This window comes from Salmo salar, chromosome ssa04, assembly GCF_905237065.1.
Source record: "Salmo salar chromosome ssa04, Ssal_v3.1, whole genome shotgun sequence".
NCBI lineage: Eukaryota > Metazoa > Chordata > Actinopteri > Salmoniformes > Salmonidae > Salmo > Salmo salar.
Genome location: NC_059445.1, coordinates 60824701 through 60888944, shown reverse-complemented (window position 1 = coordinate 60888944; position 64244 = coordinate 60824701). Strand labels below are relative to the sequence as shown.

Sequence of the window (64244 nt, the reverse complement as noted above, 5' to 3'; positions counted from 1 at the left end):
ATTGTCAGACATTTACTCACGGACTATGTTTTTGCCTCAGGGAGAGATGACAGACAGATAATACAATACACGCATACCATGCAATGAAAGGTGCGTTACTGTACACTACAGTAGGACACTTCATCACCTTCATTATGCACTGCTACAATTCTCATGCAAAACATGTTATGGCATGGCAGACATGCTACAACATAATATGCTAGTTAGACCAAAAAAAAATGCTCACACACACAGTAAAAACTCCCTCTGATCAAACAGTGCTGTGTACTGTACTAAACTGTGTGCTGTATTGTTTTCAGGGCACCCGGCGGCTGTTCAGTTCCAGGAACAGGGTTATGGGAGGCCCAGCTAGCCAGTTCCATCTGCAAGTCGTTTCCTGAGAAACTGCCCCTGGCACTGCCATGGACGTTACACCCTAAATGAGAATAAGGCAATGTGCTGCTGGCCTCCAGGCAATAGAGGTTGGAGCAGATCCCCAGCCACACACCACCCTCTTGTACTTGTTCACTCATGTACACTCAGAGACAATCTCCCCACCTCAAACACTCAGAGATTTACATAGAGACAAAATACTCAGTCCCACTCCAATGCACACTTTGGTACTAAAAAACACAGAGAAACATATACACATACGTCAGGGTTTCCTAAACTTTTTTGGCCCACGACCCCATTTTGATATCTGAAAATTTGCGGGGACCCAACCATGTAAAAACAAATTGTGTGATTAACAGCCAATGTTTCGTTTTTTCATTGGGGCTATGGCAGTCAATTGCAAAACACTCGAACAGAATTTCTGATTGTATTCTCAACTCACCATCATCTATTTGATCTCACAACCACTAATTTACATTTTAGTCATTTAGCAGACGCTCTTATCCAGAGCGACTTACAGTAGTGAATCCATACATTTCATGCATTATTTTTTATTTTGTTATTTTTTTGTACTGGCCCCCCGTGGGAATCGAACCCACATCCCTGGCATTGTACACACCATGCTGTTGTTGCAAACACCATGCTCTACCAACTGAGCCACAGGGAACTATTGAGATGGGTGTGCTTGATGCATGTCGAAGTTACCTGCTGCACATCTCAGAGTTCTGCGCTCAGCTCTTTTGCTACCATCCTGTGATAGATGGAGCCCCATCCTTGCAAAAGCCCACCATTCAATCCCATGGATTCTGTTTATCGTCAATATAGCCACGCAGCGCACTGAACATCCCCTGTGCCGGTTCATGCTCGGGAATCGTGAGACTGAACAATATGTCCGCGTAAATAGCATCCCCCGACATGTAGCGAACAAAAGTCAATGCATCTCGGGTCTCACAACTAATGTCCATTTGGAGAGCATAAGCTGGGGAGCTTTTGAGTCATTCAGTCAGTTTCCTCTTGATTGCTAGCTATAACATCAATTCTTAGTTTCACAGATATCTGACAAAGGTATTTCAAGTTTCAAGCTTTAATGTCACATGCACAAGTACAGTGAAATGCCTTTCTTGGAAACTCAAAACCCAACAGTAGCAATGTATTACTGGAAAAAAACACATGAGAAATAAGATTAGAAAATATGAGATACTGTAGTGATGGAGGTAGATACTGTACGTACACACTGCCACTAGAGGTATGGGGAAGTGCCATATATTGTAGTTGTAGATTACGTTCAGACCACAACTTCCACAAAGCAAAACCCACTGCTTTCAGTTGTTTACGTTTGTTATGGAGTGGGCTGGCATGTCGGTTGGGTAGGTGTGCTTTATCTTAGAATATGGAATGCAAGCATTAACTGAACGAGTGGAGCTCTCTGGAGGCTTGTTGGAGGAGCTATTGGAGGATGGGATTGTTGTAATGGATGGATTGGAATAAATAGAATGGTGTCAAATATGTGGTTTCCATGTTTGATACTGTTCCATTTATTCCATTCCATCCATTACAATGATCCCATCCTCCAATAGCTCCTCCCACCAGCCTCTTCTGATGCAGACATTTACAAAAATGAAAAAGGATGTATTATTTATGTGGACTTCAACAGAAGGCCTCCCAGAGTCACCCTTTAGGCCATCCTTAGTTTCATAGTAGCAAAGTGCATCAACCCCTGCAATTTCCATATGAATGTAACATTTTATCTACATATTGATTTGGTGTTCCTTTTTGGCTGTGCTTAAAATCAATGTGACACTACTTAGTAGCCTACACAGTAGCTCTAACCAAAACACTATGAGTAGTCAGGTTGTCAGAAACAAATAACCTCTCCCTATCATCAGACTGGGCTGTGACGTCTGGCTTCTATGGTAACCATCCCCAGTGTTCATTTAGAGGTTCATTAAAATGCTCAAGGGAATCATTACAACATGGCTTTATTGCACAGGCGAAGCATGGCCTTACAAACAAGAGGAAATTGGCTTTAGGCTACCGTGGGAAACATACTGTACCTTTCATAGACTCATCAGACACCATACCCATCATCATATCTCTCTCATTAGTTGAATAGTATGATAGTAGAGCATTAGGGGATGGCACGTTTACACAGTGCCTGTCAAACATACCATGCTGTCAGTTTCATGTGTCATTACAGATTTATGTGGTCATTAGAGAATGACGGGTAGTCAATGTAGCTGTCACGGCCAGCCTCATGTCACTCTTACAGTGAAGGCACTGTAAAGGAGTTGATATGGCAGCACACAGCACACTTCAAACTAAATGATAAATACATATCACATGTTGAGTTCCACAAGGTTCGATTTTGGGTCCGGTCCTGTCCAGTTTATATACAGCATGTTACCCCTTGGCAGCGTTATCAGAAAGCACAGCATTAATTTCCACTGCTACGCAGATGATACACAACTTTACATTTGTGTCACCAGAGGATTTCAGCTCCACTGATAAATGATTAGACTGTATTAGTGATTTAAATACTTGGAGTGCTCACAACTTCCTCCAGCTAACTAAGACAAGACCGAGGTACTTGTTGGAGCCAAAGCACAGGGAGAGAATCTGGCCACACATATTCATTCACGGGCAATAAAGATAAAACACCAGGTAAAAAACCTAGGTGTTATTTTAGATTATGAACTCAATTTGGCATCACACACTAGGAATGTGACCAAAATAGCTTTATACCACCAGAGGAACATTGGCAAGATGCAGCCGTTTCTCTCTCAGGCTGATACAGTGAGACTCATCCATGCTTTTATTACAATCAGGCTTGCCTAATGCGCTCCTGTCTGGCCTACCCAAGAAAGCCATTGGTCAACTGCAAAACATACAGAATACTGCAGCAAGAGTACTGGCTAGCACCCCCCTCGGGTTCATGCCGTGGGGGAGATCTTCGTGGGCTATACTCAGCCTTGTCTCAGGGTAGTAAGTTGGTGGTTTGAAGATATCCCTCTAGTGATGTGGGGGCTGTGCTTTGGCAAAGTGCCTGGTTGGCCCTGTCCGGGGATATCATTGGACAGGGCCACAGTGTCTCCCGACCCCTACTGTCTCAGCCTCCAGTATTTATTCTGCAATAGTTTATGTGTCGGGGGGCTAGGGTCAGTCTGTTATATCTGGAGTATTTATCCTGTCTTATCCGGTGTCCTGTGTGAATTTAAGTATGCGCCCTCTAATTCTCTCTCTCTCTCCCTCCCCTCCCGGAGGACCTCTCTCCCCTCTAGGACTTCCTTGCCTGATGACTCCTTGCTGTCCCCAATCCACCTGGTCGTGCTGCTGCTCCAGTTTCAACTGTTCTGCCTGCAGCTATGGAACCCTGACCTGTTCACCGGACGAGCTACCTTGTCCCGGACCTGCTGTTTTTGACTCTCTCTCTGTACTGCACCTGCTGTCTCTAACTCTGAATGCTCGGCTATGAAAAGCCAATTGACATTTACTCCTGAGGTGCTGACCTGTTGCACCCACTACAACCACTGTGACTATTATTATTATTTGACCCTGCTGGTCATCTATGAACGTTTGAACATCTTGTCCATGTACTGTTATAATCTCAACCCGGCACAGCCAGAAGAGGACTGGCTTCCCCTCAAAGTCTGGTTCCTCTCTAGGTTTCTTCCTAGGTTCCAGCCTTTCTAGGGAGTTTTTCCTAGCCACCGTGCTTCTTCATCTACATTGCTTGCTGTTTGGGGTTTTTGGCTGGGTTTCAGTATAGCACTTTGTGATATCGGCTGATGTAAAAAGGGCTTTATAAATACATTTGATTGGTGGTAGTAGAGGGAAGGGGACAGAGGAGAGTGGAAGGTGGTAGAGGGAAGGGACAGAGGAGCAAGGGAGATGAAGGAGGGAAGGGACAGAGGAGAGTGGGAGGTGGTAGACAGAGGCAAGAGGACAGAGGAGAGGGAGGTGGTAGAGGGGAGGGGACAGAGGAGAGTGGGAGGTGGTAGAGGGAAGGGGACAGAGGAGAGTGGGAGGTGGTAGAGGGAAGGGGCCAGAGGAGCGAGGGAGGTGGTTGAGTGAGGGAATCGCGTTAGAGCTGTCAAATCCACAAGCTGCCCCTGGCATTACACTTGAAGCAGACACTGCCATTGGCTATATGGAGTCGCGTAAAAGAGAAATCCCATGTAGCCTTTTTTAGAAGTTTAAACACTGGAATGTGAGATGTAATCTTCACCTCTATTAGGCTGATATAAATGCTCATTATTTAGTTTAATTATTTTTTATTTGAGTGTCATTATTTCTATTTATAAACTGGGTGGTTTGAGGCCTGATTGGTGGTTTGAGGCCTGATGCTGATTGGCTGACAGCCGTGGTAAAAAAGACCGTATGCCACGGGTATGACAAAACAGCAATTTTTTCTGCTCTAATTACGTTGGTAAACAGTTTATAATAGCAATAAGGCACCTCGGGGGTTGTGATATATGGCCAGTATACCACAGCTAAGGGGAGTGTCCAGGCACTCCGTGTTGCGTCGTGCGTAAGAACAGCCCTTAGCCATGGTATATTGGCCATATACCACACCCCCTCGGGCCATATTGCATAAATAGCCTACATTTTCTTGTTCTATACTTCTAACTCGACTGAGACCGGTGTGGCTTCGTGGCAATGATCAAATGCAGCTGCTCAACTATTTGACAACTCCAACGTAGTTCCACCTCCCACAGTGGAAAAACATCAGCTATGCAGGTGTCGGCTGTCGGCGGTTAGCACTTGATCTGATTGAATCTATGCCTTAGTCAAAGTGAAAGGAGAGAGGCCCTACATTTCTTAGGTATTTGGAACCTTGGGCAGACTATGCATGCTGCCCCCACACTGACGCCTCCGCCAGTGCTAACTTGTGGGAGGTTTATCGCCCCATATCTGATCAGAGCAGATTAGGCTTGGCTGTTTGTTTAAAGTGGCAGGTTGCCAGCTGTCTTTGACAGTACAGGCCAAGGCAAAACAGAAGTGCAAAGGCTTCTCTGTGTCAAGGTAGGTCTGTCCCTGAAAGTGGGAAGTGTTCCACCCACTTCCACTTACGGTAAGTGAGCCCTCCACCCTAAGGCTGGAGGCGGAGTCTGCATCAACACTCCAATTACACTGCAGGCTCTCAAACACAATGTATTCAGGGGGCTCAAACAGAGAGCGTACAGGTATATTCCATAACATGTTAACTCCAACATTTCACCAACTTGCCTTTTCTCTAATTAAAGGAATCTGTAATGACCCTTGACACTGTGGAATGTTTGTTTCTACATTAACCTCTGGTAAACAGGAGTGGTAAAATTCAGGCAAGCTGAATCATGGACTCATGATGACGATACGAGAGCAGACGTGCTTTTCAGATGATGAAAAGAGCTTAATGATCTGGGTAAATATATTAAAGGGATGTGGTGACAGTTCTGGTAGAGTGACATCACACCCTCTGGAACAGGCAGACCTACACCCTTGTAAGCCTGAGCGATGTCATCCACAACCCATAGCGTTTGAGGGAACGGACTGAGGGGATTTTCTCACTCCTCCGCATTCTGGAAAAGAGAGGGCAGTAGGTTGCCAGCTTGATGGCTTGGTTGATGTGAAGGGGTGATAAAACCTTAGGCAAAAAAGCTGGAGTGGGTCATAAGGTCACACCTAGTTCGTCTGTTTCTATGAGTCATGTAGGCAGACAGTGTGTAGAGATCACTTACACATTTAGCTGACGAAAGAGCTAAGAGGAAAGCTATTTTCAAAGACACTCATTTTATGTCCGGCTCTTCCATATGCTCGTATGAAAGTTTGGTCAAAGCCGCCAACACTAGTGTCAGATCCCAGGATGTCGTGCGGGCGGCCCTGGGGGGATGCAGCCGCTGGACTTCTTGTAAGAATTGGCCGACGAGGTAGTGGGCCCCTGATGGCTTGCAATCGATGTGGAAATGGTTTGCCGATATGGCTGAGGCATACACCTGTCTAATAGTGACTGAAGGAAGCTCAGTATGACAGGCATGGAGAAAGACACAGGGTCTTCTGCCCTGGTAAAGCACCATTCAGTAAACACTTTCCAGTGACCAGCATACATCATCCTGGTTGATGGGGTCTGGCGTTCAGTAACGTCTCGATAATAGCATGATCGCATCGCATCCGACCAGTAAAGGGTCTGGCTCTTCAGAAGCCACACCTCATAGCTGTAGTTGGTCTGGTATGCCATATCCTGCCGTCCAACTGTGAGAGCAGGTCCTGTCTGTGAGGGAGCTGCTATGGTTCTCCCTCCAGAAGACTGAGTAGGGTTGGAAACCAGGGTCTCGCTGGCCATCTGGGGGCTACAAGCAGCAGCCTGTGCTGAGCCTGAGCGACACTGTGCAGCGTTGCTAAGATCAGGGCGGTTGGGGGGTAAGCATAAAGTAGGCCCCCTGGCCATGTGTGGGCTAAGGCATCCATGCCCAGGGGGCTGTTTGTCTCTGCCAGAGAGAACCAGAGGGAGCAGTGGGATGTTTGCTCTGAGGCAAACAGGTCCACATGTGCTGGTCCAAACCGCTGCCATATCAAGAAATCTGCTACCTCGTTCACCTTGCCTGGGAGATGAATGGCTCTTAGGGAGGCCAGATGTGGTAGGGCCCATGTCAGAAGTAATTGGGCCACCTGTAGGGACCGTAAAGACCTCATTCCCCCTTGATGGTTGATGTAGAACACTGTCAATGTATTTTCTGATTGTATCAGGACATGTTTGTTTGAGAACAGGCAGAAAGTGTTTCAGGGCTAGGTAAACTGTCTGAAGTTCTAGCATGTTGATATGCTCATTCCTCCAGCTGGGGCACCACTCTCCACATACAGACCTGTATTGTCACAATGCTCTTCAGCCTGTTAGTGAAACATTGTTCGTCACTACAGGACACCTGTAGTCAGGTAGGTTCTCTTCCTCCACGGTTGCAAAGTAGAGTAGCATGCCCTTGTCACTCAAATGGTGGTGTTTCTGGATCCCGCTTGGCGTCCAAGTGGAGGGCATTGAACCACACCTGTAGTGGTCTTAAAGACAGCAGGCCTAACGGCGTCACCGCGGAGGCCGCTGCGAGCATGCCCATCAGTTGTTGGAATGTTTGTACCTTCACCAATGCGTTTAACTGGAATGGTTGCAGGAGAAGAAGAATGCTGTCCACGCACTGAGGGGTTAAACACACCCTCATAGTGCGGGAGTAAAGAGTCAAGCCAATAAAGGTGACCTTTTGGCTTGGTGAGAAGGTCCTCTTTTTGATGTTTATGGTAAGACCCAGTGCGGTGACGTAGGTAAGGTTCAATGCAGTGCTCTCGGAAGGATCTTGATCCCCTGTTGGTGAAGGAAGCTCAGGGCTGCACCTGAACACATCTTGTGAAGACACGAAGTGCCAGAGAGAGGCCGAAGGGTAATACCGCAAACTGGTATGCCTGGCCTTGGAAGGCGAACAGCAGAAAACATCTGCTATGGTCTGGTGAACGACGACCATCCGCAACATGTGAAAGGGGAGAACTTTTAGGAAAACATTGAACCGTTTTAAATCCAGAACTGGGCGGAAGCCTCCATCTTTGCCTCTGTCTTTCCTCGTAACCAGGAAATAGGTTGAGTAAAAGCCATCTTGCTGTTCTGATGCTTTTACTCAAGGGATCACGCCCTTCTCCAGGAGAGACATAATCTCCTTTCAGAGGATGCAATCTTTCAGGGGTTCTGTGACAGAGTTCATTCTGACCCTTGAGAATGGTGGGGGTCGGCGTCGGAACTGCAGCCTGTACCCTTGTGAGAGGGTCATCACCACCCATGGATCTGAGGAGTGAGGTGCCCAGTAGGTCAGGTGCTGACTCAAGTTGTTTTCTACATTCGATGGCCCACAGCTAGTGGTCCGGGTACCGCTGGAAGCTTTTTCAGCATCCGTCTAGAGTCCGAGTCCGTCTAGAGCAACGAGTCACAACTCTGCCCATGACAGTAGTTAATTAGTGACCCGGCACTGAGGTCTGGGGCAGCGGGCATCATCCTTCAGGGTTTCATCTGGGGAGAGCATCATCTCTGCTATGCATTCATCCACCTTAAGCATATGTTCCAGCCAGGGTTTCCATTAGCCGGCAATTGACGTCTTTTGGACTAAACATTTATTTTAAAGCCGATAAATAAAACTGTTGCCAACCGGTAGAAAATAATTAGCATAATTTAGTGGAATTAAATTGGCTTGTGTGTATTTTTGTTAGTCATCATGTAAATTATTTATCCAACACAACTACACTGAACAAAAATATAAACACAACATGCAACAATTTAAAAGATTTTACAGTTAATATATAGAAATCAGTCAATTTAAATAAATGAATTAGGCCCTAATCTGTAGATTTCACATGACTGGGAATACAGATATGAATCGGTTGGTCACAGATACCTTAAAAAACAGGTCAGGGTGTGGATCAGAAAACCAGTCAGTGTCAGGTGTGACCACTATTTGCCTCATGCAGCGTGACACATCTCCTTGGCATAGAGTTGATCAGGCGGCGCATTGTGGCCTATTGTCCCATTCCTCTTCAATGGCTGTGCAAAGTTGCTGGATATTAGCGACAACTGGAACACGCTGTCGTACACGTCGATACAGAGCATCCCAAACAAGCTCAATGGGTGACATGTCTGTTGAATATGCAGGCCATGGTAGAACTGGGACATTCTCAGCTTCCAGGAATTGTGTACAGATCCTTGTGACATGGGGCACTGCATTATCATGCTGTTACATGCGGTGATGGCGGCGCACGAATGGCACGAATGGGCCTCAGGATCTCGTCACGATATATCTGTGCATTCAAATTGCCATCGATAAATTGTGTTCGTTGTCCGTAGCTTATGCCTGCCCATGTCATAACCCCACCTCCCCCATGGGGCACTCTGTTCACAACCTTGACATCAGCAAACCGCTACCCACATGATGCAGTCAGGTCAAGACCCCGGTGAGGATGACGAGCACGCAGATGAGCTTCCCTGAGATGGTTTATGACAGTCTGTGCAGAAATTCTTCGGTTTGAAAACCCACAGTTTCATCTGCTGTCCGGGTGGCTCGTCTCAGACAATACCGCAGGTGAAGTAGCCGGATGTGGAAGTCCTGGGCTGGCATGGTTACACATGGTTTGGGTTGTGAGGCCGGTTGGACATACTGCCAAATTCTCTAAAGCAACGTTGGAGGCGGCTTATGGTAGAGAAATTAACATTAAATTCTTTGGCAATAGCTCTGGTGGACATTCCTGCAGTCAGCATGCGAATTGAACGCTCCCTCAAAACTTGAGACATCTGTGGCATTGTGTTGTGTGAGAAAACTGCACATATTAGAGTGGCCTTTTATTGTCCCCAGCACCAGGTGCACCTGTGTAATGATCATGCTGTTTAATCGGCTTCTTGATATGCCCCACCTGTCAAGTGGATGGATTATCTTGGCAAATGAGAAATGCTCAGGAGCAGGGATATAAACACATTTGTGCACAAAATTTGCAAGAAATAAGCTTTCTGTATGGAACATTTCTAGGATCTTTTATTTCAGCTCATGAAACATGGGACCAACATTTTACATGTTGCGTATATATTTTTGTTCAGTACAGTACATCATACATACACAGCATACAGAGCCTATTTTGAGCAGGATTTATTCTGCAGCTCCTCAGCTGGTTGCTGCTGGAGTAAAACATGCTTTTATAAGCCCATTCATTGTGCAACAATTCTAAATGCAATCCGTGTTAAAAATAGTTTTGGTGCACAGTTAAAATTAGCTACTATTTCTATTTCTCAACTGGTAATAGAAGCGCCTCCCATTTGGTATTTGGTATTTTATTAGGATCCCCATCAGCTGTTGCAAAAGCAGTAGCTACTCTTCCTGGGGTCCACGCAAAACATGAAACATGACATAATACAGAACATTAATAGACAAGAACAGCTCAAGGACAGAGCTACATCAATAAATAAATGGCACATGTAGCCTACGTATCAATATATATATATATATATATATATATATTTTTGTCATTTAGCAGACGCTCTTATCCAGAGCGACTTACAGTAGTGAATACATACATTTCATTTTCAATTCATGCATTTTTTTTAATTTTTGTACTGGCCCCCCCGTGGGAATTGAACCCACAACCCTGGCGTTGCACACAGCTACCAACTGAGCCACAGGGAAGGACCAATACCAATACATACACACAAACTATCTAGGTTTTTGCTTATCTTGTCAATGAAAAGCATTTAAAAGCATTAAAGTAGTTGGCAATATCAGTGGGTTTTGATGAATGAGCCATCTGATTCAATGAGTTAGCATTTTTGCCCTAAATTTCATTTAAGGTGCTCGTTCTGCCCCTGAGCAAGGCAGTTAACCTACTGTTTCCCGGGCGCCGAAGACATGGATGTCGATTTAAGGCAGCCCCCTGCACCTCTCTGATTCAGAGAGGTTGGGTTAAATGCGGAAGCCGTATTTCAGTTGAAGGCATTCAGTTGTACAACTGACTTTCTAAAGCTTTGTACTATCGTTCTTTATATAATTTATCTTTGTCTCATAGTACAGTTTCTTCTTCTTTTTGTTTAGTTTAGTCACATGACTTCTCAATTTACAGTACGTTTGACGATCAGCTGTGCAGCAAACTTATTTGCCATTCCTTTTGCCTCATCCCTCTTAACCATACAATATTTCAATTCCTCATCAATCCACAGGGATTTAACAGTTTTTACAGTCATTTCCTTAATGGGTGCATGCTTATTAGTAACTGGAATAAGCAACTTCATAAATGTGTCAAATGCAGCGTCTGGTTGCTGCTCATTACATACAACAGACCAGCAAATATTCTTCATAACTTCAACATAGAAATCACTACAAAACCTCATACACTATATTAGGCCCAACCTTTGGAATTTCGGTTTTCCTAGCTACTATATTATGATTACTACATCAGACACTTCTATGGATGCTCAGGTGCGCACGCACCCTCAGCATTATCAGGACAGAGAAACCAGACACATGCTCATTGCTCACTCCAAACAAAAGACAACGAAAACATTTACTAAATCTCATAAATGATGGTTATGAAATAAACCAAAACTTGTTTCTTTCAAGTGTAGCAGGTTGTGAACTCTGCAAACAACGTTTCCACTTTGAGAATGAGAATGGTAAATGACTGTAATTAATACATGCATTGGCCATATTAACATAAATGTATGTAACCAAATGACAGGGATTAATGGTACAGTTACTACTGGTGACATACATAATGGGCAATTGATAATATCAAAACATCTAAGGGCAAACAGTTCACACAATGAAACAATGAATGTACAAGAATTGGTGGGAGACAGCTGAACCATTCTGGACAGAGACTGGCCTATATCTTCACCACACACCCCTCCCCTTCTTCTTGTCTCAACATTTTAAATGATTATTTATTTATGTTTATACATGTGTAATTATATAAGTTGTCCAGCAACTGCAAAATAATTTCCGGATGTGCCTAGCTATTACTGCAGGGCTGGTGAAGGAGCGATACCATGTTTAAATGTATGCTTATTTATGCGAAATGCGCACGAATGGCCATCGTTTGGTAAGCCAAGCTGACGACACATAGTGGCAGCTAGGTTGAGTTGGTAAGCTAGCTAGCTTGTAGCGTTCTAGTAATACCAGGGGAGAGGGATGCATGGGTGAGGCAGTCCGAATCTCACGCGGTATGGCTGGCTAGGCTAACAATCTTCCTAGACGGCGTGCGTGCTGAGACACGGTTATCTAGGGAAAGTGACCTGTTGGAGTTTTAAATTGTCGAAGGATGACTAGTGCCCGGTGGCCTCGATAACGAGCATGGCAGTGGAGGATATCTTGACATTGTTAGCACCAGAGTATGGTGGCCAACACACACACACTACCTGGTGGACTAATCCTGGACCTATATACTAGGCGGTGTCAGACGAAGGCCCAAAAAATGTTCTCTCTGCTACCACACAGCAAGCGGTACCGGAGCGTCAAGTCTAGGTCCAAAAGGCTCCTTAACAGCTTCTTACCCCAAGCCATAATTAATCAAACAATTAATCAAATAGTCACCCGGACTATTGGCATTTACATCCCCCCCTTTGTTTTTACACTGCTGCTACTCGCTGTTTATTATCTATGCATAGTCACTTTGCCCCTACCTACATGTATAAATTACCTCGACTAACCTGTACCCCCGCACATTGACTCGGTACCTTACCCCCTGTATATAGCCTCATTGTTATTGTATTGTGTTATTTATTTATTTTTTTTACTTTAGTTTATTTAGTCAATATTTTCTTAACTCTATTTTCTTAAAACTGCATTGCTGGTTAAGGGCTTGTAAGTAAGCATTTCACTGTAAGGTCTACTACACCTGCTGTATTTGGCGCATGTGACAAATCAAATTTGATTTGATTCAAGTCAGCACAGGACAAGGAAGCCCGATATCCTCCGATATAAAAGGGATAAGTATGGGGGAGAGCTCACACAGCCTTGGAGAGCGAATTTCACACTCCGACCCACAGGTCACAGGCTGTTAGTTACAGACTGACAGTACACACAATAGCTTTAGATTACCCAACCGGTACCTGGGAAGACCAATCAGAAAAACGGGAGCCGCAGAGCAGTCGGCTAAGCTAACTTTGCGAGAAGAAATAAGAGACAGTGCATGGTTTTACATGAACCGCGGGGTACGTCCTTCCACGCTGTCACGTCACTGGCGTGACTTTGTTGTTATTATTACTTGACCTGCGCAGAGCGAGAGGGATATAATCTATACTTTCAACTGTACTGACAATTATATTTTGGGTTCTGATGGGGTACGACAGTTGAGCTAAGCACATGAGGCATTTCTAAGTAAAATTCTTCAAGAATTAATGGGTATACATTACATAATTCATTTAAAAGTCAAAAAAATATATCTAGCAATCACAGATTGCTCCTTTAAAGACCAGACTCCCACAAAGAAAACAAGTGATAAGCAAAATTTGAACCGATTTGTCAACTCTATATTTAATTTATTATGTCAAGTCATTTTGACGGCTTGAGCATTTCATAGTATCCACAGAACAGGGGTATGTACAAGGGTGTATACCTGAAATACAATGGCCAGATATGTAGCAGCACGAGGATGTTTTTGGTCTGTTTAGTTTTTTTATATGTCAAATGTTCACTGGGGTGTGTGTGTGTTGCAAATAATGATGCATAGTGGATTAAAAATGAAGTAGGCTATCAGTCCTCATGAACTCAGTTCTCATGCTGCCAAACATACCCTCGTGAAACTGACTATCCTACCATCTGTTTCCAAGATGGCGTAGCAGTGCAGACGTGTTTTGTTTGTCCTCTCGAGTACTTTTGTATTTTTTGTCCTTTTTTGTATATATTTTTATTTTCAATCTCTTTCCTTTTTAACTCAATTATACCTTCCGTTAACCTGCCTCACCCAATGTGATACAGAACTGCTATTATTTTGTAATTTTTAGACCTTATAGCAAGAGCCACCTAGCCATCAGAAGCTAACCAGCTAATTTAGCTACAATCTATTTAGTCATTGTTAGCCACTGCTAGCGGCCTTTACCTTCTGCACAGATACCAGCCCTTTTTTAGCTTGGATAATACTCGCCAGCCTACCAGTATCGGACTGTCTCTCCACTACAACGCCGGATTCCAGCCGTAATCCCTGGACCATTACTCCTGATCTTCACAGCTAGCTAGCACCCACCGAGTTACCCAGTACCGAAGCTATCCCTGAGGCCCACCTCCCGGCCTACCGTTGTTCACCCCAACCCCACCCAAACACGGCTAGAACCCACTACTCCACCGGATCCTTGCCGTAAGCTCTGGACCTTGGCACCGGATCACCGCTGCTACCGAGTGGCTATAGTGGCTAACGCCCCATGCCCTGAAGCTAGCACCAGGTAGCCGTGAGCCAGGTGCATCCCCCGGCTAGCAAACTAAATTACTACATCTACAATACTTCTTTCGCCATCTTGTTGTTGTTGTTTTAGCTGATCAGCTGTTGTCTCACCTGTTGTTGTCTAGCTAGCTCTCCCAATCAACACCTGTGATTACTTTATGCCTCGCTGTATGTCTCTCTCAAATGTCAATATGCCTTGTATACTATTGCTTAGGTTAGTTATTGTTTTAGTTTACAATGGAGCCCCTAGTTCCACTCATCATACCTCTCTTACCTCCTTTGTCCCACCTCCTACACATGCGATGACCTCACCCAGTATAACCAGCGTGTCCAGAGATACAACCTCTCTTATCATCACTTAGTACCTGGGCTTACCTCCGCTGTACCCGCACCCCACCATACCCCTGTCTGCACAATATGCCCTGAATCTATTCTTCCACGCCCAGAAATCCGCTCCTTTTATTCTTTGTCCCCAACGCACTAGGCGACCAGTTTTGTTAGCCTTTAGCCATACCCTCATCCTACTCCTCCACTGTTCCTTGGGTGATGTGGAGGTAAACCCAGGCCCTGCGTGTCCCCAGGCACCCTCATTTGTTGACTTCTGTGATCGAAAAAGCCTTGGTTTCATGCATGGCAACATCAGAAGCCTCCTCCCTAAGTTTGTTTTACTCACTGCTTTAGCACACTCCGCCAACCCTGATGTCCTTGCCGTGCCTGAATCCTGGCTTAGGAAGGCCACCAAAAATTCTGAGATTTCCATACCCAACTAGAACATTTTTCGTCAAGATAGAACTGCCAAAGGGGGAGGAGTTGCAATCTACTGCAGAGATAGCCTGCAAAGTTCTGTCATACTTTCCAGGTCTATACCCAAACAGTTCGAACTTCTAATTTTAAAAATTAATCTCTCCAGAAATAAGTCTCTCACTGTTGCCGCCTGCTATCGACCCCCCTCCGCTACCAGCTGTGCCCTGGACACCATTTGTGAATTGATCGCCCCCCATCTACACTCGGAGTTCGTTCTGTTAGGTGACCTAAACTGGGATATGCTTAACACCCCGGCAGTCCTACAATCTAAGCTAGATGCCCTCAATCTCACACAAATCATCAAGGAACCCAACAGGTACAACATCAAATCCGTAAACATGGGCACCCTCGTAGACATTGTCCTGACCAACTTGCCCTCCAAATACACCTCCGCTGTTTTCAATCAGGATCTCAGCGATCACTGCCTCATTGCCTGTATCCGCTATGGGCTTGCGGTCAAACGACCACCCCTCATCACTGTCAAACGCTCCCTAAAACACTTCTGCGAGCAGGCCTTTCTAATCGACCTGGCCCGGGTATCCTGGAAGGATATTGACCTCATCCCGTCAGTCGAGGATGCCTGGTCATTCTTTAAAAGTAATTTCCTCACCATCTTAGATAAGCATGCCCCGTTCAAAAAATGCAGAACTAAGAACAGATATAGCCCTTGGTTCACTCCAGACCTGACTGCCCTTGACCAGCACAAAAACATCCTGTGGCGGACTGCAATAGCATCGAATAGTCCGCGTGATAGGCAACTGTTCAGGGAAGTCAGGAACCAATACACGCAGTCAGTCAGGAAAGCAAAGGCTAGCTTTTTCAAGCAGAAATTTGCATCCTGCAGCTCTAACTCCAAAAAGTTTTGAGACACTGTAAAGTCCATGGAGAACAAGAGCACCTCCTCCCAGCTGCCCACTGCACTGAGGCTAGGTAACACGGTCACCACCGATAAATCCATGATAATCGAAAATTTCAATAAGCATTTCTCAACGGCTGGCCATGCCTTCCTCCTGGCTACTCCAACCCCGGTCAACAGCTACTCGCCCAGAGCTCCCCAGCTTCTCCTTCACCCAAATCCAGATAGCAGATGTTCTGAAAGAGCTGCAAAACCTGGACCCGTACAAATCAGCTGGGTTAGACAATCTGGACCCTCTCTTTCTAAAACTATCCACTGCCATTGTTGCAACCCCTATTACCAGTCTGTTCAACCTCTCTTTCGTATCGTCCGAGATCCCTAAAGATTGGAAAGCTGCCGTGGTCATCCCCCTCCTCAAAGGGGGTGATACCCTAGACCCAAACTGTTACAAACTTATTTCCATCCTGCCCTGCCTATCTAAAGTCTTCGAAAGCCAAGTTAATAAACAGATCACTGACCATTTCGAATCCCACCGTACCTTCTCCGCTGGGCAATCCGGTTTCCGAGCCGGTCACGGGTGCACCTCCGCCTCGCTCAAGGTACTAAATTATATCATAACTGCCATCGATAAAAGACAGTACTGTGCAGCCGTCTTCATCGACCTGGCCAAGGCTTTCGACTCTGTCAATCACCGTATTCTTATCGGCAGACTCAATAGCCTTGGTTTTTCTAACGACTGCCTCGCCTGGTTCACCAACTACTTTGCAGACAGAGTTCAGTGTGTCAAATCGGAGGGCATGTTGTCCGGACCTCTGGCAGTCTCTATGGGGGTACCACAGGGTTCAATTCTCGGGTCGACTCTTTTCTCTGTATATATCAATGATGTCGCTCTTGCTGCGGGCGATTCCATGATCCACCTCTACGCAGACGACACCATTCTGTATACTTCTGGCCCTTCCTTGGACACTGTGCTAACTAACCTCCAAACGAGCTTCAATGCCATACAACACTCCTTCCATGGCCTCCAACTGCTCTTAAACACTAGTAAAACCAAATGCATGCTTTTCAACCGTTCGCCGCCTGCACCCGCCTGCCCGACTAGCATCACCACCCTGGACGGTTCCGATCTAAAATATGTGGACCACTACAAATACCTAGGTGTCTGGCTAGACTGTAAACTCTCCTTCCAGACTCATATTAAACATCTCCAATCCTAAATCAAATCTAGAATCGGCTTTCTATTTCGCAACAAATCCTCCTTCACTCACGCCGCCAAACTTACCCTAGTAAAACTGACTATCCTACCGATCCTCGACTTTGGCAATGTCATCTACAAAATAGCTTCCAACACTCTACTCAGCAAACTGGATGCAGTCTATCACAGTGCCATCCGTTTTGTTACCAAATCACCTTATACCACGCACCACTGCGATCTGTATGCTCTAGTCGGCTGGCCCTCGCTACATATTCATCGCCAGACCCACTGGCTCCAGGTCATCTATAAGACTATGCTTGGTAAAGCGCCACCTTATCTCAGTTCACTGGTCACGATAACAACACTCACCCGTAGCACACGTTCCAGCAGGTATATCTCACTGATCATCCCCAAAGCCAACACCTCATTTGGCCGCCTTTCATTCCAGTTCTCTGCTGCCAGTGACTGGAACGAATTGCAAAAATCGCTGAAGTTGGAGACTTTTATTTCCCTCACCAATTTTAAACATCAGCTATCTGAGCAGCTAACCGATCGCTGCAGCTGTACATAGTCCATCTGTACATTGCCCACCCAATCGACCTACCTCATCCCCATACTGTTTTTATTTTAATTTACTTTTCTGCTCTTTTGCACACCAGTATCTCTACATGCACATCTTCATATGCTCATTTATCACGCCAGTGTTAATCTGCTAAATTGTAATTATTTGCTCCTATGGCCTATTTATTGCCTACCTCCTCACGCCATTTGCACACACTGTATATAGACTTTCTTTTTTTCTACTGTATCATTGACTTGTTTATTGTGTTATTGGCTTGTTTGCTTACTCCATGTGTAACTCTGTGTTGTTGTCTGTGTCACACTGCTTTGCTTTATCTTGGTCAGGCCGAAGTTGTAATGAGAACTTGTTCTCAACTTGCCTACCTGGTTAAATAAAGGTGAAATAAAAATAAATTTAAAAAATCTGTAAAACCCAGCAAAAACAACAAGGTGAAAAATTTGTGATGTTTAAGAATTACACATCTTATCAAAAATTTGCTGCGGTTCCCATGGAGTGAAACACAGTAACAGTGATGATACAGAGCATCACACACATACCACTATCAGCATGAACCACCGGGTAGTGCACGTGTCATCTTCTGATTGCTTCACCATTTCAAAATGTTCTCACTTGCACTTGTTGGCCAAATTTCAACGACTCCCACTTATTCGCAACATTATCAACATCACCATTCGCAACATCAACAACCTCACCATAAAGAGGAAATGGCTACTGTATGATGGATTAGGCCACCCCATTATTGCATTACAACCGGTAAGCCCTTGTCTCATTAAGAAATAACTGTATGTTATTATGAGTTTCTGTAGCGAATATACACAGCAGGATATTACAAACATTTGCTTGATGAACATTGTGCTGCTGGGGCCAGTTGACTCACCCGGAAGTGGAGATGTGCACATTTCAGATTAAATGAAAAATTTGCAGAAATACAGAGACAAGATTCCCTTGAACACAGCTCAAGCCAAATCTCAAATCTCTGACTCATGTGTACACTCCTTGGTGCTCCATACCTTATGCCCTCCAAGAGAAAAAGTACACATACTCTCTACTTCTCTCTTTGTGTTGGAAGCTGTGCTGAGTGTGCACATTGAACTGAACGATTTGTACATTGTGGTTTACAGAGAAGCTTATATGACGCATGGCGGCAACATACCATCAACGATTCAAAGTGAAACCGCAGCACAAAAGGAGGCGCATATTTTGATGTCATATAGCAATATAGATATGAAAGAAACCAAGTCATCACAGTCTCATTCAGCAAGGACACAACAGCTAATGTTTGACCTGTAGGGTGGGGGTCTGTTAATGTGTCAGAGTGACTCAGTGTAGTCTGTACCTGTGTCAACATAGACACTGCCACACCTTTATAGTTTTATGACACCAAACATTGATAGTCTATCAGCTTGTATACGACCCAGAGGAACAGTAAAACAGATGCTCACCTAGAACATCAACTGTCCTCAAACAAAATCAGGCTTTTATTGAACGCTTTTTAAAGCGGTCAAGGTCATCACATCCTAACCTTGAAAGGAAAGGCATGTGAAACTCAGGGGTCAAATCAGATAACCTTTTGACAACAGATTATGCTGGGGACTGGCATAACGAGATCAGTACAAACATTAAAAACAAGTAACATAGAAATTGTAAATATCATTCACTTAATCAGAACTGTGTAATGAATGTCATCGAATCATCACAGTTCACACGTGAACTCAAGACAGTCTGTTTGCATCAAATCTGTAATTCCTCCTTTATTTAAAAAATAGCACCAGTACAGACACAGAGTGATTACCATGTAAGGCTGGCTGGTAAGAGGCAGGAGGCTGATGTGTGTGTGTGTGCGTGCGTGCGTGCATAACGGGATGTATTGCATTACACCAGGGATTTCCCCTGTACTTGCAGAGGGAACATGGTGGACGCTTTAGTTAACGTAGGCATTTGAGTTGACTCTCTGTTAGTGTGGGCTATGATAATCACACCAAGCTTCCCTATAGCAACAAGCTAGCAAGGGTCCAGCTCAGTTACATCTTCAGCAGAATATGCAGGGCTTCATTCAGATGGATGCTTAGTTTTAAAAACTCCTACTCCATCTCAGCATTATCATTAAGTTTTTACTCAATGAAGTGTGTAGCATGAAACAAACTGAATGTTTCGATTTTAGGGTGGACAATATAAATGAAAGGATAGATTGTTATGATTAACACATTACAATACAACAACAAAAAATCATCTGACACTTGACATGCCAATGAAAGAAGAAATGCCCCAAAATGTTTCTTTAACATACTTTTACATTTTTCTTTCGACTTAGTAGTGACACGTCAGGAAATACCTTTGAATCTGTCAAGGGAAATACCTGCAGACACCAGCCCGTATTGTATCCAGTGCCCTTGTGAAGCAACCAACAGGGTGGCATGATGCATCCTATCAGCACATTCACACTGTATCGCTCTCTCACACAAACACACACACGACCGATGACTCAGTGCAACTCCCTGCTCCCTAATGGTAGGTAGGACAGTAAAAAAATCAAATAAAAATATTTTTAAAAATCATCAAAAATCTAAATAAAACTATTATTGCGCACAGAGTGATTCCATGTAACTTGTTAAGCACATTTTTACTTCTGTACTTTAGGCTTACCATAACAAAAAGGTTGAATACTTATTAACTCAACATTTCAGCATTTCATTTTTAATTAATTTGTAAAACTTAAAAAAAACAAAGTTCCACTTTGACATTATGGGGTATTGTGCATATGCCAGTGAAAGAAAAATCTATATTTATTCAATTTTAAATTCAGGCTGTAACACAAAATGTGGAAAAAGTCAAGGGGTGTGAATACTTTCTGAAGACACTGTATGTAACTGGAAAGTGATAGCCTGGAAAGCTCATTACTGAATATATGTTTTAAAGATGTCATCTCGGGAATTCCAAATTATACTGACAGGGTCATCAGTGATGTAATGTGGTTTCTTGTGTAAACCCCAATCTTTCCATATTTTCTGCAGTGCTCAACACCATAAACATCTATAGACAACTCAGTAAGAAAGAAACATGACATACAGTGCATTTGGAAAGTACTCAGACTTAAAAAAATATATATATATATCTATATATATATATATATATATATATATATATATATATATATATATATATATATATATATATATATATATATATATACACACACAGTGGGGGGGGAAAGTATTTGATCCCCTGCTGATTAGTACTTGGTGGCAAAACCCTTGTTGGCAGAGGTCAGACGTTTCTTGTAGTTGGCCACCAGGTTTGCACACATCTCAGGAGGGATTTTGTCCCACTCCTCTTTGCAGATCTTCTCCAAGTCATTAAGGTTTCGAGGCTGACGTTTGGCAACTCAAACCTTCAGCTCCCTCCACAGATGTTCTATGGAATTAAGGTCTGGAGACTGGCTAGGCCACTCCAGGGCCTTAATGTGCTTCTTATTGAGCCACTCCTTTGTTGCCTTTGCCGTGTGTTTGGGGTCATTGTCATGTTGGAATACCCATCCACGACCCATTTTCAATGCCCTGGCTGAGGGAAGGAGGTTCTCACCCAAGATTTGACGGTACATGGCCCCGTCCATCGTCCCTTTGATGCGGTGAAGTTGTCCTGTCCCCTTAGCAGAAAAACACCCCCAAAGCATAATGTTTCCACCTCCATGTTTGACGGTGGAGATGATGTTCTTGGGGTCATAGGCAGCATTCCTCCTCCTCCAAACATGGCGAGTTGAGTTGATGTCAAAGAGCTCCATTTTGGTCTCATCTGACTACAACACTTTCACCAGTTGTCCTCTGAGTCCAGGGGCGAAAATCTGATATCAACTTTGGGGGGGACAATTACATTACATTTTCTCAAGAGCAATTCCTGAGGGGGACACCAAAAGTAGTGCTGTAACACATAGCCTACATTGTAATATGGTAAATGTATATAGAGGAACCAAAGAAATAAGGTGTTTGCCGTACTCCTAACTGCCGGTACCCAAAACTACACAACTACTCACAACAGCAATACCATTGCCTTTAACAAATCTTAGTTCAGTCACCAGTTTAAGTTGAGAGTGGGGGTATCCATGGCATTTTCCAATTATGTTCCTATTTTACAAGCAAAAAAAATGGAGAACCTTTCATAATGTTGCCAAACAAAGACTCAACAAACTTACCTGAGACTCCCTGTCTCTGCCAGTCTGTCCCTGCATATCTGTCCCCAACTCTGCTGTCTGTGTGCCATCTGTTGCCTGCTCTGCCTAATGACATCATTGTGAAACATTTCCATTAGAATTTCATTTCTTTCTTATGAACATTTTATCAACTAGTCTTTGAGATATTAGGCTACTAGGGTTCTTACTTTGCGTTTTGGTGTGGCTGGCTACACACACACAGTGTGTAGGTTATTTACAGTAGGAGATGGGCTTCTATCATCTTATCTTTTATCATTCTATTTGGGCTTCGATCTAAAAGGTAGCTAGGAAATGTGAAACGGATTACAATGACAAGAGTTGACAGCTGTATGAGTTCACCATTTACACAACATATGCTGCAACCTTTTGTAATTTTAATAGTTTGTTTCATATTGGCTGGCTTCCAACAATAGCTGAATTTGCAAAGCTAGCGAGCACCAATTCAGTTTCAGTGGTGTTTGCTATAATCTTTGCTACCCGGGTTAAATAAAATAAATAAATAAAAGTTCCCTTGCGACAATTTAGCTTTTGCAACGAGACCATGAAATATATTTAAGACAATGGTAGAAGAGAGTGTAGTTCTGTTCAGTTTGGACTTCAGTTTATCGCTAACCTTATCACAGGGACTTTGAAGCACTAACTTACATCATCTGCATGCTGATCTCGGAATAAATTGACGATAGCAAAGATTCCATCTTTGACGAGGCCACATAAATGGAATAGGTACTAGCTAGCTTAATAGTTAATATTTGCGCGCTAGCTCTGCATATTCAGCTAGTGTGTGTGCGCGATTGACTGGATTAACCTCACGTCAGTTACGTTCATTGAGTGCCTTTCAGACAGTGGCTACAACCCCTCTGTTACCTTGCCAGTGGATCAAACCATTGTGAGGAAAAGGGTGGGGTGGTCGCAATCTTTTGAAACTTATAGACACTTAAAACGCGCTATTAAGTGTCTATAATCAGCACAATTGCTTTCATTGCGTATTATTAATATTATTTAAATTACATAGTTATGTTTCAGTGATATATTGGGGGGGACGAATCATATTTTTCCCAGGATGGGGGGGTCGTGCCCCGTCCCCCCCGGGATTTCCGCCCCTGTCTGAGTCATTCAGATGTTCATTGGCAAACTTCAGACGGGCATGTATATGTATTCTTGAGCAGGGGGACCTTGCGGGCGCTGCAGGATTTCAGTCCTTCACTGCGTAGTGTGTTACCAATTGTTTTCTTGGTGACTATGGTCCCAGCTGCCTTGAGATCATTGACAAGATCCTCCCATGTAGTTCTGGGCTGATTCCTCATCGTTCTCATGATCATTGCAACTCCACGAGGTGAGATCTTGCATGGAGCCCAAGGCCGAGGGATATTGACAGTTCTTTGTGTTTCTTCCATTTGCGAATAATCGCACCAAATGTTGTCACCTTCTCACCAAGCTGCTTGGCGAGGGTCTTGTAGCCAATTCGAGCCTTGTGTAGGTCTACAATCTTGTCCCTGACATCCTTGGAGAGCTCTTTGGTCTTGGCCATGGTGGAGAGTTTGGGATCTGATTGATTGATTGCTTCTGTGGATAGGTGTCTTTTATACAAGTAACAAGCTGAGATTAGGAGCACTCCCTTTAAGAGTGTGCTCCTAATCTCAGCTCGTTACCTGTATAAAAGACACCTGAGAGACAGAAATCTTTCTGATTGAGAGGGGGTCAAATACTTATTTCCCTCATTAAAATGCTAATCAATTTATAACATTTCTGACATGCGTTTTTCTGGATATTTTTGTTGTTATTCTGTCTCTCACTGTTCAAATAAACCAACCATTAAAATTATAGACTGATCCTTTCTTTGTCAGTGGGCAAATGTACAAAATCAGTAGGGGATCCAAATACTTTTTTCCCCCACTGTATATATGTTACAGCCTTATTCTAAAATTGATTAATACCCCATAATGACAAAGAAAAAACAGTTTGACAAATGTATTTAAAAAAAATGAAATCTCACATTTACATAAGTATTCAAACCCTTTACTCACTGATTTATTAAAGCACCTTTGGCAGCGATTACAGACAAGTCTTCTTTTAATCTTACATCTAGACGTTCCGCTAGCGGAACACCTGCTCCAATATCCAATGATAGGCGTGGCGCGAATTACAAATTCCTCAAAAATCCCAAAACTTCCATTTTTCAAACATATGACTATTTTACACCATTTTAAAGACAAGACTCTCCTTTATCTAACCACACTGTCCGATTTCAAAAAGGCTTTACAGCGAAAGCAAAACGTTAGATTATGTCAGCAGAGTACCCAGCCAGAAATAATCAGACACCCATTTTTCAAGCTAGCATATAATGTCACAAAAAACAAAACCACAGCTAAATGCAGCACTAACCTTTGATGATCTTCATCAGATGACACGCCTAGGACATTATGTTATACAATACATGCATGTTTTGTTCAATCAAGTTCATATTTATATCAAAAACCATCTTTTTACATTAGCATGTGACGTTCAGAACTAGCAAACACTAGCAAACCACCAAACACTTCCGGTGAATTTACTAAATTACTCACGATAAACGTTCACAAAAAACATAATTATTTTAAGAATTATAGATACAGAACTCCTTTATGCAATCGAGGTGTCTGATTTTAAAATAGCTTTTCGGTGAAAGCACATTTTGCAATATTCTGAGTAGATAGCTCGCCATCACAGGCTAGCTATTTTGACACCCACCAAGTTTGACCCTCACCAAACTCAGATTTACTATAAGAAAAATTGGATTACCTTTGCTGTTCTTCGTCAGAATGCACTCCCGGGACTTCTACTTCAATAACAAATGTTGGTTTGGTTCCAAATAATCCATAGTTATATCCAAATAGCGGCGTTTTGTTCGTGCGTTCAAGACACTATCCGAAGGGTGACGAAGGGTTACGCGCCCGACGCGTTTCGTGACAAAAAAATTCTAAATATTCCATTACCGTACTTCGAAGCATGTCAACCGCTGTTTAAAATCTATTTTTATGCGATTTTTCTCGTAAAAAAGCGATAATATTCCGACCGGGAGTCGTTGTTTTCGTTCCAAGACGAAATAATAAAAACATGGTGTCGCCTCGTGGACGCGCCTCCAGTCTCTGATCGACCACTATCCAAATGCGCTACTGTTTTTCAGCCAGGGCCTGCAAAGACATCATTCAGTTTTGCCGCCTTCTGAGAGCCTATGGGAGCCGTAGGAAGTGTCACGTTACAGCAGAGATCCTCAGTTTTCAATAAAGAGAGTGTAGAAGGCCAAGAAATGGTCAGAGAGCGCACTTCCTGTAAGGAATCTTCTCAGGTTTTGGCCTGCCAAATGAGTTCTGTTATACTCACAGACACCATTCAAACAGTTTTAGAAACTTTGGAGTGTTTTCTATCCAAAGCTAATATATGATATGCATATTCTAGTTTCTGGGCAGGAGTAATAATCAGATTAAATCGGGTACGTTTTTTATCCGGCCGTGAAAATACTGCCCCCTATCCATAACAGGTTTTAAGTGTGACACTACAAAACTGGCACACCTATATTTGGAGTGTTTCTCCCATTCTTCTCTGCAGATCCTCTCAAGCTCTGTCAGGTTGGTTGGGGAGCATTGATGCACAGCTATTTTCATGTCACTCCAGAGATGTTCGTTCGGGTTCAAGTCTGGGCTCTGGGCAGCAAGGCTGGCCCTTAAAAGTACACAGAGCGCTAACATTAATAAAGACATGCATGTCAATCTTTCATGGTTCAAAGTGGAAGAGAGATTGACTTCCTCATTCCTTGTTTTTGTAAGAGGTGTTGATAAGCTGAAGGTACCGAGCAGTCTGTTTAAAATACTAGCACACAGCTCGGACACTCATGCATACCCCACAAGACATGCCACCAGAGGTCTCTTCACAGTCCCCAAGTCCAGAACAGACTATGGGAGGTGCAAAGTGACTACATAGAACTGTATTCCACATCAGGTAACTGATGCAAGCAGTAGAATCAGATTCAAAAAGCAGTTAAAAATACACATTATAGAACAGCGGGACTGTGAAGTAACACAAACATAGGCACAGATGCATACACACAACACACACACACGTATATATGGTTTTTGCGTTGTACATAAGTGGTTGTGGAGTATGGGCCTGAGGGCACACACTTAGTGTGTTGTGAATTCTGTAATGAATGTATTGTAATGTTTTTTAAATTGTATAACTGCCTTAATTTTGCCGGGCCCCAGGAAGAGTAGCTGCTGCCTTGTCAGCAGCTAATGGGGATCCATAATAAATACAACAGCAAAAAATGCTTGAGGAATCTTAACTAAAGTGCCTGCGAATAACACTAGGACGCTGTGTTCCATGCTATACAAAACCCCCTCAGGGACAAGAGTAGCTCATAAAGGCAATAGCAGAAGCAGAATGTCAGTGGAGATAGTCTTGAGCACTAACACATCACCCACCCAAAAGGCACAGGCTGGCAACTGGGCAACGAGCCACCATGTTGGCTCAATGATGAGTAATGATCACATACAGTATGTCAGGGGGAGGGAGCGATCATTAGCACCCCAACACTCTGGTTGTGGAAGGATGGAGGGAGTGTGAGTACAAAGAGTTCTTTGAAAACCACAGATGAGCACCAGAACCAGGCTAAAGCAAAAACTGTTAACTTCTCAATGTGTAGTGATCACTGAAGACTTGTAAGGAAAATCTTTACTCACTGCAGCAAAGTGTTGATTTCTATCATGCTACCTCTACAGACCATCACACTTCAACAAATCTCCATGTAAACCAAATGAATTGCATGCCCATATTAAGCTATCTGGTATGTAATCATATTCAAATGGGACTGTAATTTTTCTCCTTTTCACATCACAGGATGTATGCAAAACATTTATCAGAATTCTGTAGACCTCAAGATTAAAAGATTAATTCAATTCCGGATAACCTGACTGGTCATAATCTTTGTGCAAGGTTTGTTCACCAAGATGCAGTGTAAGATGCCTTACTCGTATGTATTATAACATAGATTACTTCCATTCAAATTAGAGCTGCTTAGAATTATTGATGTAAGTCCTCTAAAGGTCTTGTATCATTGATGTTTCATTGCAGTACAAATGTACATTTTTCAGACTAAACAATACCAGTCCTCTATCACTTTTCCCTTATTAGTGCAAACCACCAGTGCCAAACTATGAAGAATGAATGAAATAAGAATGAAAGAGAAAAAAACAAATACATTGAGGGTGACAAAGGTGTTGCAGTCTAGTCACAGAGGGCTGACTTTGCTTATTGAAGGTAAATACAAGTATGGTGACCTGCTCCATCTTGTGGACAAATATAATATTGCAAATTTGAAAATAGAAATGGCAAATTCAGAAAAATAGGCACAATCAAAGAGAGAACAAAAACACACCCCGCTCAGGTTAATTTATCAGTTAAACAGAAGACTACTTACTAATAATGGTTTATATAAACTACGTAACCAAAAGTATGTGGACACATGCTCGTCGAACAACTCATTCCAAAATCATGGGCATTAATATGAAGTTGGTCCCCGCTTTACATTTACATTTTAGTCATTTAGCAGACGCTCTTATCCAGAGCGACTTACAGTAGTGAATACATTTCATACATTTTTTTCCCTTTTTTTTTGCTCCGTACTGGCCCTCGTGGGAATCGAACCCACAACCCTGGCGTTGCAAACACCATGCTGTACCAACTGAGCCACATGGGACCTTTGCTGCTATAACAGCCTCCACTCTTCTGGGAAGGCTTTCCACTAGATGTTGGAACATTACTTGCTTCCATTCAGCCACAAGAGCATTAGTGAGGTCGGGCACTGATGTTGGGCGATTAGGCCTGGCTCGTAGTCAGCGTTCCAATTCATCCCAAAGGTGTTCGAAGGGGTTGAGGTTGGGCTCTGTGCAGGCCAGTCAAGTTCTTCCACACAGATCTTGACAAGCCATTTTTGTATGGACCTCGATTTGTGCACGGGGGCCTTTCCCAAACTTGCACAGAATCGTCTAGAATGTCATTGTATGCTGTAGAGTTAAGAATTCCCTTCACAGGAACTAAGGGGCCTAGTCCGAACCATGAAAAAACAGCCCCAAACTTTACTGTTGGCACTATGCATTGGGGCAGGTAGCGTTCTCCTGGCATCCATCCGTCAAACCCAGATTCATCCGTCGGACTGCCAGATGATGAAGTGTGATCCGTCAGTCCAGAGAAAACGTTTCCACTGCTCCAGAGTCCAATGGCGGCGAGCTTTACACCACTCCTGCCAACGCTTGGCATTGCACATGATCTTAGGCTTGTGTGCAGCTGCACAGCCATGGAAACCCATTTCAGGAATCACCCAACGAACAGTTATTGTGCTGACGTTGCTTCCAGAGGCAGTTTGGAACTCGGTAGTGAGTGTTGCAAACGAGGACAGACGATTTATCAAATCCAAATACATATTTGTCACATACATGTGCTTAGCATATGTTATTGCAGGTGTAGTGAAATGCTTGTGTTTCTAGCTCCGACAGTGTCGTAATATCTAACAACTAATATCTAACAATACACACAAATTGAAAGTAACGGAATGGAATTAAGAATATATAAATATTTTGGGGACGAGCAATGTCAGAGAGGCATAGACACATACAGTAGAATATGACACAGTAGATTAGGATAGAATATAGTAGAATAGGATAGAATACATTATATAGATATGAGATGAGTAATGCAAAAATATGTAAACATTATTAAAGCGGCCAGTGATTTCAAGTCTATGTACACTACCGGTCAAAAGTATTAGAACACCTACACATTCAAGGGTTTTTATTTTTTACCATTTTCTACATTGTAGATTATTAGTACATCAAAACTATGAAATAACACATATGGAATCACGTAGTAAACAAAATCAAAATATATTTTATATTTGAGATTCTTCAAATAGCCACCCTTTGCCTTGATGACAGCTTTGCACTCTCTTGGCATTCTCTCAACCAGCTTCATGAGGTAGTCACCTGGAATGCTGTTCAATTAACAGGTGTACCTTCTTAAAAGTTAATTTGTGGAATTTATTTCCTTCTTAATGCGTTTGAGCCAATCAGTTGAGTTGTGACAAGGTAGGGGGGTATACAGAAGAGCGGCTCAAATAAGCAAAGAGAAACGACAGTCCATTATTTTAAGACATGAAGGTAAGTGAATATGGAACATTTCAAGAACTTTGAAAGTTTCTTCAAGTGCAGTCGCAAAAACCATCAAGCGTTATGATGAAACTGGCTCTCATGAGGACCGGAACAGGAACGGAAGACCCAGAGTTCTCTGCGGCAGAGGATACGTTCATTAGAGTTAACAGCACCTCAGAAATTGCAGACCAAATAAATGCTTCACAGAGTTCAAGTAACAGACATCTCAACATCAACTGTTCAAAGGAGACTGCGAATCGGGCCTTCATGGTCGAATTGCTGCAAAGAAACCACTACTAAAGGACGCAAATAAGAAAAAACTTGTTTGTGCCAAGAAACACGAGCAATGGACATCAGACCGGTGGAAATTTGTCCAAATTTGAAATTGTTGGATCCAACCACCGTGTCTTTGTGAGACGCAGTGTGTGTGAAAGGATGAGCTCCTAATGTGTATTTCCCACTTTAAATCATGAAGAAGGTGGTGTTATGGTGTGGGGGTGCTTTGCTGGTGAAACTGTCTGTGATTTATTTAGAATTCAAGGCACACTTAACCAGCATGGCTACCACAGCATTCTGCAGCGATACACCATCCCATCTGGTTTGGGCTTAGCGGGAGCATCATTTGTTTTTCAAACAGGCCAATGACCCATCACACCTCCAGGCTGTGTACGGGCTATTTTACCAAGAAGGAGAGTGATGGAGGGCTGCGTCAAATGACCTGACTTACACAATCCCCCGACCTCAACAAAATTTTGATTGTTTGGGATGTGTCGGACCGCAGAGTGAAGGAAAAGCAGCCAACAAGCACTCAGCATATGTGGGAACTCCTTCAAGACTGTTGGAAAAGCATTCCAGGTGAAGCTGGTTGAGAGAATGCCAAGAGTGTGAAAAGCTGTCATCAAGGCAAAGGGTGGCTATTTGAAGAATCTGAATTTGTTTAACACTTTTGGTTACTACATGATTCCATGTTTTATTTCATAGTTTTGATGTCTTCAGTTTTGATGTCTTCAGTATTATTCTACAATGTAGAAAATAGTAAAAATAAAGAAAAACCCTTGAATGAGTAGGTGTTCTAAAACGTTTGACCGGTAGTGTATAGGGCAGCTGCCTCTTATGTGCTAGTGATGGCTATTTAAACAGTCTTTTTTCAGTCTCTCAGTCCCAGCTTTGATGCACCTGTACGGACCACACCTTATGGATGATTGCAGGGTGAATAGGCAGTGGCTCGGGTGGTTGTTGCCCTTGATTATCTTTTTGGCCTTCCTGTGACATCAGGTGCTGTAGGTGTCCTGGAGGGCAAGTAGTTTGGCCCCGATGATGCGTTGGGTAGACTGCGCCACCCTCTGGAGATCCCTGCAGTTGCAGGCGGTGCTGTTGCCGTACCAGGCGGTGATACAGCCCATTAGGATGCTCTCAATTGTGCATCTGTAAAAGTTTGAGAGGATTTTAGGTGCCAAGCCAAATGAAGAGGCGCTGTGATGGGTACACCGAGGAACATGAAGCTTTCCACCTTCTCCACTGCGGTCCTGTCGATGAGGATAGGGGGGGGTGCTCCCTCTGCTGTTTCCGGAAGTCCACGATCATTTGTTTTGTTGACGTTGGGTGAGAGGTTGGCACCACACTCCCAGGGCCCTCACCTCCTCTTTGTAGATGGTCTCGTCATTGCTGGAAGTCAGGCCTACTACTGTTGTGTCGTCTGCAAACTTGATGATTGAGTTGGAGGCGTGTGTGGCCACGTGGTCATGGGTGAACAGGGAGTACAGGAGGGGGCTGAGCATGCATCCTTGTGGGGCCCCAGTGTTGAGGATCAGCAAAGTGGAGGTGTTGTTTCCTACCTTCACCACCTGGAAGTGGCCCTTTGGGAAGTCCAGGACCCAGTTGCACAGGGCGTGGTTCAGACCCAGGGCCTCAAGCTTAATGATGAGCTTGGAGGGTACTATGGTGTTGCATCGTCTGTGGATCTATTGGGGCGGTAAGCAAATTGAAGTGGGTCTAGGGTGTCAGGTAAGGTAGAGATTAAGGATCATATCACTAGTCTCTCAAAGCACTTCATGATGACAGAAGTGAGTGCTACAGGGAGATAGTAAAGGTAATTGAAGTAAATTACTTTCTTGGGTACAGAAACAATGGTGGACATATTGAAGCATGTGGGGACAACAGACTGGGATAGGGAGAGATTAAATATATCCGTAAACACTCCAGCCAGCTGGTCTGCGCATGCTCTGAGGACGCAGCTTGGGATGCCATCTGGACCGGCTGCCTTGCAAGGGTTAACACGCTTAAATGTCATACTTACGTTGGCCACGGAGGAGAGCCCACAGTCCTTGGTAGCAGGCCGCGTCCGTGGCACTGTTTTTTTCTCAAAGCGGGCAAAGGTGTTTAGCTTGTCCGGAAGCAAGACGTCAGTGTCCGCCACGTGGCTGGTTTTCCCTTTATAGTCCGTGATTGTCTGTAGACCGTGCCACATACGTCTCGTGTCCGAACCGTTGAATTGCGACTCCACTTTGTCTCTATACTGACGGTTTTCCTGTTTGATTGCCTTACGGAAGGAATAACTACACTGTTTGTATTTGGCCATATTCCCAGTCACCTTGCCATGGTTAAATGCGATGGTTCACACTTTCAGTTTTGTGCAAATGCTGCCATCTATCCACAGTTTCTGGTTAGGGTAGGTATTAATAGTCACAGTGGGTACAACATCTCCTATACACTTCCTGATAAACATCCATCACCGTATCAGTGTATTCGTCTGTTGTTCTCGGAGGCTACCCAGAACATATCCCAGTCCGCGTGATCATAATCTTGAAGCATGGATACCAATTGGTCAGACCAGCGTTGAATAGTCCTTAGCACGGGTACTTCCTGTTTGAGTTTCTGCCTATAGGAAGGGAGGAGCAAAATGGAGTCGTGATCAGATTTGCCGAAGGGAAGGCAGGGGAAGGCCTTGTAGGCATCCCGGAAGTTGGAGTAGCAGTGGTCGAGTGTTTCAGCAGTGCGAGTACTACAGTCAATGTGTTGATAGAACTTCGTTAACATTTTCCTCAAATTTGCTTTGTTAAAATTCCCAACTACAATAAATGCAGCCTCAGGATATGTGTTTTCCAGTTTGCATAAAGTCCAGTGAAGTTAGAGGGCCGTCGTGGTATCGGCTTAAGGGGGAATATACATGGCTGTGACTATAACCGAAGAGAATTCTCTTGGGAGGTAATACAGTCGGCATTTGATTGTGAAGTATTCTAAGTCTGGTGAAGAGAAGGACTGGAATTCCTGTATGTTATCACAATCACACCATGAGTAGTTAATCATGAAACATACACCCCCGCCCTTGTTCTTCCCGGAGAGATATTTATTCCTGTCTGTGCAATGAACTGAGAACCCAAATGGCTGAACGGACTCAGACAGTATATCCCGAGACAGCCATGTTGCCGTGAAAGAATATGTTACAATCCCTGATGTGTCTCTGGAAGGAAATCCTTGCCCTGAGCTCGTAAACTTTATTATCCAGAAACTGAACATCAGCGTGGTGTGCATGCCTCCTGAGTCGGACTAAAAATCCACTCCGAGTTTTGGAACAGCCTCTGGGATCAGTTCAATTGCACTGGGGGGTACGAACAAAGGATCCGGTTCGGGAAAGTCATATTCCTGGTCGTAATGCTGGTGAGTTACCACTGCTCTGATATCCAAAAGTTCTTCCAGGCTGTGTGTAATAAAACAAAACGTTTCCTGGGCTATTAATGTAAGAAATAACTCAAATAAAATACTGCAAAGTTTCCTAAGAGCTTGAAGCACAGCAGCCCTATCCGCACTTCAGCACTAGGCGGTCCTGTGCTGTAAGCATGTGGCCAATCACTTCACGGCTGAGCCGTTATAGCACCAAGATGTTTCCAATTCACAATAACAGTAGTTGACCGGGGTAGCTCTAGCAAGGCAGAAACTTGACAAACTGACTTTTTGGAAAGGTGGCGTCCTATGACGGTGCCAAGTTAAGTCACTTAGCTCTTCAGTAAGGCCATTCTACTGCCAATGTTGGTCAATATAGATTGCATGGCGGTTTGCTCGGTTTTATACACCTGTCAGCAACGGGTGTGCCTGAAATAGCCGAATCCACTCATTTGAAGGGGTGTCCAAATACTTTTGTATATATAGTGCATTCGGAAAGTATTCAGACCCCTTGACTATTTCCACATTTTATGTGACAGCCTTATTCTAAAATGTATTAAATCGTTTTTTCCCTAAATCTACACAAATACCCCATAATGACAAAGCCAAAAACAGTTTATTTGCAAATGTATAAAAATAATGTAAAACTGAAATATCACATTTGCATAAGTATTCAGAACCTTTAAGTCAGTACTTTGTTGAAGCACCTTTGGCAGCGATTACAGCCTCGAGTCTTCTTGGGTATGACGCTACAAGCTTGGTACATATGTATTTGGGGAGTTTCTCCCATTCTTCTCTGCAGATCCTCTCAAGCTCTGTCAGATTGGATGGGGAGCATTGCTGCACAGCTATTTTCAGGTCTCTCCAGAGATGTTCGATCGGGTTCAAGTCTGGCTCTGGCTGGGCCACTCAAGGACATTGAGACTTGTCCCAAAGCCACACCGGTGTTGTCTTGGCTGTGTGCTTAGGGTCGTTGTCCTGTTGGAAGGTGAACCTCCGCCCCACTCTGAGGTCCGGAGCAGGTTTTCATCAAGGGATCTCTGTACTTTACTCCGTTCATCTTTCCCTCAATCCTGACTAATCTCCCAGTCCCTGCTACTGATAAACATCCCCACTGCATGCTGCTGCCCCCACCATGCTTCACCGTAGGGATGGTGCCAGGTTTCCTCCAGACAGGATGCTTGGAATTCAGGGCAAAGAGTTCAATCCTGGTTTCATCAGACCATATATTCTTGTTTCTCATGGTCTGAGAGTCCTTTAGGTGCCTTTTGGCAAACTCCAAGCAGGCCGTTCTGTGCCTTTTACTGAGGATTGGCTTCCGTCTGGCCACTACCATAAAGGTCTGATTGGTGGAGTGCTGCAGAAATGGTTGTCCTTCTGGAAGGTTCTCCCATCTCCACAGAGTTACTCTGGAGCTCTGTCAGGCTGACCATCGAGTTCTTGGTCACCTCCCTGACCAAGGCCCTTCTCCCCCGATTGCAGTTTGGATAGGCGGCCAGCTCTAGCAAGAGTCTTTGTAGCTCCAAACTTATTCCATTTAAGAATGATGGAGGCCACTGTGTTCTTGGGGACCTTCAATGCAGCAGTCATTTTTCGGTACCCTTCCCCAGATCTGTGCCTCGACACAATCCTGTCTCGGAGATCTACGGACAATTCCTTCGACATCATGGCTTGGTTTTTGCTCTGACATGCACTGTCAACTGTGGGACCCTATATAGACAGGCGTGTGCCTTTGCAAATCATGTCCAATCAATTGAATTGACCACAGGTGGACTCCAATCAAGTTGTAGAAACATCAAGTATGATCAATGGAAACAGGATGGACCTGAGCTCAATTTCAAATCTCATAGCAAAGGGTCTGAATACTTATGTAAATAAAGTTGTTTTTATTTGTAATAAATCAGCAAATTTCCACAACCTGTTTTTCGCTTTGTCATTATGGGGTATTGTGCATAGACTGACGAGGGGGAAAATGTATTTAATCCATTTTAAAATAAGGCTGTAACGTAACAAAATGTGGAAAAAGTCAAGGGGTCTGAATACTTTCCGAATGCACTTTAGTGTATGTGAACCACATGATTTCCATGACAAAGATCCAGACCACTTTATAATCAATGTGCTTCATTCAGAAAATGTTGTTCATAAACATACACAGAAGATTGACCATTGAGCATAGATTTAATGATTGTTACTCTCACGACTGTGAGGGGGGAAAAAAAGTGCCAAATTTGCTACGTAGATTTCCAGAAACTGAAGTGGTCATTTAAGGTCTCACATGATGAATAGGAGACAATTCGTTGGTTTAAGGGAAAGAGGGATAGAAAGAGAAATAGGTTAGAAAAATACAAAGACGGAGCATAAGGAAGAGACCCTCCCAGGAGAATGGACTGGTTTAGAAGGCAAATAAGCACACTACCAAGGCTACATCTGGGGAACATATGGTAGCGACATACAGGAAGGAAAGAGAAGGCGGAAGACAACTAAAATATTACAGCAAAAAAGGAGCCTCTCATCACCAGTCATGCCACTTATGGATTGGATGTGTGAGTGGCTCAAGTGTAACCGGGGAGGAGTCCCAAATGGCACCCCATTTCCTTTATAGTACACTACTTTTGACCAGGGCCCATAGGGTTCTGCACTATGCAGCAAATAGGGTGCCATTTTGGAAACAGACCTTGTTATGGGGACTGTATGGCGCTTGGCTGACTGGGACCGGGCAGGGCCATATACACGGGAGTATACAGTACCAAACATTAGGCGCATCTTCCTAATATGGAGTTGCACCCCCTTTCACACTCAGAACAGCCTAAATTCGCCAGGGCATGGACTCAAAGGTATTGAAAGCATTCCACAGATATGCTGGCCCCAATGCTTCCCACAGTTGTGTCAAGTTGGCTGGATGTCATTTTGGTGGTGGACCATTCTTGATAGACATGGGAAACTGTTGAGCATGAAAAACCCAGCAGCGGTGCAGTTCTTGACACAAACCGGTGTGCCTGGCACCTACCACCATACCCCATTCAAAGGCACTTAAATATTTTTGTCTTGTGAATTTACAAAGTGACATCAATAAGGGTTCATAGCATTCACCTGGTCAGTCTGTCATGGAAAGAGCAAGTGTTCTTAATATGTTTTGTATAGTCAGTGTACAGTCTGACCTTTTAAGGCATATTTGAGACGAAGATTTGGGGATGGTATTTATTTAGCAACATCTAATAAGTTATAATAATACCAGTTAATTTTCAAAGTGTTAAGATGAATGAAAATAAATACAGAATTTCAGGGTGTTTATTTACATTTTAAATGTAACATTATTTGAAAAAGTAAAAAGGCGCAACGCTCGCTCAACATAACATTTTCTTTTTTCACTTCTTGACTGATAAAGCAAACCGTAGATCTCCGCCTAAATAGACATACCCAAAAGTGACATAATTTTCATGACGGCCATAAACAGTAACAGGTAATGTTGCATAGTTTTAGAAATGTCTGGAACTCACCTTTCTGAGAAAAAAATGTTTGAAATTACTGAAGTGCACTCACTTTTGAGGACACAAGCTCAAGTACATAGTAAAAATGTGAAGTCGAAAAAAATCTGGATTTTTTTCTTTCTATTCAACAAAAGTGGAACAATAGGGCTTGAAATGACTGATGCTTTGTAAATATAGTAACAATCAAATGATAAATGACCTTTCTTATAACTAAAATATGATCATACTTCGTTACAGTACAATCAATATTGGCACTATTTCATATAACTGACTGAATTTTCTCCTAAATGTCCACTGAGCTGCACAGAGACAATTCAAATGTGTGCAGACTCGTTACTTCAGCTTTAAGCAGAAAGTGATTTCATCAATCTGTGACCAAGAAAACGTGGTCTTGTTTCAATTTTAAGAAATGAATTAGTATTCTTTCATGTTAAGAGCTCTAAATCCAGCTGAGAATATCAGAGATGAAACCACAACTGTTGGATTCGCTAGACTGTCCCCTTTTATATATATATGTATCCGTCACTCAGAGGAAGAGCAAATCGATTCTTTGTCTGGATAAGGCAGAAAATGTGACACGTTGCTCCCTACACAAATGTCGTGTCCACTGAGCGAGTGGGAGCAGACAGATGGGGCTGTCTGGCACTATGAGGCACAGGTCCCTATGACATTCAAACAGCGCCTCGTACACCAAACTGTCAGTCGGAATCGCTCCAGAACCACGCAAAGTGCCCCATATAGGAGACTTAACATCCTAAGTTAAAAAGCTTGATGTTTCGGCCATCACTGGCCTTCATCAGAACTCGGTTGATGGCAGAAACATCAAGCTTTTTAACTTTGCTTAACTTCACTGGGATAGGGGGCAGTATTTTCACGTCCGGATGAAAAGCGTGCCCAAAGTAAACTGCCTGTTTCTCAGGCCCAGAAGCTAGGATATGCATATAATTGGTAGATTTAGATAGAAAACACTCCAAAGTTTCTAAAACTGTTAAAATGTCTGTGACTATAAAAGAACTGATATGTCAGGCGAAACCCCGAGGACAAACCACCCCCCCCAAAAGAAACTCTGCTTACCACTGTTTTCAATGGCTTGAACTTTAATTATAAGCCCAAGTCCTCCCAAATTGCAGTTCCTAGGGCTTCCACTAGATGTCAACAGTCTTTAGAAAGAGTTTCAGGCTTGTTTTTAGAAAAATGACCCGTAAATTGTAGTTTTTCTAGGTGGCTCCCATTTTGGCTTCAGTGTTTCCAAGCGCGTGGAGGAAAGCGTGTTCTTTGTTGTTTATCTCCAGTAAAGACAATAACGATTCTCCGTCTTAAATTGTATAGTTTATTTGCGTATTAGGATACCTAAGGAATGATTACAAACATTGTTTGACTTGTTTGGAAAAGTTTATTAGTAACGTTTGGGATTCATTTTGACGGAGGGAAACTGGATTATTGACTGATGCGCGCCAGCTAAACTGAGTTTTAATGGATATAAAAAAGAACATTATCGAACAAAAGGACCATTTGTGATGTAAATAGGACCCATTGGAGTGCCAACTGAAGAAGATCATCAAAGGTAAGGCATTTTTTATATCACCATTTCTGACTTTCGTGTCGCCACCTGCCTGGTTGAAAATGATTGTTATGCATTTGTGTGCTGGGCGCTGTCCTCAGATAATCGCATAGTATGCTTTCGCCGTAAAGCCTTTTTGAAATCTGACACCTTGGCTGGATTAACAAGAAGTTAAGCTTTATTTTGACATATTGCATGTGTATTTTCAAGATTGTTAAATATTTACAATTCTGTAGTTTGAATTTGGCGCCCTGCACTTTCAATGGATGTTGGTCAGGTGGGACGCTTGAGAAGTTAAATAAAACAATGAGTTTTTAAATGCTGAGAGTGTTGCACCTTTTTATTTTCAGTGAAGGTGCCCTTTACTTCTTCCAAATTTAAAACATTACTTACAGATTATTTTACAGTTTAAATGAAGGTTAACTTTTATTTGTAAATGGAATGTTATGGAAGTGTCCAAACTTTTTATTTTAGATTTCACTTGGTTTTGACAAACTTACCCCACTGGCGATAAACTTCATCATGCTTGTTCTGCAGTTGCAGGGTCACAGATAAAACATGAACAAACGCTCCAAAAACACCCAAATACATCCTTTTAGAAATGGTAATGCTCTCAGTATAGCAATGCGGGTCTTGAGCAATGCCCAGAGAAGGCCTACACAGAGAAGTATCGCTTGAGTCCAACAAATTAGAATTTAAAGTTTGGAATGACGTCTAAAGACCTGCATCGTTATACTGAGAGCAATGCAGTTTTTAAAAGGACATATTTGGATGTTTTTGGAGCTTTTGTACATGTTATTTCTGTGCCCCTGCAACTGCAGAACGAGCATGAGGAAGTCTATGGCTGGTGGGGGTAAGTTTCTCAAAACCAAGTGAAATCGCAAAAAAGTGTCTGGACACTATAAAATGCCATATACATCCAAAATACAGATTTGGTTAAAATAAAGTGAACCTGTTCATTAGGTAAAAGACAAATACAGAGCCTATTCAGTACAAATAAATCTTCCACATTTAAGTATACAGATTACTCTGAGCCTCAGTGACTTTGGCAAACTTTCGGAGGACGTCAGCGCTGAGACAAGGCTCCAACTGGAGGTAAAATGTGGGGAGAGAGGGAGAGAGAGAGAGAGGTCAGCAAAAGAAGACAAAGCTTTTGAGAACCCTGAACAGTGATGAATAGCTACCATTAGGACATTGATACTGATACTGGGACGACTTAGTCGGGGTCGCAACTTAACGTTGAGTTAGAATACAAAAGCTGCAATTTCGAAATGTGGTTGTAAACTACATTTGTTTGACTGGTAAGTTAGTTTTGATAGCTGGCCGCTAGACTTGTAGTAAGCATGGTCGAATTACTGACTGGGATAGGCCCCCTTGTTCATCAGTTATATTAAAAACTGCTAACATTTCCCTCTATCCTATGGCAAAATGTCTAGAACTGCAGGAAATGAGTTATGAAACTGCAAAGTCTTCTCTCCACCCCACGGCAAAATGGGCAGAATTTCAGGAAATCAAATTTAAAACTCACATTTTTATCTTTGCTGTCACAAGGGGGGTGCAAAAATGTTCTGCTCCCTGCTCTACAATGTATTCGCTCACCTTGACCAACTTGCTTAGACACAACAGGGCAGGTTTGTAGGTTTCCATGGTGATAGAGTCTGGGCTGATGACATCAGTGTAGCATTGGTACAGAACAGCTGGAATCTGATGGACTTGGCAGTGGCTCAGTACTGAGGAAGGAATAGAGATCCGTTTTAGTATTTGGGTCCTTCTGTGTGAAAAGGAACCAGAAATTAACCAAAAATAACCATAATGTTTTGGAAATTTCCAGAATGTAATCCATAGAAAGGTCCTAAGGAGAAAGAATGACAAATTCAGCAAGTTGACAAATTAAATAATGTTTCGTTAATGCAAGTGCTTTTACGCAAATAATACATGCCTGAACATGGTTGGGGGCAAATTCCATTTCAAAGTCGATCAATTTAATGAATTGAAAATAGTCCATTATTTAATTCTGTGGAATTAAATGGAAGACTTCAACCCAGGGAATCAAAGACATCAGTATGGTGGTACCTGCAGCTGGCAGTCCAGTGAGGATGTTTGGCTGCTCGAGTGCAGGGCAGAGGGCCTGGCTCTTGGAGGCACTGCTCTTGAGGGAGCGTAGGAAAGGGACTGCGCTACCGTAGAGGTAGTCTGGTGTTTTGTACTCAGCCACAGGGCTGTCCGACAGCACCATCACACTGAGCCCTCTCTTCTGGAGGCAGCCAAACACCTAGAACCAGAGGGAAGGAGGGAGAAAGTTAAGAGGCCGTAGTCATTGTTGACCAGTGCTTTTACAGTCACATCTACTTATAGTCATACCAAGCAGTGGGCATCAACCTGAACCTCTATAAGGCATCTATAAAATCACAAGAGCATTACCTTTTCTGTCCATTGAAATAGTTGGTCCTCCGCAATGTAACAAGTGCTTTGGCAGACCAGGACCTACAAAAGCAACACAAGAATATACTTTAAAGCAGTCGTCACCAACCAGTTGATCGCAAGGCTTTCCTAGTTTTTCCCTTCCTCCAAGGCTTTCCTTGTTTTTTAAAAAACTTTTTACCCCTTTTTCTCCCAAATTTTAGGATATCCAATTGGTAGTTACAGTCTTGTCCAATAGCTGCAACTCCCGTACATACTCAGGAGGGGCAAAGGTTGAGAGCCATGCATCCTCCGAAACACAACCCGCACTGCTTGCTTAACCCGGAAGCCAGTAGCACCAATGTGTCAGAGTTAACACAGTACAGCTGGCGTTTTAAAAAAAGCCCAACGATAAAGCCTTGAGTTACTATTTTTTTTTGTGGTAGGTGCACTTGATTCAACTGCCCTTCACACCGGGTATCGTAGTGTTCCCATTTTGAACCATTTCATGTGTCTGAAGGTACAAACTCTACTCGCCCGGGGAGCAAATTAAGTACACCCATAGGTCTACCACTGGCCAATCAGATAGCTCAGATCACCGTGTCTGGAGCTTCCACGAGCCCACAGCGAAGCTGATAGTTGACTCAGTGTAAGATTTCAAAACGTTAACAATCATGACTAGAACCTGTCAAAGAATACAGCAAAGAGCTGCTGTTCTTATGTGTGAGTATATGTTTAAGATTTTATTCAGCACTGTCACATTTATAAGCCATAAAAGAAACCTCCCAGTGAAGCACCAGTGACTCGGTCAATAAGAAAGTGGTCAGATGAAGCAGATGCTAAGCTACAGGACTGTTTTGCTATCACAGACTGGAAAATGTTCCAGGATTCTTCCGATGGCATTGAGGAGTACAACACATCAGTCACTGGCTTCATCAATAAGGCCATTGATGACGTCGTTCCCACAGTGACTACGTACATACCTCAACCAGAAGCCATAGATTACAGGCAACGTTCGCACTGAGCTAAAGGGTAGAGCTGCCGGTTTCAAGGAGTGGGACTCTAACCCAGAAGCTTATAAGAAATCCCACTACCCCCTCCGACGAACCATCAAACAGGACAAGTGTCAATACAAGACTAAGATTGAATCGTACTAAACCAGCTCCGACGCTCGTCGGATGTGGCAGGGCTTGCAAACTATTACAGACTACAAAGGGAAGCACAGCCGAGAGCTGCCCAGTGACATGAGCATACCAGACGAGCTAATTTAGTTCTATGCTCACTTCGAGGCAAGTAACACTGAAGCATGCATGAGAGCATGAGCTGTTCCGGACGACTGTCTGATCACACTTACTCATAGCATGCACTGACCAGCTTGCAAGTGTCTTCACTGACATTTTCAACCTCACCCTGTCTGAGTCTGTAATACCAACATGTTTCAAGCTGACCGCCATAGTCCCTGTGTCCAAGAACACTAAGGTATCCTGCCTAAATGACTACTGACCCGTAGCACTCACGTCTGTAGCCATGAAGTGCTTTGAAAGGCTGGTCATGGTTCACATCAATACCATTATGCCAGAAACCCTAGATCGACTCCAATTTGCATACCGCCCCAACAGATCCACAGATGATACAATCTCCATTGCACTCCACACTGCCCTTTCACACCTGGACAAAAGGAACACCTATATGAGAATGCTGTTCATTGACTACAGCTCAGAGTTCAACACCATAGTGCCCTCAAAGCTCATCACTAAGCTAAGGACCCTGGAACTAAACACCCCCCACTGCAACTGGATCCTGGACTTCCTGACGGGCCGCCCCAGATGGTAAGGGTAGGTAACAACACAGCCGCCATGCTGACCCTCAACACGGGGGCCATTCATGGGTGCGTGCTCAGTCCCCTCCTATACTCCCTGTTCACACATGACTGCATGGCCAAGCACGACTCCAACACCATCATTAAGTTTGCTGATCACCGACAACGACAAGACAACCTATAGGGAGGAGGTCAGAGACCTGGCCGTGTGGTGCCAGGACAACAACCTCTCCCTCAATGTGATTTAGGTCACCTAGCAGCACGAGCTCTGAAGATAGATGTGACAAACATTTTATTTGATCTACTCGCAATACAAAGTTTATCAATAGACTTGCGTCGTTATTAGCGGCTTGCCGTGCTAATATCGAGGAGTAGCCTATTTCACGTTCTCTGATCATACGAGTAACATGAATTGGTGCATGAGTCAGAAAACCATCAGAGGTAGCCTCTCACGAAACCCACCCTCTGCTGAGACTGACCATCAGATGCAGGCACCATCAGTCCAGTAAAATAAACCATTTCAATTAGTAATGCTACAAATGATCTATTACCAGTGGGATCATATACCTCACGTTTTGAAATATAATTTTAAAAAATGGTCTGAGAAGCACGACATTGGCAGGGCAATTCAAGAATAGTCTATATGCAGTGAGAATGTATTGAGCTTATAGCCTACGCACAAACCTCACTGCTACAGAACTGATTTTGATAGGTTAATGTTGCATAGGCTTAGGATGAAGTCATGAAAAAATTGATCTCGGCCTGCATTTTGACAAAGTGATCTCAGCTCATGAAAGGTTGGTGACCACTGCTTTACAGAATCTGCTATAATCGCTGAGTCACTGACTACAGTGGCAATGAAAATATTGTTGGAACACACCTTTAAAGGTAGAGTCATGCAATCCAGAAACATTTAAGGTGAAGTGCAAGGCTTAACTTCTGTTGTTATCCCGCAGCTATAATATTGCAGCAGTGTGAAGCGCACGTGTCTTTATTTTTGGAAAGTGCAAAGACTGACATAGTGCTCATCTGCAATATTTGCGGTTCATCCTACTGCTCGTGGCAACGTCACATCACTGCGACTCAGTTTAATTTGCATACCAACTCAGTGGCCTAGTGGTTAGTGTCTGTCCTGAAATTGGAAGATCGATCCCTGGTTGAGTCATACCAACGAACAGGACCATATGCCTCTCTGCTTGGCACTCAACAGATGGATTAATGCTGCAACAGACTAGTGTCCAAACACAGGCTTCTGAACTATGGGCCATTGTGGTTTGGACAAGGCTTACTAAGACCTTTAAGTGTATCCTATGTACAATTGTTGGTGTGCATTGTGTTTGATCAACCACTCACTGCTGGGTTGTCCCTGTGTCGGTAGAAGAGACAGGCTGGCTCTCCAGGCAGTGGGGCAATGCTCTGTCTACTGGAGCCCCTACTCCTCTCATTCCATAGTGACACATGGCCCACTGCATCCCAGCTTTCAGTGTTCAACACATATGCAGACAGAAATCCTGAAAACAATAGGAGAGAATTTTCATTCCTTGAGAGAAAGAGTTAGACCAGGAGTGTATTCATTAGTCAGATGATGTTGCAAAAGCTGTTTGATTGCATTTAGTTCTTAAACGGAAGTTGTAGTTAATTTTAAAAGTATGGTTTTCATGCGTTGCCATGTCAATCCCAATAGTCTGCAGAGCACTTGGCACAAGCTGCACATCTATAAATTACAGAATTTTCCATACTCCAAAGAGGAGTGAAGTCCATAGGGTTCCTTCCGCCAGTCACTATTTTTTTAAGAGATGTGACTGAACTACAACTTCCATTTAAGAACAAAACAGAACTCATCAGCTTTTCACGTTGAAGAGCGTTGACTAAACTGTTTGTTGTAAAACGTTTCACAACGGAATCCGACTAATGAATACAACCCAGTCGTCACAGGTGAGCTTTTATTTAACTAGGCAAGTCTGTTAAGAACATATTCTTATTTACAATGACGGCCTAACCCGGACGACGCTGGGCAAATTGTGCGCCGCCCTACGGGACTCCCAATCACGACCAGTTGTGATACAGCTTGGAATCGAACCATGGTCTGTAGTGACGCCTCTAGCACTGAGATGCAGTGCTTTTGTCCGCCGCGCCACTCGGGAACTTACCTGCAGCATTAGTGCCCACGGCAATGATGAGGTCTGAGCATTGCAACTTGTTGCTGCCAGAGCCCTCAAGTGATTGTGCGACTTCAGGGCACCACGCAATATGGACCTCCCTGTTAAACCAGAACACCAGTCAGTCAAAATCATGCACATCTTTACACTTAGTCACCGTGTACTAACTTGTTGAAATAATAAATGGAGCTGTGTACAGTTGAGAACAGAGGACATGGTTATTTTATTGACAAGCGATGGATATGTCAAAAGAACCATATGGTGCATACTAAGCTACAAAAGCGAACCATTTCAAAGCATTCGCTAACTCGTTACCAAGTGAAACTGAAAACTCAATCGCGTGCAGTTTGAGTCGTTAGCTAGCTGGCTGTTAGCTACCTCTTTTCTTCTATCTCTCTGTGAATTCGCTCATCTTCGTTTTCATCATCCAGATCATCGTCGTCTTCTTCGACTGCACGCGAGTAAACAGATAAAACCTCTCCGAAAAACGTTGCCATTGTTTATTTTATGACTGTAGCTAGCTAGATGACCGTGCTGACAATAAAAATGACACCAAAGATTTCCTCCTCATGCCAAACCATGGGAGAATCTCAATTGTCATCCTCGCGTCCTCTCTCCTCCTTCTCAAAACCCATTGGAGGAGAAGGTCAGAAGGTCTGGACCAGCTGGTTCTCTCATCCAATGGGTTTTGAGAAAGAGGCGAGGAGGTAACATTGAGGATTCCTCGTGTGTACTTCCTTCGTTTTCTTTTTCTCCGTTTTTCCCTTGAGTTCAACGCAACAGGTACCTCTATCACCGCCTATCGTGCTGGAGTGTAAACAAAATATACAGTCGTAATGAAAGTCCACACCCCTTGCAGTCACATTTTGCTGCCTAATTTAAATCTAAAACGGGATCTAAAACGGGTAATGCTGTTGCTACCGATCTACACAGCCTACTTTACATTTTAAAAGTGAAAGAAAATTATACAGCATTTACCAATTATTATTTTTTTTTTTTAACTATGATGTCTTGATTGTGTATGTTCTCACACCCAACAATTAATACTTTGTGATGGTGGAAGCACCTCAAGCAGCCATTACGCTGTGAATGCCATTAGAGCTATGAATCGTTTTGAATAAGATTCTAACAACTTTGCACAACTTTTAGGGTAAAAAATACTGTATATCGATTGGTTTTGTCAACATTGCTCAAGCTCAGTAGGCTAAAGTTGTTTAGGAATAATTTTAAAATCATGTTTTGTTATTGCATCTATCAATTCATATGTTTTTTTTTAACACTATAATTTGTTTACGGGCATGATAGTTTTACTTTTAGTTTATGCTTGACCCAGCTTGTTTGCCTTTAGCCAGTAAGCTTGCTCAGCAAGTTCGAAGCACGTGAATGCACACTGACATTGCTCCCAGTTTATAACAAGTCTCCCACTTGTTATGAACACAGCATAACTCTGGGTTGTGAAGACATTGACAATTAATTTTATTTTTTAATTAATTAGGAAAGGTTACTATATCTTTTTTTGTAAGGCCGCGAAATATGACAACTGTGCAAGGAGCGTGTAGACTTTCACTAGGCATTATAGCTCTGCTGGAACCCATCTGTCTTATAGGTAGATTAGATAATATAAAATCCATGTGCTTACTGTGGGTGAAAAGCTTACCCTTAGATCAGACCGATATTATTATTTAATTTGTTTTACTTTTTACCCCAAAATTGGTAGATACAGTCTTGTCCCATCGCTGCAACTCCCGTACAGACTTGGGATAGGCGAAGGTCGAGAGCCATGCGTCCTCCCGAAGCCCGACCCTGCCAAGCTGCACTGCTTCTTGACAAACTGCTCGCTTAACCCGGAAGCCAGTCGCCCCAATGTGTCGGAGGAAACACCGTCCAACTGGTAACCGTGTCAGCGTGCATGCGCACAGCCCGCCACAGGAGTCGCTAGAGCACGATGGGACAAGGACATCCCGGTCGGCCAAACCCTCCCCTAACCCGGACGACGCTGGGCCAATTGTGGGCCGCCTCATGGGTCTCCCAGTCGCCGCCTGGATCTGTAGTGATGCCTCTAGCACTGTGATGCAGTGCCTTAGACCGCTGCGCTACTCGGGAGGCAGTTTAGACAGATATGACATTGGTGGTAAATTCATAGCAGGCTATTCACCACTTAATCATTCAACATCATATCATATCAAAGACCAAAAGCCAACAATATATTAAAACATTCATGTTAAATATTTTTCCAAAAACACTGAACAAAAATATAAACTACTGTAAGTCGCTCTGGATAAGAGCGTCTGCTAAATGACTAAAATGTAAATGTAAATGTATAAACGCAACATGTAAAGTTTTGGTCCCATGTTTCATGAGCTGAAATAAAAGTCCACCAGAAATTTTCCATATGCACAAAAAGGTAATTTCTCTCAAATTTTGTGCACAAATTTGTTTACATCCATGTAAGTAAGCATTTCTCCTTTGCCAAGATAATTCATCCACCTGACAGGTGTGGCATGTCAAAAAGCTGATTAAACAGCATGATCATTACACAGGTGCATCTTGTGCTGGGGACTATAAAACATCACTCTAAAATGTGCAGTTGTGTCACACAACACAATGCCACAGATGTCTCAAGTTGATGGAGCATGCAATTGCCATTCTGACTGCAGAAATGTCCATCAGAGCTGTTGCCAGAGAATTTAATGTATTTATTTATGTCTGAAATGAAGCCCTTTTGTAGGGAAAAACAAATTCTGATTGGCAGTGCCTTGCTCCTAATCGGGTGGGACTGGCTCCCAAGGGGGTGGGCCTTTTCCCTGCACCCCTGCCTAGTCATGGTAAATTCATAATTTTTCAGTTTACTGATTTCCTTAAATGAATTAACTCAGTGAAATTGTTGCATATTGCATTTATATTTTTGTTCAGTATATATATATATTGCTCAAAAAAATAAAGGGAACACTTAAACAACACATCCTAGATCTGAATGAAAGAAATAATCTTATTAAATACTTTTTTCTTTACATAGTTGAATGTGCAGACAACAAAATCAAACAAAAATATTCAATGAAAATCCAATTTATCAACCCATGGAGGTCTGGATTTGGAGTCACACTCAAAATTAAAGTGGAAAACCACACTACAAGCTGATCCGACTTTGATGTAATGTCCTTAAAACAAGTCAAAATGAGGCTCAGTAGGGTGTGTGGCCTCCACGTGCCTGTATGACCTCCCTACAACGCCTGGGCATGCTCCTGATGAGGTGGCGGATGGTCTCCTGAGGGATCTCCTCCCAGACCTGGACTAAAGCATCCGCCAACTCCTGGACAGTCTGTGGTGCAACGTGGCGAGCACATGGAGGGCTGTGCCGGCCCCCCAAAGAAATGCCACCCCACACCATGACTGACCCACCGCCAAACCGGTCATGCTGGAGGATGTTGCAGGCAGCAGAACGTTCTCCACGGCGTCTCCAGACTCTGTCACATGTGCTCAGTGTGAACCTGCTTTCATCTGTGAAGAGCACAGGGCGCCAGTGGCGAATTTGCCAATCTTGGTGTTCTCTGGCAAATGCCAAACGTCCTGCACGGTGTTGGGCTGTAAGCACAACCCCCACCTGTGGACGTCGCGCCCTCATACCACCCTCATGGAGTCTGTTTCTGACCGTTTGAGCAGACACATGCACATTTGTGGCCTGCTGGAGGTCATTTTGCAGGGCTCTGGCAGTGCTTCTCCTGCTCGTCCTTGCACAAAGGCGGAGGTAGCGGTGCTGCTGCTGGGTTGTTGCCCTCCTACGGCCTCCTCCACGTCTCCTGATGTACTGGCCTGTCTCCTGGTAGCGCCTCCATGCTTTGGACACTACGCTGACAGACACAGCAAACCTTCTTGCCACAGCTCGCATTGATGTGCCATCCTGGATGAGCTGCACTACCTGAGCCACTTGTGTGGGTTGTAGACTCCGTCTCATGCTACCACTAGAGTGAAAGCACCGCCAGCATTCAAACGTGACCAAAACATCAGCCAGGAAGCATAGGAACTGTGAAGTGGTCTGTGGTCCCCACCTGCAGAACCACTCCTTTATTGGGGGTGTCTTGCTAATTGCCTATAATTTCCACCTGTTGTCTATTCCATTTGCACAACAGCATGTGAAATTTGTCAATCAGTGTTGCTTCCTAAGTGGACAGTTTGATTTCACAGAAGTGTGATTGACTTGGAGTTACATTGTGTTCCCTTTATTTTTTTGAGCAGTGTATAACAAAAATAGATATATACTACAAATAGATTCAAACATTTAGACATATACAAACATCTTTAAAATAATCTGTTGCAGTCCAAGAAAGGTTTAAGATTGTGATGTCAGATAGATAGGGAGAGAGAAAGACTTGATTAATTATGGTTCCCATAGACATTCGATTAAGTACTGTAGCAGATTGCCTTGCAAAAGTGCTTTGCAAAAGTATTCAAACCCCATGGATTTCTTCACATTTTGTGTTACAAAGTGGGATTAAAATGGATCGTCATTTTCGGTCAATAATATACACCAAATATTCCTTAATGTCAAAGTGGAAGATTACTATTTGTTTTAATTAAATAACAAAAATAGAGTTTTTGCATTAGTATTCAGCCCTTTGTTTAGACAAGCCTAAATTAGATCAGGAGTAATATTTGGCTTAACAAATAACATAAAAAGTTACCTGGACTCACTGTGTTAAATAATACGGGGTTGACATGATTTTTAAATGACTAACCCTTCCTCTGTCCCCTATATATACAACATCTGTAAGGTCCCTCGGTCAAGTATTGAATTTCAAGCACAGATTAAACTACAAAGACCAGGGAGCTTTTAAAAAGCCGCATACAAAAGAGCAGTGAAAAGAGCAGTGGTAGATGGGTAACAATGACTAATCAGACATTGAATATCTCTTTAAGCATGGTCTAGTTATTAATTATGTGCATGATATATTTTTATGTGGGTCGGGGACCAAGGCGCGGCGTGTGAAGTGCTCATATTTCCTATAATGAATAACACTTAAACAAAACAACAAAACGACCGAAAACAGTTCCGTCAGGTGACATACACTAAACAGAAAACAACTACCCACAAAACCCAGGAAGAAAAACCCCTACTTAAATATGATCTCTAATCAGAGGCAACGAGGATCAGCTGCCTCCAATTAGAGATCAACCCAAACAATCCCAACATAGAAATAGAAAAACTAGAACATAAACATAGAAAACATAGAACAACCCAAAACACCCCCTGTCATGCCCTGACCTACTCTACTATAGAAAATGACATCTTACTAGGGTCAGGACGTGACAATATTAAACCACCCAGACACCTCTAAGATACAGTCCTGAACTGAACTGTAGGACAGGAATGAAATTGCTCAGGGATGTTACCATGAGGCCATTGGTGATTTAAAAACAGCTACAGAGTTCAATGGCTCTGATGGGAGAGAACTGAGGATGGATCAACAACATTGTAGTGACTCCAAAATAATGACCTAAATGAGAGCGTGAAAAGAACACAAATATACAAAATATTCCAAAACATGCATTTTGTATACAACAAAGCATTAAAGTAATACTGAACAAAAATTACCTGGTAAAGGAATACACTTTCTGGCCTAAATGCAACACATCACTGAGTAACTGCCTCCTTATTTTCAAGGATGATGGTGGTTGCATCGGCAAATATTGGGGAGTTTTTTAGGATAAAATGAAATGGGATGGAGCTAAGAACAGGTCAAATCCTAGAGCAAAACCTGCTTCAGTCTGCTTTACACCAGACACTGTGAGAGGATTTCACCTTTCAGCAGGACAATAAACTACAACACAAAGCCAAATCTACACTGGAGTTGCTTACTAAGAAGTCAGTGAATGTTCCTAAGTGGCCAAGTTACAGTTTTGACTTAAATCTGCTTGAAATACTATGGAAAGAAAATTGCTGTTTAGCCATTATTCTGACAGAGCTTGAAGAATTTTGAAAATAATAATATGCAAATATTGCACATTCCAGGTGTGCAAAGCTCTTAGAGACTTACCCAAGAAGACTCACAGCTGTTATCGCTGTCAAAGGTGTTTCTAATGTGTATGGACTCAGGGAGGTGAATACTGATGCAACGTCTATCTATATTTGATTGATAATCTTTAAGAAATGTTTGCATTTTTCTTCAACTTTGACATTAGAGTATTTTGTGTAGATTGTTGACAAAAAATGACAATTACATCTATTTTAATCCCACTTTGTAACACAATAAAAAATTATGTGAAGAAATCCAAGGGGTCTGAATACTTTTGCAAGGCAATGTTCATGTAGAAATGGCATCAGAACATTAACATAAGGTTTAACCATATGCATCTTTCCATCCTAGGCCTCTGCTAGATGCACAGTGAAGTGTCCACATCAATGGTCACAGAAATGTCTTGAGGAGTGCTGTACTGGTCTGAGAGTGGAGGAAGTTAGTATGAGTATTGTCCCAGTATCCCAGGTCCAGTGGTGATGTCATGGCCTCCACGGAATGATCCCAAACTGTGTTAAGGGAAAGGCAGGAAGCACAACGTTTCTCGTAAGGCTGACATGTTTATATGCAACCACATTATTAGGTCAGTACAACATTTTTGTCATTTCTAACCCCAATGCTGCCAGTGCCTTGAAGTCATTTTTGTGTTGCGCAAGGTAGGGTGAAGTTTCTATTTCCTAGGATATGTGCTACTATGGTATGGCAGTGTATCCCCAATATTCATTTAGCATGTTGACGCCACTCCCCAAAATCTAATAAATGTAAAACATTTTAAACATATACATTACCATTCAAAAGTTTGGCACACCTACTCATTACAGGGTTTTTCTTTATTTTTACTATTTTCTACATTGTAGAATAATAGTAAAGACTTCAAAACTATGAAATAACACATATGGAATCATGTAATAACCCAAAAAGTGTTAAACAAATCCAAATATATTTGATATCTAAGATTCTTCAAAGTTGCCACCCTTTGCCTTGATGAAAGCTTTGCACCAGCTCAACCAGCTTTTTTATTTTACTTTATTTAACCAGGTAGACTAGTTGAGAACAAGCTCTCGTTTACAAATGCGACAGTAAGTAAATAAAAACAGTATGGGGATGAGGTAGGTAGATTGGGTGGGCTATTTACAGATGGACTATGTACAGCTGCAGCGATAGGTTAGCTGCTCAGATAGCTGATGTTTAAAGTTGGTGAGGGAAATAAAAGTCTCCAGCTTCAGCGATTTTTGTAATTTGTTTGTCACGCTCTGACCTAGAGAGTTGGTTTTTCTCTGTTTAGGTAGGTCAGGATGTGATAGGGGGTGGGCATTCTATGTTTTGTTTTTCTATGTTTTGGCCGGGTATGGTTTCCAATCAGAGGCAGCTGTCTATCGTTGTCTCTGATTGGAAGCCATACTTAGGCAGCCTGTTTTTCCCTCTGTTTTCGTGGGTAGTTGCTTTCTGTTTAGTTTGTATAACCTGACGGAACTGTTTGCTGTCATTTTGTTTATTTTGTCTAGTGTTAGTTTTCATAAAACATAACGATGAGCACTCAACACGCTGTGCCTTGGTCTCCTCTATATGACGCCCGTTACATCGTTCCAGTCACTGGCAGCAGAGAACTGGAAGGAAAGGCGGCCAAATGAGGTGTTGGCTTTGGGGAGATCAGTGAGATATACCTGCTGGAACGTGTGCTACGGGTGGGTGTTGTTATCGTGACCAGTGAACTGAGATAAGGCGGAGCTTTACCTAGCATAGACTTATAGATGACCTGGAGCCAGTGGGTCTGGCGACGAATATGTAGCGAGGGCCAGCCGACAAGAGCATACAGGTCGCAGTGGTGGGTGGTATAAGGTGATTTGGTGACAAAACGGATGGCACTGTGAAAGACTGCATTCAGTTTGCTGAGTACAGTATTGGAAGATATTTTGTAGATGACATCGCCGAAGTCGAGGATCAGCATTATAGTCAGTTTTACTAGGGTAAGTTTGGCGGCGTGAGTGAAGGAGGCTTTGTTGCGAAATAGAAAGCCGATTCTAGATTTGATTTTGGATTGGAGATGTTTCATATGATTCTGGAAGGAGAGTTTACAGTCTAGCCAGACACCTAGGTATTTATAGTTGTCCACATATTCTAGGTCAGAACCGTCCAGGGTGGTGATGCAGGCGGGTGCGGGCAGCGAACAGTTGAAAAGTATACATTTGGTTTTACTAGCGATTAAGAGCAGTTGGAGGCCACGGAAGGAGTGTTGTATGGCATTGAAGCTCGTGTGGAGGTTAGTTAGCACAGTGTCCAAGGAAGGGCCAGAAGTATACAGAATGGTGTCATCTGCGTAGAGGTGGATCAGGGAATCGCCCGCAGCAAGAGCGACATCATTGATATATTCAGAGAAAAGAGTCGGCCCGAGAATTGAACCCTGTGTTACCTCCGGACAACATGCCCTCCGATTTGACACACTGAACTCTGTCTGCAAAGTAGTTGGTGAACCAGGCAAGGCAGTCATTAGAGAAACCAAGGCTATTGAGTCTGCCGATAAGAATACGGTGATTGATAGAGTCAAAAGCCTTGGCCAGGTCGATGAAGGTGGCTGCACAGTACTGTCTTTTATCGATGGCGGTTATGATATCTTTTAGTACCTTGAGCGTGGCTGAGGTGCACCCATGACCGGCTCGGAAACCGGATTGCACAGCGGAGAAGGTACGGTGGGATTCGAAATGTTCAGTGATCTGTTTATTAACTTGGCTTTCGAAGACTTTAGAGAGGCAGGGCAGGATAGATATAGGTCTATAGCAGTTTGGGTCTAGAGTGTCAACCCCTTTGAAGAGGGGGATGACCGCGGCAGCTTTCCAATCTTTAGGGATCTCGGACGATACGAAAGAGAGGTTGAACAGGCTGGTAATAGGGGTTGCAACAATGGCGGCGGATAGTTTAGTAGTCACCTGAAATGCATTTCAATTAACAGGTGTGCCTTGTTAAACGTTAATTTGTGGAATTTCTTTACTCCTTACCGGGTTTGAGCCAATCAGTTGTGTTGTGCAAGGTAGGGGTAGTATACAGAAGATAGCCCTATTTGGTAAAAGACCATATTATGGCAAGAACAGCTAAAATAAGCAAAGAGAAACGACAGTTCATCAATACTTTAAGATGTGAAGGTAAGTCAATGCGGAACATTTCAAGAACCTTGAAAGTTTCTTCAAGTGCAGTCGCAAAAACCATCAAGCGCTATGAAGAAACTGGCTCTCATGAGGACCGCCACAGGAAAGGAAGACCCAGAGTTACCTCCGCTGCAGAGGATAAGTTCATTAGAGTTACCAGCATCAGAAATTACAGCCCAAATAAATGCTTCACAGAGTTCAAGTAAGAGACACATCTCAACATCAACTGTTCAGAGGAGACTGATTGAATCAGGCCGTCTAAAGGACACCAATAATACGAAGAGACTTTCTTGTGCCAAGAGACACGAGCAATGGACATTAGACCAGTGGAAATCTGTCCTTCGGTCTGATGAGTCCAAATTTGAGATTTTTGGTTCCAACCGCCGTGTCTTTGTGAGACGCAGAATAGGTGAACGGATGACCTCCGCATGTGAAGCATGAAGGAGGATGTGTGATGGTGGTTTGCTGGTGACACTGTGATTTATTTAGAATTCAAGGCACACTTAACCAGCATGGCTACCACAGCATTCTGCAGCGATACACCATCCCATCTGGTTTGCGCTTAGTGGGACTATCATTTATTTTTCAACAGGACAATGATCCAACATACCTCCAGGCTGTGTAAGGGCTATGTGACCGAGAAAGAGAGTGATGGAGTGCAGCATCAGATGATGTCTTCCACAATCACCCGACCTGAACCCAATTGAGATGGTTTGGGATGAGTTGGACCACAGAGTGAAGGAAACGCAGCCAACATTTGCTCAGCATTGTATTGATTTGTTTAACATTTTTTGGGTTACTTCATGATTCCATGTGTTATTTCATAGTTTTGATGTCTTCACTTTTATTCTACAATGTAGAAAATAGTAAATGTAAAGAAAAACCCTTGAATGAGTAGGTGTGTGCAAACTTTTCACTGGTACTGTATGTATGTACAGTTGAAGTCAGAAGTTTACATACACCTTAGCCAAAAATATTTAAACTCAGTTTTTCACAATTCCTGACATTTAATCCTAGTAAAATTCCGTGTTTTAGGTAAGTTAGGATCACCACTTTATTTTAAGAATGTGAAATGTCAGAATAATAGTAGAGAGAATGATTTATTTCAGCTTTTCTTTCTTTCATCACATTCCCAGTGGGTCAGAAGTTTCCATACACTCAATTAGTATTTGGTAGCATTGCCTTTAAATTGTTTAACTTGGGTCAAACTTTTCGGGTAGCCTTCCACAAGCTTCCCACAATAAGTTGGGTGAATCTCGGGCCCATTCCTCCTGACAGAGCTGGTGTAACTGAGTCAGGTTTGAAGGCTTCCTTGCTCGCACACGCTTTTTCAGTTCTGCCTACACATTTTCTATGGGATTGAAGTCAAGGCTTTGTGATGGCCACTCCAATAGCTTGACTGTTGTCCTTAAGCCATTTTGCCACAACTTTGGAAGTATGCTTGGGGTCATTGCCCATTTGGAAGACCCATTTGCGACCAAGCTTTAACTTCCTGACTGATGTCTTGAGATGTTGCTTCAATATATCCACATAATTTTCCTACCTCATGATGCCATCTATTTTGTGAAGTGCACCAGTCCCTCCTGCAGCAAAGCACCCCCACAACATGATGCTGCCATCCCCGTGCTTCACGGTTGGGATAGTGTTCTTCGGCTTGCAAGCGTCCCCCGTTTTCCTCCAAACAAAACGATGGTCATTATGGCCAAACAGTTCTATTTTTGTTTCATCAGACCAGAGGACATTTCTCCAAAAAGTACAATCTTTGTCCCCATGTGCAGTTGCAAACCGTAGTCTGGCTTTTTTATGGCAGTTTTGGAACAGTGGCTTCTTCCTTGCTGAGTGGCCTTTCAGGCTATGTCGATATAGGACTCGTTTTACTGTGAATATAGATATTTTTGTAACTGTTTCCTCCAGCATCTTCACAAGGTCCTTTGCTGTTCTGGGATTGATTTGCACTTTTCGCACCAAAGCACTTTCATCTCTAGGAGACAGAACGCGTCTCCTTCCTGAGTGGTATGACGGCTGCGTGGTCCCATGGTGTTTATACTTGCGTACTATTGTTTGTACAGATGAACGTGGTACCTTCAGGCGTTTGGAAATTGCTCCCAAGGATGAACCAGACTTGTGGAGGTCTTGGCTGATTTCTTTTGATTTTCCCATGATATCAAGCAAAGAGGCACTGAGTTTGAAATACATCCACAGGTACACCTCCAATTGACTCAAATAATGTCAATTAGCCTATCAGAAGCTTCTAAAGGCATTACATAATTTTCTGGAATTTTCCAAGCTGTTTAAAAGCACAGTCAACTTAGTGTATGTAAACTTCTGAGCCACTGGAATTGTGATACAGTGAATTATAAGTGAAATAATTTGTCTGTAAACAATTGTTGGAAAAATTACTTGTGTCATGCACAAAGTAGATGTCCTAACTGACTTGCCAAAACTATAGTTTGTTAACAAGAAATTTGTGGAGTGGTTGAAAAACAAGTTTTAATGACTCCAACCTAGTGTGTGTAAACTTCCAACTTCAACTGTATGTATGTACGTACGTACGCACGCACACAAACACACACTGCCGAGACACGCTTTTAAGTTCAGAGTGACAAGTTAAAACGTATATTTGTAGCATACAGAGTGAGCAGTGCCGATTAAAGACATTTTAAAAGCTTTTGATGCATTCAGAGTCCTTTGGGGGTTTTCAATTAGGTAAATGCAGATGAGCAACCCTATGCTGCAGCCTAATTATTTAAAACATATATGCAGCGTCACTTGGGCTACAGGTTATAATGCTTTTAAAGGGTAAATTATATTTCAGATGGTGTCAACATAATTACATTTTCATGCAGTTTGGAGTAGAATGTCCTATGCAAGAAGTCACCAGAAGTGACCTTCTCACAGTCATTCTACAGAAACAAATATTCCCCTACTAGCTTTGCGCCCGCTGCTGAAAAACATCCCAGGGTAAACTCTGGATATGGTATTGTATTGTATGGCATGAATTTTAAGTCGCTCTCGATAAGAGCGTCTGCTAAATGACAAAAATGTAAAATATGTGTGTTCCTCACCCGTCCAGTAGCAGCACAGCTCCCAGCAGGAGTAGCAGGACAGCCAGCAGACAGGAAGAGATGACTGTGATGACCACCATTCCCCCAGAGCGCTTCCCTAACCACTCATCTATGGAGGACCAGGACCTCGCTGCACAGACAGAGAATACTTTTATTTTTTTAAACCTCTAAAGCCTTTAAGAGGGAACATAATAAACCTGTTTTTGAAACCATCATTTTCAATTCAGGCCAGGTCTATTAGCTCCCCCGAGTGGAACGACCGTTAAACATCTTGTGCTGATTATAGTCTATATCTGTGTAATAATAATGTTCATAGTTTATTTTAGTGGCTTTATCTTACTTGATGTTAGAGAAATGGGATAGGACCATTTAGACTCTGAGACCACTCCTCTGGAGACTGGATCAATGAGGATGTACTTCACCCTGAAAAATAAGAAAATACACATTTACACGTGACCCGCACTGACCTTAAAAAGACCACAACAAATCCATCAATTACACTTTTCAATTAGTTGGGATTTAGACATTCTTAGCTGTTAAAAGTCGGTTGCTTTCAAGACTGACAATGACAAAAGCATCCTTGATGTATATTGCTATGGTATTATGATACCTGACAGTGGAACCCGGAGGTAGGATCCCATTGCAGTTGGTGTTGGTGCAGTTGCCCTCCGCACCTACTCTGAAGTACTTGATGCCAGGCAACTGGCCACAGGGGAAGTCCTTAGGGCGACCCAATTTGGTGACAAAGTACATTCTATTAGTCTGGCTGCTGAAGGCAATAGGGTATGGAGAGGCACTGACGATCTGTACTGCTACCAGCTTGTCAATGTCAAAGTTGTTGATGCCTGATGTGCAAAAGGGCCATGAGAAAAGACAAAATGATCAATGGGCTGGACAATCGTACATCTATCTAGTATCTGATTTTATTTTGATTTAGCTGCACTGGAATTGTAATCTGATGGATGAATCATTATTAATAATTGTATCAAAGTTAAGATACGGTCCCTCGATGTCTTTAAATACTTTGCCACATCCAGTTGAGACCTACCTGGTCCAGAGGCGATGGCAGCCCATACTTGACAGGTGCTTTGACTGCATTTGAGCTGGGTCAGTGTGTTGAAGTAGCACAGAGGCTGGCCTAGCACAATGGTAGTGCTGGTTACCCTGCCGCTCGCCTCATAGGGGAGAATCTCAGGAATATGATCCAGAGACACAACTACACAAACAGAACAGAAAAACTATTTACTACTTTTAATGCTGTACATTTTAAACCAGAGCCACATGAAACCTCACAGTATGGCTCTGTATCAAACTCTTTTTCTCAAAGCTGGGCCACACTGCTGTCTTAGAAGTAAGATCAGAAACATTTCCGGAGAAGATATCAGTTTGTGAGTAGTTTATCTAATGGCCTCTTTCCCTAATACCCTCACATGGAAGATGATAAACAGCCCTTAAGAGGAAGGGGTGTTTATTTGCTCATTATCTAGCTAGTGGACTAGATTCTACATTCTGAGAAACATACTCTTGATTTTGCTGTTTGATCCTGATGCAAGACATTTATACAGATGTACACCACTCACTACCAATCTACCAGGGTTTGGATGCTATCTGTGGGAGAGCATAAGAAACTTGACTCTTGTTCTTCCTCCCAGTCTTGTCATGTTACAAAATTATTGAATCTGTCCCTAGTCTCAGACAATGTAGAAAGGCCTAATTATGCTTTCTCAGATTGTCATTACTTTCAGATGGATAATTGTATTCACTACAGTAACTATTAATATCATAACTAGCTGTACTGATCTCTGATGCTGCAGTAAAAGTGCATACAAATCTCATTTCTTGTTTTGGATAGTGAAAATCCCACACGCATGTAGTGGCTCAATGAGGAGCTAGGCCATGGTGTATACAGACAACATTTGCACTACAAACATCTCTTAAGGTTGAACAGTAAAACATGCGGGGGTAAGCACCCTGAGCAGGAGAAAGCACCATGTCCATTTTCCTGAAAAACCAGTCTATCCGATTATTTTATCATCCACGAGGATTTTTTCCTTTCAAAAAATATTGAATGGTTACAAGGGCATGTTGAGAATAAGGACACATTTCACATCCAACTAAAAACAAACACTTAGATTCAAGTAACCATCCTTCACCTGTTCGTGCTCTTTTAATGTTGCCCAAAAGCATCATTTATGGAGTAAAACAGCCCTAAAAACTATTCTACATCAACAGCATTTTTCAATTTTAGTTTATCAATTGATATGGATAAGACCAAATCGAATCATTCAATCTGTTAATAAAAAACGTTAACCAGTATGGCTACATAAAGCTATAAAGTATTGTTAAGTATTCTGTTTACGATCACCAAACATTTATTTGGGTCTTGTAACACTTTGATCTTTATTAGAGATAGCCTATGTTCAATAACTTAAATATAATAAAAGCTAAATTAAGAGCATTCTTTCGACATGATAGCCTGTATGTACGTGAAGGGTGGTTAGAATAAAATAAAGCATTAGGTCTATTATAAAATTGTGACATATTAAAAGATTAACCAACATTGTCCAAGTTATCAATAAAACCCTGTGCTCACATCACTACCTCCCCTGAAACATATAGGCTTGGCTGTAACACTTACTTTGCGGTCGGACTCCGAACATAAATACACTGAAGAAATATGTATATGATAACATGTACGTCCAAGACATCGCAGATATTTTGGGGTTGATACTGTCAAAAATGTGCCCCCGATGTTTCTACTATTAGTATTTCGCTCGACAAAATATATTTTCCAGTAAGTTACCGTGCCTTCTCTATGGTGTGTGCAGGTGAACTAAAACTGTAGGTGTTACGTTAGTAGTCTGTGGGAGTTCACAGTTCCCGGAGAAACGCTATCAAACGTTTGTCAAGGACAAAACTTTAAAAGTATAATTAAATTTGCTAAATTATAACCACAAAATCGTAAGTCTCCAATGATAATATAAGATTAATAAATTCCTACAAAATCAATAAATACCCGTTTACATAGGCTACGGTACATACTTCTACTCAGGGCCAGACCTCTGCATAAGTGATATAGGCGGCCAATTTGGGTCCCGCCACCAAAAATATATACAAAACTTAGTGTTGAGAAAAAAAAGAGTAGAATACACAAGGTGAAATTTGCGTCCAGGTCCAGAATTCTAACTTGTCCCTCTGTCTGGATCAGGTCCTGTTTGATTGTCATCGGGTCTTGGGTCTATGTAACTACAGCTGATAGACCCGAGTGGACCCGACCATGGCTCAACATAGCCTATAGCATATTTATTTTATGCTAATAAGGTGAATTTATTGAGTTATAGAAGGCCTAGCCAACATTTAAAGATGTATTGTTAACCAGAAGAGCAATCAATCAACCAATCAAATGTATTTATCAAGCCCTTTTTACATCAGCCGATGTCACAAAGTGCTGAAAGTTAGAATTTGGCTGATAAACATAATTTTGTCACTTTGGTCCAATCGGGTCTGGTCTAGAGCCGGACTTGTTAGGGTACGGGATTTGGACTGGTTGTCCTAGGGTCCATTCGGGTTTGGGTTTGATTGTTCCGTTTGGGTCCGAGTCCCCCCTTTTTTTTATTGATCGAGTCAGTAAGGGTGCGGGTCTGATTGTCCTTGGGTCCATTCGGGACCAACTTTTTGGACCAGAGAAGACCTCTAGTGCATCAGCAGTTTCCCTCTTGTTATGTCAGTCACTGACAGTCACTCGAGTAGCCCATATCAGCTAAAAATTATTCAGTTGGTAGGTTAGTCTAGCCAGCTATCTAAACTTGTATACTCTTAGAAAAAAGGGTTCTTCAGCTGTCTCCATAGGAGAACGATTTTTGGTTCCAGGTATAACCCTTTTGGGTTCCATGTAGAACCCTCTGTGGAAAGGGTTTTACATGGAACCCAAAAGGGTTCAACCTGGAACCAAAAATAGTTTTTCAAAGGGTTCTCCTATGGGGAACAACATTTTGCTTACGGCCCCAAAAAGGCTAGGGGGCTTACTGTACATTAATGCTGCAAATCTGAACACACCAGGTGTGTTTACACATTACACAGTAATGATGACGCCATATAGGGGACATGAGGGAAATGGGTTGTTATTATTATGTACTTCTCTTTCTATTTTAATTATTGTAAAAATAAAAAAATACAACTAATATGAGGTTAAATAAGTTTGATTCACTTGGTGCACCCAATCATTGCTTCCAAATACATGTAGTCTATAATATGTGACTTTTAGCATTGTATTTTAAACATGGCTCAACTCAAGTTATTTTTAATGAAACAACAAAAGTAGACCTCTAAATAGCCATCAAACTAGTTATTAATTTGCATTCTCCCCCAGCCGTAATATCATAAACATATTGATCATGAATGGACCACTAAATGCAACATTTTCCTCTTTCAAACCCTCACTACAATTCTGTGTCTGGTTATGGCAAATCATAGTCAGTGTAGCTCTTGAGCCTAATTGGGTTAGTGGAATTTTGGACACGAGAGGCTGTGGTTCTCTGTGGCTCATCCTCATAAACAGGGTTTACATAGGGGGACGGATCCTTCAAGCTGTGAGTGGCATACATGCGCAATGATCCTGGAACTTGGATGGTCTGTTTCTCCTTCCGACAGCAACTGCAGAGGACATAGAGGGTTGGAGAAATCAATTAATGTCAGGTAGCATATTAGATACATGCTACATAGCAGACTATGGAAATGGACAGTCAAATCCAGATAAACTCAGCAAAAAAAGATAATTCCATTTTTCAGGACCCTGTCTTTCAAAGATAATTCGCAAAAATCCAAATAACTTCACAGATCTTCATTGTAAAGGGTTTAAACACTGTTTCCCATGCTTGTTCAATGACCCATAAACAATGAACATGCACATGTGGAACGGTCGTTAAGACACTAACAGCTTAAAAACGGTAGGCAATTAAGGTCACAGTTATGAAAACTTAGGACACAAAAGCCTTTCTACTGACTCTGAAAAACACCAAAAGAAAGATGCCCAGGGTCCCTGCTCCTCTGCGTGAACGTGCCTTAGGCATGCTGCAAGGAGGCATGAGGACTGCAGATGTGACCAGGGCAATAAATTGCAATGTCCGTACTGTGAGACGCCTGAAACAGCGCTACAGGGAGACCGGACGGACAGCTGATCGTCCTCGCAGTGGCAGACCACATGTAACAACACCTGCACAGGATCGGTACATCTGAACATCACACCTGATGGACAGGTACAGGATGGCAATAATTGCCCGAGTTACACCAGGAACGCACAATCCCTCCATCAGTGCTCAGACTATACACAATAGGCTGAGAGAGGCTGGACTGAGGGCTTGTAGGCAGGTCCTCACCAGACATCACCAGCAACAACGTCGCCTATGGGCACAAACCCACCGTCGCTAGACCAGACAGGACTGGCAAAAAGTGCTCTTCACTGGCGAGTTGCGATTTTGTCTCACTAGGGGCGATGGTCGAATTCACGTTTATCGTCGAAGAAATTAGCGTTACACCGAGGCCTGTACTCTGGCGTGGGATCGATTTGGAGGTGGAGGGTCCGTCATGGTCTGGGGCGGTGTGTTACAGCATCATTGGACTGAGCTTGTTGTCATTGCAGGCAATCTCAACGCTGTGCGTTACAGGGAAGACATCCTCATCCCTCATGTGGTACCCTTCCTGCAGGCTCATCCTGACATGACCCTCCAGCATGACAATGCCACCAGCCATACTGCTCGTTCTGTGCGTGATTTCCTGTATGACAGGAATGTCAGTGTTCTGCCATAGCCAGCGAAGAGCCCGGATCTCAATCCCATTGAGCACCTCTGGGACCTGTTGGATCGGAGGGTGAGGGCTAGGGCCATTCCCCCCAGAAATGTCTGGGAACTTGAAGGTACCTTGGTGGAAGAGTGGGGTAACATCTCACAGCAAAAACTGGCAAATCTGGTGCAGTCCATGAGAGGAGATGCACTGCAGTACTTAATGCAGCTGGTGGCCACACCAGATACTGACTGTTACTTTTGATTTTGACCCCCCTTTGTTCAGGGACACATTATTCCATTTCTGTTAGTCACATGTCTGTGGAAATTGTTCAGTTTATGGCTCAGTTGTTGAATCTTGTTATGTTCATACAAATATTTACACATGTTAAGTTTGCTGAAAATAAACGCAGTTGACAGTGAGAGGATGTTTCTTTTTTTGCTGAGTTTATATACACACACGTCAGCAGCTGGACCATCTCCATCCCTATTTTAAACCATTATGAACCAAAAAGCACAACTCCTGGACCTGTTGTTATGGGCATAATGTGGCAGAACATAGAACACTCCAACAACTGTCCCGATGTCTATGAAATTCAACTGGGAAAGGTGGTAGGTTATATAACTCACAGGGCGTAGATAATCATGATGAGCAGCAGCAGCAAGGCCAAGAAGGCACACAGAACAGATGTTATGGCAGTCATGGCCGCAGACCTTCCCGCAAGAACATCATTAATGCTGTCAGGGTTTTTCACTGGAGGAATAGACAATGATATTGTTTTTAAGTTAAGCAGAGGTACATGGACATTTCCGATTGACTATATAGATTCAGAAAATATATAGGAAGTAAAGAGTGATGTTGTTGGACCAGAGACAACTGTAACAACTGTCTAGTTCGCTGGGTTGATGAGAACATACTTAAATCTGAAAAAGGAGAAGATAGATACAGATATATTATCATATTCTTGAAGGTCATAATTAAGGCTGGTTGCATTGAATCCACAAAATGGTACTTCAACTTAGATCCAAAGTCAATGAATGCATTGGGGTGAAGGAGGGGTTCTGATCTGGCAATGGAATCAACAGGCAATACTCCATTACAGTTAATAGTGGAACAGTTCCCCGCAGAGCCAGCCCTGAAGTATACTGTTACAACGGGGGTCAGGAAATAGTTATTTTAGGCGTTGGAAGAGGAGGCGGTCAGATCAGGAGAGGCTGTCAATGTTGGAATTCATGTTGTCGGCATCAAAAGTGCTGCCTCCTGTGGAACAGTAACAAGGATGTAGAATAAGAAATAACAAAAATTCAATTCTGTGCTTTCTTTTTATTTGTTCTTTCTGTATGTGAAGTACTTCATACTGTAGTAACTTCGGTGCACCCAAACTTTCTAAAATGTTGACATTGCATGTCTTTTTATTTATAAATCAAATATGTAAGAATGTTCAATTGCTCTTCCTGTGTGCCATATGGTTTTATATTTCCTTTGAAAAATGAGAATTCCAGTACCTGTATCTATTGCAGGTACCAGCCATATTTCACAGGTAGCAGAAGAGCAGGACATATTTTTCAGACTGTCGAAGTAACACCTTGGAGGCATCAGTATCACTGAATTGGAGGTTAGTTTCCCAGCAAAGCTGGAAGGTGTTATTGCAGGAGTGTTGTTGACTTATAAAACTGTGAAAGGACATAGATACATAGAAAATGATAATTTGATCATTCTACTGACATATAAAAGGTTCTTATCTAAACTGTTTCCTCTTTGTTATACAGATACTGCTTTTCCCTGAAAAGTTCCAACATTCACCTTTAGGGTGTGTCAAGTGAAACTAGGCTGTATAAAAAGCAAGGCCCACTGTTATGGACTTTCTATCCAACTTCGCATCAATATATTTTTAAATAGAGAGATACGTCATCTTGATCAAGTTGCACTTATTAAATAATGGCCCGATTTCTTAATACTGGCTAAACCAGTGAGGGAGGTCATGTTACTGCACAACATACTGTATAAGAGGTCACACTATTCATGTTCAGTCATGCCAATTGGATCTGAAC

General features: G+C 42.8%; 2 protein-coding genes across 2 annotated transcripts; both read right to left on the bottom strand.

Annotated features, from left to right (window-relative positions):
• Nucleotides 1–37633: 37633 nt before the first annotated feature.
• Nucleotides 37634–44781, bottom strand: psmg1 (proteasome (prosome, macropain) assembly chaperone 1). Its single transcript, NM_001140415.1, is given in 7 exon segments — nt 37634–38910; nt 39421–39551; nt 39895–40093; nt 40243–40305; nt 43394–43551; nt 44191–44300; nt 44578–44781. Coding segments are annotated over 7 exon segments (858 nt in total). The 5' UTR covers nt 44697–44781; the 3' UTR covers nt 37634–38832.
• A 3613-nt stretch (nt 44782–48394) lies between these two features.
• On the bottom strand, nt 48395–59660 carry LOC106603607 (uroplakin-3b). The gene is made up of 6 exons (XM_014197493.2): nt 59054–59660; nt 57464–57631; nt 57026–57260; nt 56756–56838; nt 56416–56545; nt 48395–50719 (listed from the first exon to the last, which is right to left on the bottom strand). The coding sequence occupies exons 1-6, from the start codon at nt 59121–59123 to the stop codon at nt 50650–50652; spliced, it is 756 nt and encodes a 251-aa protein (XP_014052968.1). The 5' UTR covers nt 59124–59660; the 3' UTR covers nt 48395–50649.
• Nucleotides 59661–64244: the final 4584 nt, after the last annotated feature.

Excerpts from the sequence above, each read along its gene's own strand:
- LOC106603607 (XM_014197493.2), bottom strand. The coding sequence starts at position 59,123 with ATGTCTTGGACGTACATGTTATCATATACATATTTCTTCAGTGTATTT. Across the intron at positions 57,261-57,463 it reads TGCCATCGCCTCTGGACCAG|GCATCAACAACTTTGACATT; the intron begins GTAGGTCTCAAC and ends TTTGCACATCAG. Across the intron at positions 50,720-56,415 it reads GCTGTGCTGCTACTGGACGG|TTTGGGATCATTCCGTGGAG; the intron begins GTGAGGAACACA and ends CCCTTAACACAG.